General features: G+C 51.1%; 1 protein-coding gene and 1 non-coding gene across 4 annotated transcripts; both read left to right on the top strand.

The window, feature by feature from the left end:
• The first annotated feature begins 15,618 nt into the window (after positions 1-15,618).
• Positions 15,619-51,981, top strand: mocs1 (molybdenum cofactor synthesis 1). Of its 3 annotated transcripts, none has more exons than XM_078398771.1 (11): positions 15,619-15,783; positions 25,342-25,474; positions 25,719-25,886; positions 29,788-29,952; positions 32,453-32,514; positions 34,959-35,070; positions 38,802-38,914; positions 43,296-43,406; positions 45,799-45,919; positions 48,105-48,152; positions 49,599-51,981. In XM_078398771.1, exons 1-11 carry the CDS (start codon positions 15,646-15,648, stop codon positions 50,306-50,308), a joined length of 1,881 nt encoding a protein of 626 aa, XP_078254897.1. In that variant the 5' UTR covers positions 15,619-15,645; the 3' UTR covers positions 50,309-51,981. The 3 variants fall into 3 exon arrangements, with proteins under 3 accessions (XP_078254897.1, XP_078254899.1, XP_078254898.1); XM_078398773.1 differs by having other exon boundaries at positions 48,105-48,180; positions 49,599-49,736; XM_078398772.1 differs by lacking the exon at positions 48,105-48,152.
• On the top strand, positions 47,724-47,803 carry trnak-uuu (transfer RNA lysine (anticodon UUU)). The gene has a single exon. It is a non-coding gene; the product is annotated as a tRNA-Lys (tRNA).
• Positions 51,982-71,861: the final 19,880 nt, after the last annotated feature.

Below are 71,861 nucleotides of genomic sequence, written 5' to 3'. Positions count from 1 at the left end.
GAGCCAAGATCGTCCCGTCAACGGAAGTCTCGAGGCCCCCGACCGTTGGACGACAAAGAAGGGAAGAGATTGAACTTTTTTTCGCCTTCCATCACAGTGAGGAATGAGGAGGAGTCACTGTGGTGGATGTTAAGGGTATAGGAAAAAAAACTGCAGATGCTGGTTTAAATGGAAGGTAGACACAAAATGCTGGTGTAACTCAGCGGGTCAGGCAGCATCTCTGGAGAGAAGGAATGGGTGACGTTTCAGGTCGAGACCCTTCTTCAGACTGATGTCAGGGGAGGGGGCGAGACAACGATTGAATGTAGTCGGAGACAGGAAGACCGGTGGGAGAACTGGGAAGGGGGAGGGGAAAGAGAGGGACAGAGGGACTATCTGAAGTTGGAGAAGTCAATGTTCATACCGCTGGGGTGTAAGCCGCCCAAACGAAATATGAGGTGCTGTTCCTCCAATTTGCGCTGGGCCTCACTCTGACAATGGAGGAGGCCCAGGACAGAAAGGTCAGACTAGGAGTGGGAGGGTGAGTTGAAGTGCTGAGCCACCGGGAGATCAGGTTGGTTGAGACGGACTGAGCGGAGGTGTTGAGCGAAACGATCGCCGGTCTAGCTGATTTAGAGAAGTTGACACATGGAACAGCGGATACAATAAATGAGGTTGGAGGAGGTGCAGGTGAACCTCTCTCTCACCTGGAAAGACTGTTTGTGTCCTTGGATGGAGTCGAGGGGGGAGGTAAAGGGACAGAGATAAAATGGATTTTGTATGTTCTGTTGCTTTTTATTGGTACGACTGTATGGCAAATGAAATTCCTCGTACGTTGCAAAACATACTTGGCTAATAAAGTATGATTATGATTATGATAAAGATGAGAAGGGCAGAGGTAGAATTTCCTTCCAGTTTTGTGCTTCTCGGTGGTACAAGAGAGCCCTCTGCTGCTAAACCACAACAGTCCCCCGTGCCACATAAGCTAAGCTCAAAGCGCTGGAAGAACTCAGCGGGTCAGGCAGTCATCTAAGATTGGAGAATTCAATGTTCATACCGCTGGGGTGTAAGCTGCCCAAGCGGAATATGAGGTGCTGTTCCTCCAGTTTGCGCTGGGCCTCACTCCGACAATGGAGGAGGCCCAGGACAGAAAGGTCAGTGTGGGAGTGGGGAGGGCGAGTTAAAATGGTCGGCGACCAGGAGACCCAGCGGACCGAGCGCAAGCGTGCGGCGAAACGGTCGCCGAGTCTGCGCTCGGCCTCACCAATGTACAGGAGGCCACATCAGGAACACCGGATACAGCAGATGAGGTTAGAAATTTGGAGAGGATGTTTCCACTAGTGGGAGAGTCTAAGACCAGAGGGCACAGCCCGCAGAATAAAACAATGACTCCTTAAAATGGAGATGAGGAGGAATTTCTTTAGTCAGAGAATGGCGAATCTGTGGAACTCATTGCCACAGACGGCTGTGGAGGCCAAGTCAGTGGATGAGATTGACAGATTAGTAAAGGTGTCAAAGGTTATGGGGATTGGCGTAGACTCGATGGGCCAATTGGCCTAATACTGCTCTTACGAACCTACCCAGTTCAGTACAATAAAGAGTGAGCAATAGTTTAGTTTAGTTTAGTTTAGTTTAGTTTAGTCTAGTTGTTTAGTTTAAGGTTTAGAGATACAGCATTGAAACAGGCCCTTCGGCCCACCGAGTCCGCACCGACCAGCGATCCCCTGTCAACACTAGTTCTATGTTGTCCCACTTTCTCATCCACTCCCTCCACACCAGGGGGCAATTTTACAGAGGGCCGATTAACCTACAAACCCGCACGTCTTTGGGATGTGGGAGGAAACCGGAGCACCCGGAGGAAACCCACGCTGTCACGGGGAGAACAGGCAAACTCCACACAGACAGCACCCGTGGTGAGGATTGAACCCGGGTTTCTGGTGCTGTGAGGCAGCAACTCTACCGTTGCACCACCGTGTGTCGCCCTTATTTACAGATCAAATTATAATAATGATAAAATTATTTTTTGGGGGGGGGAAAAAAATCCCCCCAAATAGTTTTTGATCAATGCTGATCTCAAGGCCGTTGGTCATGTTAAAAAATAAACATATTTTGAAAAAAAATTGCATCGTGTAAGTTTAATTGATTGTTGATTACAACTCAAGTGGTGCATATTGTATTGTGATTTAAGTATTGAATGTTGTGGTAGAATTTCAACACACATGAAAATGTGGCTTACATCGAGGGTTATGGGGAGAAGGCAGGGAAATTTGACGAGGAGACACAGATGTTTGAATGGCGGAGTGGACTCGATGGGCCGAATGGCCTAATTCTACTCCTACAACCTGTGAGCTTGTGAACTTAAATGTAAATCTTATCGCAACATATATTCCACTAGATTCGGTGCCACTAAACGGTGGCGCAGCGGTAGAGTTGCTGCTTTACAGCGAATGCAGCGCTGGAGACTCAGGTTCGATCCTGACTACCGGTGCTGCACTGTACGGAGTTTGTACGTTCTCCCCGTGACCTGCGTGGGTTTTCTCCGAGATCTTCGGTTTCCTCCCACACTCCAAAGACGTACAGGTATGTAGGTTAATTGGCTGGGTAAATGTAAAAATTGTCCCTAGTGGGTGTAGGATAGTGTTGGTGTACGGGGATCGCTGGGCGGCACGGACTTGGTGGGCCGAAAAGGCCTGTTTCCGGCTGTATATATATGATATGATATGATAATTGCCACCTTACTGCACCAAAGCCCAGGTTCCATCCTGACTACGGGCGCCGTCTGTACGGAGTTTGTACGTTCTCCCCGTGACCTGCGTGGGTTTTCTCCAAGATCTTCGGTTTCCTCCCATACTCCAAAGACGTGCAGGTTTGTAGGTGAATAGGCCTCGCTCGGTAAATTTGTAAATTGTCCCTAATGTGTTAGGATAGTGTTAATGTGCGGGGATCGCTGGGCGGCGCGGACTCGGTGGGCCGAAGGGCCTGTTTCCGCGCTGTATCTCAAAACTAAAACTAAAACAAATCATATCACAATATAAATCACTACAATGCAGTTCTTTTTTCTAAGACAAAAAGGTGCCAGTATGTATATAACAATTCACATCACTCCCATTCCTTCTCTCCAGAGATGCTGCCTGTCCCGCTGAGTTACTCCAGCATCTCGTGTCTATCTTTGGTTTCAACCAGCATCTGCAGTTAGACAATAGACAATAGACAATAGGTGCAGGAGGAGGCCATTCGGCCCTTCGAGCCAGCACTGCCATTCAATGTGATCATGGCTGATCATTCTCAATCAGTACCCCGATCCTGCCTTCTCCCCATACCCCCTGACTCCGCTATCCTTAAGAGCTCTATCTAGCTCTCTCTTGAATGCATTCAGAGAATTGGCCTCCACTGCCTTCTGAGGCAGAGAATTCCACAGATTCACAACTCTCTGACTGAAAATGTTTTTCCTCATCTCAGTTCCAAATGGCCTACCCCTTATTCTTAAACTGTGGCCCCTTGTTCTGGACTCCCCCAACACTGGGAACATGTTTCCTGCCTCTAACGTGTCCAACCCCTTAATAATCTTGTACGTTTCGATAAGATCCCCACGTATAGTTCCTTCCTACACATCCCTCTCTTGACGACTGTACATCAATCTAGTGTTTAATTTTTTAAAGATCCCAGTACTCTGTACAGGCATATATCATCACTAAATAAAAGTACCATTTAAATGTAAATCACATCACATCACAACCCACACCACTGTTTCTTTCTTGCATTAAAGTATCTTTTGCTCAGTCTTTTCCTTTTTAATCTCTTGTGAATTGTTGTGTAATTTATATGTGACTTCAATTGTTCAATGCTTCTTTATTACAGGTCCATCACCCAAGGCAGAAACAGGCCCTTCGGCCCACAGAGCCCGCACCTATCAGCGATCCCCTGCACACTAACACTAACCCCACACACGTTTACATTTATACCGAGCCAATTAACTTACAAACCCGCGCGTCTTTGGAGTGTGGGAGGAAACCGGAGCACCCGGAGAAATCCCACGCGGGTCACGGGGAGAACGTACAAACTACGTACAGACAGCGCCCGTAGTCGGGATGGAACCCGGGTCCAGAACCAGGGGCCACAGTTTAGGAATAAGGGGTAGGCCGTTTAGAACGGAGATGAGGAAAAACTTTTTCAGTCAGAGAGTTGTGAATCTGTGGAATTCTCTGCCTCAGAAGGCAGTGGAGGCCAATTCTCTGAATGCATTCAAGAGAGAGCTAGATAGAGCTCTTAAGGATAGCGGAGTCAGGGGGTATGGGGAGAAGGCAGGAACGGGATACTGATTGAGAATGATCAGCCATGATCACATTGAATGGCGGTGCTGGCTCGAAGGGCCGAATGGCCTCCTCCTGCACCTATTGTCTATTGTCTCTGGCGCTGTGAGGCAGACACTCTACCATTGTGCCTCTGTGCTCTTTAGTGGCAAAAATGTATGTAAACAGCCCACTGAGTCCATGTGCAGGTTTAGCCAGGTTATGGCACCATTTCTAAAGTCCCAGTTGGCCGTAAAGGCCCGTTGGAGCCGTCACCTCCGTCCGGAACGTTCCGTGAACCGTCGTCCCTCTCCTCGCCCGCCCGCCTTCCTGGCCCGGGGGGGGGGGGGGGGGAGGGGGGGGGTCTCCCACAGCCGGCCTTGAGGTAAGACCCCGGTTCTTCTCTCCGGCCCTTTGTTCCAGCGACCGCGCCCCGTTCCCTCCACCCCACCCTCCTCTCCGGTCGGCGGTGCTCGGGGGCGTGCCGGGGCCCGGCTCAGTGGCTTCCCTCCCCAGGCCACCTACCGGTCCCACTGAAGAAGGCTCCAACCGCAGGTGCCTGCGGACTTTAACATCGTGGAGCCCGTGGTCTCTGGTCAGAGACCAACGTCGGGAAATCCGATCCGCGGGAGTTTCACTCACCCCACGCGGACGTTTTGAACGCCCCACGCGGTAGTTTTGACCACCCCACTCGGGAGTTTCGATCGCCCCACGCGGGAGTTTCGACCACCCCACGGGGGAGTTTCGATCGCCCCCACACGGGAGTTTCGATCGCCCCGACGATGAGGTTTTGACCGCCCCACTCGGGAGTTTCGATCGCCCCACGCGGGAGTTTCGACCACCCCACGGGGGAGTTTCAAACGCCCCCACGCGGGAGTTTTGATTGCCCCGACGAGGGAGTTTCGATCGCCCCATGCGGGAGTTTCGACAGCCCCACGCGGGAGTTTCGATCGCCCCACGCGGGAGTTTCGATCGCCCCACGTGGGAGTTTCGACCGCCCCGATGAGGGAGTTTCGATCACCCCACGCGTGAGTTTTGATCGCCCCTGCAGGAGTTTCGAACTCCCCAACGCGTGAGTATCAATCACCCCACACAGGAGTTTCGATCGCCCCTGCGGGAGTTTCGACCGCCCCCACGCGGGAGTTTTGATCTCCCCCACAGGAGTTTAGATCGCCCCACGCGTGAGTTTCGATTGCCCCACGTGGGAGTTTCGATCGCCCCACGCGTGAGTTTCGATCGCCCCGACGCAGGAGCTTCGATCACCAGCTGCGACCACCAAAACTTCAACCGCCCTGACTGCGGATGGATCGACTCTCCCGACCGTGGGAGAATAAAGAGGACGAGGATTAGACTTCATTGCCTTCCATCACAGTGAGGAACGTGGGGAATCTGCTGTGGTGGATGTTGATGTTAACTTAAGTAGTTATGTAACTTATGTAGTTTGGTAACTTATGTAGTTGTGTGTCTTGTTGCTTTTTTTCTCTTATGGCTGTATGGTAATTCGCATATCACTGCACCTTAATTGGTACACGTGACAATAAAAGACCTTTGAAACCTTTGACCCAAAACGTCACCCATTCCTTCTCTCCAGAGACGCTGCCTGACCCGCTGAGTTACTCCAGCATTTTGTGTCTATCTTCGATTTAAACCAGCATCTGCAGTTCCTTCCTACTCCCTTCCATTGACTCCATCTACACCTCACGCTGCCTCGGCAAGGCCAGCAGCATAATCAAGGACCAGTCTCACCCCGGCCCGCCCTCTTCTCCCCTCTCCCATCGGGTAAAAGGTACAGAAGTGTGAAAACGCACACCTCCAGATTCGAGATCCAGATACACTGGAATTTAGAAGGATGAGAGGAGATCTTATCGAAACCTATAAGATTATTAAGGGGTTGGACACGTTAGAGGCAGGAAACATGTTCCCAATGTTGGGGGAGTCCAGAACCAGGGGCCACAGTTTAAGAATAATGGGTAGGCCATTTAGAACGGAGATGAGGAAAAACTTTTTCAGTCAGAGAGTTGTGAATCTGTGGAATTCTCTGCTTCAGAAGGCAGTGGAGGCCAATTCTCTGAATGCATTCAAGAGAGAGCTAGATAGAGCTCTTAAGTATAGTGGAGTCAGGGGGTATGGGGAGAAGGCAGGAACGGGGTACTGATTGAGAATGATCAGCCATGATCACATTCAATGCTGCCTGACCTGCTGAGTTACTCCAGCATTTTGTGAATAAATACCTTTGATTTGTACCAGCATCTGCAGTTATTTTCTTATACATTGAATGGTGGTGCTGGCTCGAAGGGCCAAATGGCCTCCTCCTGCACCTATTGTCTATTGTCTATTGGGAACAGTTTCTTGCCAGCTGTTGTCAGTCAATTGAACCGTCCTCTCACCAACTAGAGAGCGGATCTCAGCTACCATCTACCTCATTTGAGACCCTCGGACTATCTTTTATCAGACTTACTGGATTTTATCTTGCACTCAACGTTATTCCCTTGTTTCTGTACACTGTGGACGGCTTGATTGTAATCATGTATCGCCTTTTAGCTAACTGGATGGCAGGCAATAAAGCAAAGCTTTTCACTGTACCTCAGTATGAGTGACAATAAACTCAGCTAAACTAAAGTAAACTGAACTAAGGTGAACTAAACATTGAACATTGAACATAGACCATAGAACATAGTGCAGCCCAGGCACAATTCCCTCAACCCACAATGTCTGTAGATGTTGGTGTGAGTTGTAAGGGTAATGTCGAACTTCCTAAGCTTTCTAAGGCAGTCTGCTTTCTGGGCCATTGCATCGATGTGGCTGATCCAGGCCAAACTGCTGGTTATGTCGGCCTCCATCAGGTGGCGCCACCAGCACCTTCTGACTCGCCAACAGTCTGTCTGTCCTTTCTACTGTTGTTGTTATTTTAAGTGTGTGTTAAAGTATGTTTTAGTGTTTCTTGGATTGTTTTATGTGGGGTGGGGGGGGGAGTTGGTGGAAACTTTTTTTCAATCTCTTACCTCGACGGAGATGTGATTTGTCCCCGTGTCGTATCTCCGTCCCCACTGCGGCCTAACATCGAGGAGTTGGTGGCCTTTCCTGGAGACCGGCCCGGCGCTTCATGCCGCGGACGCGGCGTGGACTTTAAGCTTGCGATCCTTTGCCAGGGATCGACTGTGGAGAGCTCCAACCGCGGGGCCTGTGGACGTTAACACCGTGAAGCCCGCGGTCTCTGGTGAGAAGAGGCCGACTCGGGAACTCCGTGCCGCGGAGAGTTTCAACCGTCCCGACGCGGGGAGTTTCGATCGCCCCGACGCGAGGGCCTCGGACAGTCGGCAGCGGCGACTGTGGACGGTTAAACAGCCCCGACCGGGGATGGACAAAGAGGAAGGTGTTTGGACTTTATTAGCTTCCATCACAGTGAGGAATGTGGAATCCGCTGTGGTGGATGTTCATGTTACATTTTACTTCATGAGGCTGTGTGTCTTGTTGCTTTTCACTTAGTGTGGCTGTGTGGTAACTCAAATGTCACCGCACCTTAATTGGTGCATGTGACAATAAACTGATCTTGCAACCTTGAATATTCCCAAGAACATGTTTTCCACCATCTCTACTTCGCCGCCATCATTCTGACGAAAGGTCCCGCCCCTAAACAGTCACATGTCAACTCCCTCCTCAGATGCTGCCTGACCCACTGAGTTTCTCCAGCACTTTGCTAAAACGCAAGGAACGTTTACATAAAAGAACACAGAGTGCTGGAGTAACTCAGCGGGTCAGGCAGTATCTCTGGAGAACATGGATGGGTGACGTTTCAGGCCGGGACCCTTCTTGGAGAACATTTCCTATCCAGGTTCTCCAGAGATGCTGCCTGACCCGCTGAGTTACTCCAGCACTCTGTGAAACGTCACCCATCCATGTTCTCCAGAGATGCTGCCTGACCCGCTGAGTTACTCCAGCACTCTGTGAAACGTCGCCCATCCATGTTCTCCAGAGATGCTGCCTGACCCGCTGAGTTACTCCAGCACTCTGTGAAACGTCACCCATCCATGTTCTCCAGAGATGCTGCCTGGCCCGCTGAGTTACTCCAGCACTCTGTGTCCTCTGGAAGTTTGTTTTATTCCTCAATAATGCAGCAGTTTGATGGTGACAGAGTCATAGATTCATACAGCGTGGAAACATGCCCTTTGGCCCAACTTGACAGCGCAATTCCTATAACATGGTGCCCAGAAATGATCACAATACTCTAATGCGGCTTCAACAATTTCTTATATACCTGCAACACGACCTCTCACCTTCTGTACTCATTTAGGGCGGTCACGGTGGCGCAGCGGTAGAGTTGCCGCCTTACAGCGAATGCAGCGCTGGAGACCCGGGTTCCATCCCGACTACGGGCGCCGTCTGTACGGAGTTTGTACGTTCTCCCCGTGACCTGCGTGGGTTTTCTCCGGGATCTTCGGTTTCCTCCCACACTCCAAAGACGTGCAGGTTTGTAGGTTAATTGGCTTGGTGTAAGTGTAAAAATTGTCCCTAGTGGGTGTAGGATAGTGTTAGTGTGCGGGGATCGCTGGTCGGCGCGGACCCGGTGGGCCGAAGGGCCTGTTTCCGCGCTGTATCTCTAAACTAAACTAAACTACAGTACTTTTGTCCGTTTGAGGCTCAATAAGAGTCAAGGGTGTTTTATTGTCGTGTGTCCCAGATAGAACAATGACATTCTTACTTGCTGCAGCACAACACAACATGTAAACATAGTACACCATTAATAATGTAATAAACAAGAGAGAAAAAAAGTTCAGTGTGTGTACATATACACACACGCACACATATAAAAAACAAACAGTAATTGTGCAATAATAATAATAATAATACTCTATGTAGTTCAGAGCTTATTTGAGGTTGTAGTGTTCAACAGTCTGATGGCTGTAGGGAAGAAGCTATTCCTGAACATGGACGTTACAGTTTTCACGCTCCTGTACCTTCTTCCCGATGGCAGGGGTGAGATGAGAGTGTGGCCAGGGTGGTGTGGGTCTCTGATGATGCTGGCTGCCTTTATGAGGCAGTGTCTCCAGTAAATCCCTTATGGTTCTGGTTCTGGTCGATTCAATTGAAGTATCCACGGTTACTGCTGAGAGCTTTGAAACTGAGAACGGAGGTCTCTGCATTACTGATGTGGTTATCTCACGGCTCTCCCTGCAGATTCCTCGCTTTCCAATCTATCCCCCGAGGTTTGTCCGCAGTTTTCACAGCGTGCCTCGTCGCCAGACCTCACCGACGAGCACCAAGGCCTTGCTTGGCTGGCGGTGAGGGGAGCCCTCCCAGTCAGATCCTTCCTGCACCGCCGGAACCTCACTACCAGCCCACGCTGCCCTCGGGACGGCTGCTACGGAGAGGAGACGGTGGCCCACCTCTTCACAGAGTGTGGTTTTGCCAAGAGAGTCTGGAGAGGTTTGCAGGGGTCCCTGTCATGATTTATTCCGAGCAGCTCCGTCACAGAGGACTCTGTGATCTACGGACTGTTCCCAGGGACGCATTCAGAGACGGACATCGAGCGTTGCTGGAAGGTCATCGACTCGGTTAAAGACGCTCTTTGGTCTGCCCGAGCTTTGTTGACCTCCCAGCGGAGCGAGCTGTCCGTGGGGGAATGTTGCCGACTGGCCCGCTGCAGACTGCAGGAGTACGTGCTGAGGGACGCACTGAAGCTCGGTGCAGCCAACGCCAAGGCCCTGTGGGGGAGGACCACAGTCTAGGGTCCTTCCGCTGCTGGACATGGGGGGCAGAGAGATGCCCCTCAACACAAGGAACGGGAGATCACCCCAAGGGCTACATGAGTGCAAGTGGCTTGGTCTAATCTGCGAATAACACAGAAGGTGCAGGATCAGTTCATTCCAAAGAGGAAGAAAGATTCTAAGGAGAATAAGAGGCACTCGTGGCTGACAAGGGAAGTCAAGGACAGCATAAAAATAAAAGAGAAGAATTATAACATAGCAAAGAAGGAAGCCAGAGGATTGAGACTCTTTTAAAGAGCAACAGAAGATGACTAAAAAGGCAATACGGGGAGAAAAGATGAGGTACGAAGGTAAACTAGCCAATAATATAAAGGAGGATAGTAAAAGCTTCTTTAGGTATGTGATGAGGAAAAAAATAGATAAGACAAATGTGGGTCCCTTGAAGTCAGAAGCAGGGGAATTTATTATGGGGAACAAGGAAATGGCAGATGAGTTGAACCGGTACTTTGGATCTGTCTTCACTAAGGAAGATACAAGCAATCTCCCAGATGTTCTAGGGGCCGGAGAACCTAGGGTGATGGAGGAACTGAAGGAGATCCACATTAGGCAGGAAATGGTGTTGGGTAGACTGATGGGACTGAAGGCTGATAAATCCCCAGGGCCTGATGGTCTGCATCCCAGGGTACTTAAGGAGGTGGCTCTAGAAATCGTGGACGCATTGATGATCATTTTCCAATGTTCTATAGTTCAGGATCAGTTCCTGTGGATTGGAGGGTAGCTAATGTTATCCCACTTTTTAAGAAAGAAGGGAAGAGAGAAAAAGGGAAATTATAGACCAGTTAGTCTGACATCAGTGGTGGGGAAGATGCTGGAGGCAATTATAAAAGACGAAATTGCGGAGCATTTGGATAGCAGTAACAGGATCGTTCCGAGCCAGCATGGATTTACGAAGGGGAAATCATGCTTGACTAATCTTCTGTAATCTTTTGAAGATGTAACTAGGAAAATGGACAGGGGAGAGCCAGTAGATGTGGTGTACCTCAACTTTCAGAAAGCCTTTGACAAGGTTCCACATAGGAGATTAGTGGGCAAGATTAGAGCACATGGTATTGGGGGTAGGGTACTGACATGGATAGAAAATTGGTTGACAGACAGGAAACAAAGAGTGGGGATAAATGGGTCCCTTTCAGAATGGCAGGCAGTGACCAGTGGGGTACTGCAAGGCTCGGTGCTGGGACCCCAGCTATTTACAATATACATTAATGACTTGGATGAAGGGATTAAAAGTAACATTAGCAAATTTGCGGTTGATACAAAGCTGGGTGGTAGTGTGAACTGTGAGGAAGATGCTATGAGGTTGCAGGGTGACTTGGACAGGTTGTGTGAGTGGGCGGATGCATGGCAGATGCAGTTTAATGTGGATAAGTGTGAGGTTATCCACTTTGGTGGTAAGAATAGGAAGGCAGATTATTATCTGAATGGTGTCTAGTTAGGAAATGGGGAAGTACAAAGAGATCTGGGTGTCCTTGTTCAACAGTCACTTGAAGTTAGCATGCAGGTACAGCAGGCAGTGAAGAAAGCCAATGGAATGTTGGCCTTCATAACAAGAGGAGTTGAGTATAGGAGCAAAGAGGTCCATCTACAGTTGTACAGGGCCCTAGTGAGACCGCACCTGGAGTACTGTGTGCAGTTTTGGTCTCCAAATTTGAGGAAGGATATTCTTGCTATTGAGGGCGTGCAGCGTAGGTTCACTAGGTTAATTCCTCGAATGGCGGGACCGTCATATGTTGAAAGACTGGAGCGACTAGGCTTGTATACACTGGAATTTAGAAGGATGAGAGGAGATCTTATCGAAACGTATAAGATTATTAAGGGGTTGGACACGTTAGAGGCAGGAAACATGTTCCCAATGTTGGGGGAGTCCAGAACAAGGGGCCACAGTTTAAGAATAAGGGGTAGGCCATTTAGAACGGAGATGAGGAAAAACTTTTTCAGTCAGAGAGTTGTGAATTTGTGGAATTTTCTGCCTCAGAGGGCAGTGGAGGCCAATTCTCTGAATGCATTCAAGAGAGAGCTGGATAGAGCTCTTAAGGATAGCGGAGTCAGGGGGTATGGGGAGAAGGCAGGAACGGGATACTGATTGAGAATGATCACCCATGATCACGGTGAATGGTGGTGCTGTCTTGAAGGGCCGAATGGCCTCCTCCTGCACCTATTGCCTATTGTCAATTGTCTAAGGATAATTTGCAAACACTACCAAATATAACACCAATGATGCATAAACGCTGAGAATGTCAGAAGATTTTTTTTTGCACAGTTCCTGTTTTGTATATTTTTTAACAATGGTGAATAAAGATTATTTTTGGAAACCAAATTGAACTCAACATGATCTTTCACATAACGTTGGCCGTATACGTATACTTTCTCACAGGTCTTACGTGACAGGTCTATTGTCTATTGTCTATTGTCTATTGACAACATCAGGGAGTTGCCAGCATTATCAGTTGTTATCAGTAGGGTGGGGAAAAGCTGGCAAACAGAGTGAAGAAAGCTCGTGGCATGTTAGCTTTCATAACAAGAGGAGTTGAGTATCGGAGCAAAGAGGTCCATCTGCAGTTGTACAGGGCCCTAGTGAGACCGCACCTGGAGTACTGTGTGCAGTTTTGGTCTCCAAATTTGAGGAAGGATATTCTTGCTATTGAGGGCGTGCAGCGTAGGTTCACCAGGTTAATTCCCGGAATGGCGGGACTGTCGTATGTTGAAAGACTGGAGCGACTAGGCTTGTATACACTGGAATTTAGAAGGATGAGAGGGGATCTTATCAAAACGTATAAGATTATTAAAGGATTGGACACGCTAGAGGCAGGAAACATGTTCCCGATGTTGGGAGAGTCCAGAACCAGGGGAGGCAGATAAATCTCCCGGGCCTGATCAGATTTATCCGAGGACACGAGAGGGGAAAACGAGAGGGGAAATTGCAGGTGCTGAGATCTCAGAGCCATCATTAAATGCAGGAAGAGGTGCCGGAAGACTGGAGGCTTTCAAGTGTTGTGCTTCTATTCAAGAAGGGCTGCACTGAAAAGGCCATCCAAGCGCCGTAAGGCAGCAACTCTACCCTGCGCCACCGTGCCGACCTGCACTTGATTCAAATACCCTAGGAAAGAGGTGTATGCATTAACCTGATCCATTCTCCTCAAGATTGCATGCATTGCCTGAAGATCACCATGAGAGGAATGAAACTCAGCGCAACTTGCTCGGGACTGACTTTGAGCCTCACCGCGGGGCCTGGACTTACCATCTGAGCCTGCGATCCCTTGCCTGGGATCGACGCTCCAACCGCGGCCTGTGGACTTTAACATCGAGGAGCTTGCAGTCTCGGGTTGAGACCGATGTCGGGAATAGACAATAGACAATAGACAATAGACAATAGATGCAGGAGGAGGCCATTCAGCCCTTCGAGCCAGCACCGCCATTCAATGCGATCATGGCTGATCACTCTCAATCAGTACCTCGTTCCTGCCTTCTCCCCATACCCCCTCACTCCACTATCCTTAAGAGCTCTATCCAGCTCTCTCTTGAAAGCATCCAACGAACTGGCCTCCACTGCCTTCTGAGGCAGAGAATTCCACACCTTCACCACTCTCTGACTGAAAAAGTACTTCCTCATCTCCGTTCTAAATGGCCTACCCCTTATTCTTAAACTGTGGCCCCTTGTTCTGGACCCCCAACATTGGGAACATGTTTCCTGCCTCTAACATGTTCAGCCCCTTAATAATCTTATATGTTTCAATAATATCCCCTCTCATCCTTCTAAATTCTAGTGTATACAAGCCTAGTCACAGACCATCAGGCCCTGGGGATTTATCAGCCTTCAGTCCCATCAGTCTACCCAACACCATTTCCTGCCTAATGTGAATTTCCTTCAGTTCCTCCGTCACCCTAGTATCTCTGGCCACTAGAACATCTGGGAGATTGTTTGTATCTTCCTTAGTGAAGACAGATCCAAAGTACCGGTTCAACTCGTCTGCCATTTCCTTGTTCCCCGTAATAAATTCCCCTGCTTCTATCTTCCAGGGACCCACATTTGCCTTGACTACTTTTTTCCTCTTCACAGACCTAAATATTTTTTTCCTCTTCACATACCTAAACGTCGCCCATTCCTTCTCCCCAGAGATGCCGCCTGTCCCCGCTGAGTTACTCCAGCATTTTGTCTCCACCTTTGGTGTGAACCAGCGTCTGCAGTTCCTTCGTGCACATGACCGTCTCCCCGATCTGTTGCCCGCTGATGATTTTTGCACAAAGTGCTAGAGGAACTTGGCAGTGGGTCAGGCAGCATCTATGGAGACACAAAGAACTGCAGCTGCTGGCATGCTAGCATGTCCCGCAGACCTGCCCGACCCCATGGAGCTCCTGCAGTACTTTGTGTTTTGCGGTAGAATTAATGGAGGGGGTGGGTGGACCTGATGGTGTGGATATGGTCCAATTCTGCTCCCCCCAAGGACTTGTCTATCAAGTTGCAACCATCCTTCTTGCTTCCACAGTGACTGGCATACGTCACAAGGGAGTGGGGTGGAGGAGGGGGGGGGAGGGGGGGTGGAGGACTGTGATGGCGGGACTGTCGTACGAGGAAAGATTGGAAAGACTGGGCTTGTATTCACTGGAGTTTAGAAGGATGAAAGGGGATCTTATAGAGACGTATAAAATCATAAAAGGACCGGACAAGCTAGATGCAGGAAAAATGTTCCCAATGTTGGGCGAGTCCAGAACCAGGAGCCACACAGTCTCAGAATAAAGGGGAGGCCGTTTAAAACTGAGGTGAGAAGAGAAACCTTTTCACCCAAAGAGTTGTGAATTTGTGGAATTCTCTGCCACAGAGGGCAGTGGAGGCCAATTCTCTGGATGGATTTAAAAGTGAGTTAGATAGAGCTCTAGGGGCTAGTGGAATCAAGGGATATGGGGAGAAGGCAGGCACGGGGTTACTGATTGTGGATGATCAGCCGTGTCACAATGAAGTGTAAGAAAATAACTGCACATGCTGGTAAAAATCGAAGGTATTTATTTCACAAAATGCTGGAGTAACTCAGCGGGTCAGGCAGCATTTCAGGAGAGAAGGAATGGGTGACGTTTCGAGTCGAGACCCTTCTAACTCAGCGGGTCAGGCAGCATCTGAGGACAGAAGGAATGGGTGACGTTTCGGGTCGAGACCCTTCAAACTCAGTAGGTCAGGCAGCATCTCAGGAGCAAGGAATAGCGGAGTCAGGGGGTATGGGGAGAAGGCAGGAACGGGGTACTGATTGAGAATGATCGGCCATGATCATATTGAATGGTGTTGCTGGCTCGAAGGGCCGAATGGCCTCCTCCTGCACCTATTGTCTATTGAGAGAAGGAATGGGTGACGTTTCGGGTCGAGACCCTTCTAACTCAGCAGGTCAGGCAGCATCTCAGGAGAGAAGTAATGGGTGAGATGCTGCCTGACCTGCTGAGTTACTCCAGCATTTTGTGAATCAATCCCTGTTGTGTGTGTATCTGTGCTGGAAGGACTACATCCCCCAGGGGGCAGTGCGCGGCGGCGGGCGGACTGAGCATGCGCGGGGTCCAGAGTGGGGGAGGGGAGGGGAGGGGAGGAGTTTGAGTGACAGGCGGCGCCCGGGCCACCGTTCCATTCCGCGGCGATGTTGCGAGGCTGCAGGAGCAGCTTCAGAGCGGCCGCTGCCTCTGCGTTCAGGAGAGCATGCATTCACTGCCACAGCTGCACCCTCCTCGCCGACACATGCAGCCCGCAGCCGGCACCCACCCAGCTGCCAGCAGAGGTGAGTTTGCAAAAACAAAAAAAAAGTTTCCTGCCTCCTCTGGTGTGGGGGCAAGGGTCTTTAATTTCCTTTGCAATTATCAATAATGCACTCTGCTCCTTGCTTGGAGTCGCTGAGTGGACCCCCCACCACCCCACCCCCAAGATCAAACGATGGAGTGGGAACGAGAGTAACTTTGGGGTGTTTACGAGTGAGGAAGGAGAGGGATTGATGTGGAGGATCAAGGAACTGCAGATGTTGGGGTCTTGAGTAAACACAAAGTGCTGGAGTAACCCTGTAGTGGGTCAGACACTATCTGTGGGGAGAATCAAGGAACTGCAGATGCTGGGGTCTTGAGCAAAGGACAAAAGTGCTGGAGGAACACTGTAGTGGGTCAGACACTATCTGTGGGGAGAATCAAGGAACTGCAGATGCTGGAGTCTTGAACAAAAGACAAAATGCTGGAGGAACTCGGTAGAGGGTCAGACCCTATCTGTGGGGTGAAACAAGGAACTGCAGATGCTGGCTCCTTGAGCAAAAGACAATGTGCTGGAGGAACACTGTAGTGGGTCAGACACTATCTGTGGGGAGAAACAAGGAACTGCAGATGCTGGGGTCTTCAGCAAAAGACAAAGTGCTGGAGGAACTCGGTAGTGGGTCAGGTAGCATCTATGGAGAAACGAGGAACTGCAGATGCTGGCAGGTATGAAGGGTGCGTTGTCTGTTCATTCCCTCCCGCAGATGCTGCCTGACCCTGTTGAGTTCCTGCAATACCTTGTGTTCTGCAGCAGAATTAACATGCTCATTTGTGAGATAGCACAAACTCAATGGGTGGAATGGCCTACGCTCAAAGCACTCAATGGAGACTCCAGATCCAGGAATCCAGAGCAAGACATAAAGTTCCCTGGAGTAACGTAGCGGGTCAGGCAGCATCCCTGGAGAACATGGATGGGTGACGTTTCACAGAGTGCTGGAGTAACTCAGCGGGTCAGGCAGCATCTCTGGAGAACATGGATGGGTGACGTTTCACAGAGTGCTGGAGTAACTCAGCGGGTCAGGCAGCATCTCTGGAGAACATGGATAGGTGACGTTTCACAGAGTGATGGAGTAACTCAGCGGGTCAGGCAGCATCTCGAGAACATGGATGGGTGACGTTTCACAGAGTGCTGGAGTAACTCAGCGGGTCAGGCAGCATCTCTGGAGAACATGGATGGGTGAAGATTCAGGACGGGGCCTTCATTCAGTCCCACTTTTCACCCTCTGAGTTACTTTGGCACTTTGTCCCTCCACAGATGCTGCCTGACCTGCTGAGTTCCTCCAGCTCTTTGAGTTTAGTTTAGTTTAGAGACACAGCGTGGAATCAGGCCTTTCGGCCCACCGAATCCACGCCGACCAACGGTCACCCTTACACTAGTTCTATCCTGCAATTTATAGAAGCCAATTGACCTACAAACCTGTACGTCTTTGGAGTACGGGAGGAAACCGGAGCGCCCGGAGAAAACCCACGCTGGTCACGGGGCGAAGGTACAAACTCCGTACAGACAGTGCCCGTAGTCAGGATTGAACCTGGGTCTCTGGCGGTGTGAGGCAGCAACTCTACCGCTACGCCACACTGCCGCCCTGTGTGTTTCTTTGTAAACCAGCATCCGACCCAAAACGTCCACCCACAGACGCTGCCTGGCCCGCTGAGTTCCTCCAGCACTTTGTGTTCTCCCTCAGTGTTTTATCAGGGATGGAACATGTGTTCCTAATTTCAAGACTTAGTCACTTGGCTAGCCCCAGATAAGCTTTAAAAAAAATATTTACATCTTTTTAGAAATTTATTCCTGGCAGTGGAACAAATTTAATTCCATTGCAGTGTAGCCACATGTGTCAAAGATAGGGCACTGGTGTTTGGAGACGCAAGATATGTGAGTGAAAACAGATGAACATTTAGAAGCGTAGAAAATAAGTGCAGGAGGCGGCCATTTTGCCCTTCGAGCCAGCACCGCCATTCATTGTGATCATGGCTGATCATCCACAATCAGTAACCCGTGCCTGCCTTCTCCCCATATCCCTTGATTCCACTAGCCCCCAGAGCTCTATCTAACTCTCTTTTAAATTCATCCTGTGAATTGGCCTCCACTGCCCTCTGTGCCAGAGAATTCCACAAATTCACAACTCTCTGGGTGGAAAAGTATTTTTTCTCACCTCAGTTTTAAATGGCCTCCCCTTTATTCTTAGACTGCGGCCCCTGGTTCTGGACTCCCCCAACATTGGGAACATTTTTTCCTGCATCTAGCTTGTCCAGTCCCTTCATTTGGTGAAGCATTTGAAAGCGCTGGGCCTGTACTCGCTGGAGTTTAGAAGGACCTCATTGAAACGTACAGAATAGTGAAAGGCTTGGATAGAGTGGATGTGGAGAGGATGTTTCCACTAGTGGGAGAGTCTAGGACCAGAGGGCACGGCCTCAGAATTAAAGGATATTCCTTCGGGAAGGAGATGAGGAGGAATATAAGAAAATAACTGCAGATGCTGGTACAAATCGAAGGTATTTATTCACAAAATGCTGGAGTAACTCAGCAGGTCAGGCAGCATCTCAGGAGAGAAGGAATGGGTGACGTTTCGGATCGAGACCCTTCAGTCTGAAGAAGGGTCTCGACCCGAAACGTCACCCATTCCTTCTCTCCTGAGATGCTGCCTGACCTGCTGAGTTACTCCAGCATTTTGTGAATAAATACCTTGGAGATGAGGAGGAATGTCTTTAGTCAGATGGAATGAGCTGCCAGAGGAGGTAGCTGAGCCTGGTACAGTAACAACATTTAGAAGCAGGTACATGGACAAGAATTGTTTGGAGGGTTAAGGACCAGACGTGGGCAAATGGGACTAGCTTGGATGGGACGGCATGGATGAGTTGGGCTGAAGGGCCTGTTTCCACGCTGTACGACTGACGTTTGAGTAAGTGGTGCCTGGGGAAGGATTGTAGGACTGCGAGGGACTCTTTTAACCTTGCTGTCCAACTTGCCTTTGTTGGAGCTAAACATCACTCAATGGGAATTGTAAAGCAATTGCAAGTACAGATGCCCCTCGACTTACGATATTTCGGCTTTACGATGGTGGAAAAGCGATACACATTCAGTAGCAACAGCACTTCGAATTTTGATCTTTTCCTGGGCTAATGTAAGTGTTCTGAGCACGTTTAAGTGGGGTGGAATTCTCTGCCTCAGAAGGCAGTGGAGGCCAATTCTCTGAATGCATTCAAGAGAGAACTGGATAGAGCTCTTAAGGATAGCGGAGTCTGGGGGTATGGGGAGAAGGCAGGAACGGGGTACTGATTGAGAATGATCAGCCATGATCACATTGAATGGCGGTGCTGGCTCGAAGGGCCGAATGGCCTCCTCCTGCACCTATTGTCTAGTGGCGCGGCGGTAGAGTTGCTGCCTTACAGCGAATGCAGCGCCGGAGACCCAGGTTCCATCCCGACTACGGGCGCCGTCTGTACGGAGTTTGTACGCTCTCCCCGTGACCTGCGTGGGTTTCCTCCGAGATCGTCAGTTTCCTCCCACACTCCAAAGACGTGCAGGTTTGTAGGTTAATTGGCTTGCTATAAATGTAAAAATTGTCCCTAGTTGGTGTAGGACAGTGTTAATGTGCGGGGATCGCTGGTCGGCGCGGACCCAGTGGGCCGAAATGGCTGTGATGTTTGGTAGGTTGGGTGCGTTAAATGCTTTTTCGACTTACGATATTTATCGGAACGTAGCACCATCGTAAGTTGAGGAGCGTCTGCATAAACATCACTCCATGGGAATTATAAGGCAATTGCAAGTAATGTTGATGGGTTGAAAGATACGGTGTGGAAACAGGCCCTTCGGCCCACCGGGTCCACGCCAACCAGCGATCGCCCGTTCACACTAGTTCCGTTCCATCCCACTCTCTCATCCACTCCCTACACACGAAGGGGGCAATTTTACAGAAGCCAATGAACCTACATCATTGAGACGTGGGAGGAAACCGGAGCACCCGGAGAAAACCCACGCGGTCACGGGGAGAGAACGTGCAAACTCCGCGCGCGCGCACACCCGAGGTCAGGATGGAGCCCGGGTCTCCGGCGGCGTGAGGCAGCGGCTCTACCCGCTGCGCCACCGTGTGCCGCCCTATTAGTCACGCGTGCTGAGAAACTGGTCAACCCTCCCATCGGAAGTGGGCAACGATGAAATGAGGGCAAGTTTCAAATATCGGGGGGAGGCGGGAGAGGGAGATGCTGGAGAGGTGAACGACATGAGTCAGAGAGAGTGCCGGTGTTTAATGAGTAACCAAAGGGTCAGTCCGACAATCTCTTTCGCTCCCTTCCCCCATTTCCCTTCCAGGAATTCGTGCTCGGATGTAGTTAGAGAGTCAAAGATTCAGGCAGAGCAGAGGGTTCTTGGAGTGTGGGTACAGAGTCCATTGAAAGTGGTATCGCAGGCAGATAGGCACATTGACCTTAATCAGTCACAGTACTGAGTTTGGGAGTTAGAAGGTCGCCTTGCTGTTACATAAGACGTTGGTGAGGCCGCATTTAGAATACTGTGCAGGAAGGAACTGCAGATGCTGGCTTGAACCGAAGATAGACAGAACGTGTGTGTGTGTGCGTTCAGTTCTAGGCTGAATTATGTTCTAGGCTCAGTTATGTTGAAAGACTGGAGCGACCAGGCTTGTATACACTGGAATTTAGAAGGATGAGAGTAGATCTTATCGAAACGTATAAGATTATTAAGGGGTTGGACACGTTAGAGGCAGGAAACATGTTCCCGATGTTGGGGGAAGTCCAGAACTAGGGGCCACACAGTTTAAGAATAAGGGGTACGCCATTTAGAACGGAGATGAGGAAATACTTTTTCACCCAGAGAGTTGTGAATCTGGAATTCTCTGCCTCTGAAGGCAGTGGAGGCCAATTCTCTGAATGCATTCAAGAGAGAGCTAGATAGAGCTCTTAAGGATAGCGGAGTCAGGGGGTACGGGGAGAAGGCAGGAACGGGGTGCTGATTGAGAATGATCAGCCATGATCACATTGAATGGCGGTGCTGGCTCGAAGGGCCGAATGGCCTCCTCCTGCACCTATTGCCTATTGTCTGAACTGTAATTCCATCAGAACCATTAGAGCTCCTCTGGTAAAAGATTAGTGAAACACAGCACCATGGAACGCAGAACAGCACAGAAACACAATGGCCACGCCGAACATTATACCAAGTTAAACTATTCTCCTCTGTCTGCACGCGATCCATATGCCTCCACTCCCTGCGTGTCCATATGCCTTTCCAAAAGCCTCTTAAACGCCACGATCGTATCTGCCTCCACCACCACCCCTGGCAGCGCGTTCCAGGCCCCCACCCACCCTCTGTGTAAGAAGGGTCTCGACCCGAAACGTCACCCATTCCTTCTCTCCTGAGATGCTGCCTGACCCGCTGAGTTACTCCAGCATTTTGTGAATAAATACCTTCGATTTGTACCAGCACCTGCAGTTATTTTCTTACACACCCTCTGTGTGAAAATAACTGGCCCCGTACATCTATCTACACACTAAAACTCTTGTTTGTTTGTTTGTTTGTTCCTGAACTACAACCAAAACGCTACACGATAGCGCGACAATTTTAGGCCCCCCCCTTACTCACCGTCGTCCCTTTGGTGCTAATGGAAGAGGCTTCATTGAAATCGGTGTTGTGTTTTTAAAGTTATTCACATTTTAAAAGTTTAAATCTATCTTCTAGGGAGGGAGGGGGAGGGAGGAAGGGGGGTGGAGGGAGGATAAGGGGGGGTTGAGGGGGATGGAGTGGGGGGGAGGGGAAGGGAAGGGAGGGGAGAGGAGGGAGGGGAATGGGGAGGGGGGGTGGAGAGAGAGGGAGGGGGGGATGGGAGAGGGGAGGAGAGGGCGCTGCACCAATGCAGGAGAGGTTTGGGCCCAACAGGTCCACTTGGTCTAGTCTCCCTTAATTCCACAGATTCACAACTCTGGGTGAAATTGTTCCTTCTCACCTCAGTTTTAAATGGCCTCCCCTTTATTCTAAGACTGGTTCTGGACTCCCCCAACATTGGGAACATCTTTCCAGCATCCAGCTTGTCCAGTCCTTTTATAATTTTATAACGTCTCTATATAAGATCCCCTCTCATCCTTCTAAACTCCAGTGGATATAAGATCCCCTCTCATCCTTCTAAACTCCAGTGCATTTGGCCCATATCCCTCCAAACCTGTCCTATCCATGTACCTGTCCAAATGGTTTTTAAACCTTGTAATAGTCCCTGCCTAAACTACCTCCTCTGGCAGCTCGTTCCGTACACCCACCACCCTTTGTAAGAAATCAAAGATGCCCCTCGGGTTACTGTCAAATCTTTCCCTCCTCACCTTGTACCCCAACCATGAGTAACTCCTTTTGGTTTAGTTTAGAGATACAGCATGGAAACAGGCCCTTCTGCCCACCACATCCGTGCCCACCAGCCATCACCCCATACACTACACACTAGAGACAGTTTGCGATTTTCTACAAACCGCCACGGCTTTGGAGTGTGGGTGGGGAACAGAGCACCCGGGCAAATCCCATGCAGGTCACGGGGAGAACGTACAAACTCCGTACAGACGGCACCCGTGGTCAGGATGGAACCCGGGTCTCTGGCGCTGTGAGGCAGCAACTCTACCGCTGCGCCACCGTGCCGACTCGATGGGCTGAATCTTCTAGAAACTTACAAAATTCTTAAGGGGTTGGACAGGCTAGATGCAGGAAGATTGTTCCCGATGTTGGGGAAGTCCAGAACAAGGGGTCACAGTTTAAGGATAAGGGGGAAGTCTTTTAGGACCGAGATGAGAAAGTTTTTTTTCACACAGAGAGTGGTGAATCTGTGGAATTCTCTGCCACAGAAGGTAGTTGAGGCCAGTTCATTGGCTATATTTAAGAGGGAGTTAGATGTGGCCCTTGTGGCTAAAGGGATCAGGGGGTATGGAGAGAAGGCAGGTACGGGATACTGAGTTGGATGATCAGCCATGATCATATTGAATGGCGGTGCGTACAGGCTCGAAGGGCCGAATGGCCTCCTCCTGCACCTATTTTCTATGTTTCTATGAATGGCCTAATGTTGCTCCTATGTTGTACTGCCTGGAGTGCCTCTGGGATTTTTGTGACCCGTCTGATTTTTGCGTCAGGGTTTGGAAGGATGCCAAAGTTTTCTGGGCGTGGGCGGCCAAGGGTTTGTCACGAAGTGTTGGGCAAGAAGTGTTTTGCCGACTTGTGCGTTTGCCATCAAAGGCAAGTTTGTGAAGCATGTCAGCATTAGTCCCGGGGGCACTTTGGGAATTGGCCTTGTGCAGGAAGGAACTGCAGACGCCGGTTTAAACCGAAGACAGACACAAAATGCTGGAGTAACTCAGCGGGACAGGCAACCAACCTCTGGAGAGAAGGAACTTCCTTTGTCCCGCCCCCCCTGACATCAGTCTGAAGAAGGGTCTCGACCCGAAACGTCACCCATTCCTTCTCTCCTGAGATGCTGCCTGACCCGCTGAGTTACTCCAGCATTTTGTGAATAAATACCTTCGATTTGTACCAGCATCTGCAGTTATTTTCTTATATTTCATAAGGTCGTAAGTCTCAGAAGTAGATCTAGGCCATTCGGCCCATCAAATCTACTCCGCCATTCAATCGTGGCCGATCTATCTCTCCCTCCTAACCCCATTCTCCTGCCTTCTCCCCATAACCCCTGACACCCGTACTGATCAACAATCTATCTCTGCCTTAAAAATATCCACTGACTTGGCCTCCACAGTCTTCTGTGGCAAAGAATTCCACAGATTCACCGCCCTCTGACTAAAGGGGAAGGATATTCTTGCTATTGAGGGCGTGCAGCGTAGGTTTACTAGGTTATTTCCCGGAATGGCGGGACTGTCGTATGTTGAAAGACTGGAGCGACTAGGCTTGAATACACTGGAATTTAGAAGGATGAGAGGAGATCTTATCGAAACGTATAAGATTATTAAGGGGTTGGACACATTAGAGGCAGAAAAACATGTTCCCGATGTTGGGGGAGTCCAGAACAAGGGGCCACACAGTTTAAGAATAAGGGGTAGGCCATTTAGAACTGAGATGAGGAAAAACTTTTTCAGTCAGAGAGTTGTGAATCTGTGGAATTCTCTGCGTCAGAAGGCAGTGGAGGCCAATTCTCTGAATGCATTCAAGAGAGAGCTGGATAGAGCTCTTAAGGATAGCGGAGTCAGGGGGTATGGAGAGAAGGCAGGAACGGGGTACTGATTGAGAATGATTGAGTGGTGGTGTTTCTCTGGGGATTGGGTGGTGGTGTTTGTGTGTGTTGGGGAGGATTGCCCGCCGCGGTTAGTCGACACGGCTGACGTTGGTGAGCCGTTTGGGAGCTGCCGGCAACAGTTGTCGGCCCTGACGTTTTCTGGAACGAGAGTGCTGTGTGAGTTCCTGGCAGGCATCTGCTTGTGCTTCCTGTCAGCAGGCACGAAGTACAAGGCAAGGCCAAAGCACAGGGTCAATGGACAGTGTGTGTCACAAGCTGCCTCTGCTATCAGATGGATCAAAGCACTCTCACTCTCTCACTCACACTCTCACTCACTCCCTCTCTCCCTCCCTCCCTCCCTCCCTCCCCCCCCTCCCTCCCTCCCCCCCTACCTCCCTCCCTCCCTCCCTCTCCCACTCCCCCCCTCACCCCCCTCTCTCTCACCCCCTCTCGCTCTCCCCCCTCTCTCTCTCCCCATCTCTCTCAACCCCCCTCTCGCTCTCACCCCCTCCCTCTCTCTCTATCTCTCCCATCCCTCTCTCTCTCACCCCCTCTCTCTCTCCCCATCTCTCTCAACCCCCCTCTCGCTCTCACCCCCAACCTCTCTCTCTATCTCTCCCATCCCTCTCTCTCTCTCCCATCTCTCTCTCTCACCCTCCCTCTCTCTCACCCCCCCCTCTCTCTCTCACCCCCCCTCCCTCTCTCACCCCCCCCTCTCTCTCTCACCCCCCCCCTCTCTCTCTCACCCTCCCTCCCTCTCTCCCTCCCTCTCTCCCCCCCCTCTCCTCCCCCCCTCTCCTCCCCCCCCCTCTCCACCCCCCTCTCCTCTCCCCCTCTCCTCTCCCCCTCTCCTCCCCCCTCTCCTCCCCCTCCTCCCCCCCTCTCCTCCCCCCCTCTCCTCCCCCCCTCTCCTCCCCCTTCTCCTCCCCCTTCTCCTCCCCCCCTCTCCTCCCCCCCTCTCCTCCCTTCCCCTCCACCCCACCCATCCCTCCATCTCCACCCCCCTCTCGTCCCCCCCTCTCCTCCCTTCCCCTCCACTCCCCCCTCCCCTCCATCTCCACCCCCCTCTCCTCCCCTCCCCGAAGGGCCTCTTCCCGTGCATGGACATGGTGGGCCGAAGGCCTGTTTGTGTGGATGGACATGGTGGGCCGAAGGGCCTGTTGTGGATGGACATGATGGGCCGAAGGGCCTGTTGTGGATGGACATGATGGGCCTGTTCCCGTGGTGGGGCATTGTGGTCCGAAGGGCCTGTTCGTATGGTCCTGGGACATGCCGTGTGATGGTTCAGCTGCCATTCTAACGCCCCCCCCCCCCCCCTTGTGTTCTGTTCCTCTCCAGGCCTCTCCGGATGAGGGATCCACGAGCCGGTTCGCCTCCCGGCCCCTGCCCTTCTCGGCGTTCCTGACCGACGGGTTCGGGAGGCAGCACAGCTACCTGAGGATCTCGCTGACGGAAAAGTGCAACCTGCGATGTAAGTGCCCCCCATCGTCCTCACCTCCCCACCCACATCGTCCTCACCTCCCCACCCACATCGTCCTCACCTTCCCCCCCCACATCGTCCTCACCTCTCCCCGACATCGTCCTTACCTCCCCCTCTCCACATCGTCCTCACCTCCCCCTCCCCACATCGTCCTCACCTCCCCCTCCCCACATCGTCCTCACCTCCCCCCCCCCCACATCGTCCTCACCTCCCCACTCCCCCCCCCCCGCTGCAGGTCAGTACTGCATGCCTGAAGACGGGGTTCAGCTCACCCCGAGATCGCAGCTGCTGACGGCCGATGAGATCGTCGCCCTGGCGCGCCTCTTCGTCCGGGAGGGCGTGGACAAGATCCGGCTGACCGGCGGCGAGCCCCTCATCCGGCCCGACGTGCTGCACATCGTGGGTGAGTCTCAGCGCGGCCTCTGCGCGGTAGAGTCGACCCCTCGCAGCGCCCGGGTTCCATCCTGACTACGGGCGCCGTCTGTACGGAGTTTGTACGTTCTCCCCGTGACCTGCGTGGGTTTTCTCCAAGATCCTCGGTTCCCTCCCACACTCCAAAGACGTGCAGGTTTGTAGGTTAATTGGCTGGGTGTGAATGTAAAAATTGTCCCTAGTGGGTGTGGGATAGTGTTAATGTGCGGGGATCGCTGGGCGGCGCGGACCCGGTGGGCCGAAGGGGCCTGTTTCCGCGCTGTATCTCCAAACGAAAGTAAACTAAACACCTGGAACATCAACGTGCAAACTCCGTTACATGTGCTCCTTGCCTGCCCTCAGTGGACTATTTCTGTACACTTTGTTAACCGGGGTTTGTGTTTAGGTACGGCGATACTGAACCGCCTGCAAAAAGAAAAACCGAGGGAACTCCACTGTGCGTTTGCACGCACGGCTATAAGGCACCATGGATTGGCTCTGGATGTGGGTGCAACTATCGTGTAGGAAGGAACTGCAGATGCTGGCTTCGTCCAGAAGGTAGACACAAAACGCTGGAGTAACTCAGAGGGACGGGCAGCATCTCCGGAGAGAAGGAACGGGAGAAGAGGGGTCTCGACCCGAAACGTCACCCGTTCCTTCTCTCCAGAGATGCTGCCTGTCCCGCTGAGTTACTCCAGCTTCTTGTGTCGATCCTGGGTGTAACTATTTACAGTCTATCTGTAACCGCACCCGAGGTTTTGGCTCAATTCCACTGTCAGCCGCGGTGATCGTGTTGTTTATCTCTACACCCTGCTGAACATTAGCAGCAGGAGGCCTTTAGTTCAGAGACACAGCATGGGGTCAGGCCCTTCAGCCCATCCAGTGCGGTCTGACCATCGATCGCCCGTTCACACTGACTGACATCCCACTTTGAAACACATCCCCTCTCTACGCACGAGGGGGCAATCTATTCAGAGGCCCAATCAACCTGCGGCCCAATGTGGGAGGGAACCGGAGCGCCCGGAGAAAACCCACGGGGTCGCGGGGAGAACGCACGAGCTCAGCGCAGACCGAATGGAGGCCGGGTCTCCGGGACTGCGAGGCAGCAGCTCTACCCGCTGTGCCACCGTGCTGACCGTTGTGAACGTCTATAAGCCATTGGAGGCCTCGGAAGCTGGAAATGGGGTATTGACAATAGACAATAGGTGCAGGAGGAGGCCATTCGGCCCTTCGAGCCAGCACCGCCATTCAATGTGATCATGGCTGATCATTCTCAATCAGTACCCCGTTCCTGCCTTCTCCCCATACCCCCTGACTCCGCTATCCTTAAGAGCTCTATCTAGCTCTCTCTTGAATGAGAAGTTAGGAACAGGGGACGTACAACGAGATCTGGGTGTCCTAGTGCATCAGTCAATGAAAGGGAGCATGCAGGTACAGCAGGCAGTGAAGAAAGCCAATGGAATGTTGGCCTTCATAACAAGAGGAGTTGAGTATAGGAGCAAAGAGGTCCTTCTGCAGTTGTACAGGGCCCTAGTGAGACCGCACCTGGAGTACTGTGTGCAGTTGTACAGGGCCCTAGTGAGACCGCACCTGGAGTACTGTGTGCAGTTGTACAGGGCCCTAGTGAGACCGCACCTGGAGTACTGTGTGCAGTTGTACAGGGCCCTAGTGAGACCGCACCTGGAGTACTGTGTGCAGTTTTGGTCTCCAAATTTGAGGAAGGATATTTTTGCTATTGAGGGCGTGCAGCGTAGGTTTACTAGATTAATTCCCGGAATGGCGGGACTGTCGTATGTTGAAAGACTGGAGCGACTAGGCTTGTATACACTGGAATTTAGAAGGATGAGAGGGGATCTTATCGGAACATATAAGATTATTAAGAGGTTGGACACGTTAGAGGCAGGAAACATGTTCCCAATGCTGGGGGAGTCCAGAACCAGGGGGCACAGTTTAAGAATAAGGGGGAGGCCATTTAGAACGGAGATGAGGAAAAACTTTTTCAGTCAGAGAGTTGTGAATCTGTGGAATTCTCTGCCGCAGAAGGCAGTGGAGGCCAATTCTCTGAATGCATTCAAGAGAGAGCTAGATAGAGCTCTTAAGGATAGCGGAGTCAGGGGGTATGGGGAGAAGGCAGGAACGGGGTACTGATTGAGAATGATCAGCCATGATCACATTGAATGGCGGTGCTGGCTCGAAGGGCCGAATGGCCTCCTCCTGCACCTATTGTCTATTGTCAATACCCCATTTCCCGCTTCCGAGGCCTCCAATGGCTTATAAACGTTCACAACGGTCAGCACGGTGGCACAGCGGGTAGAGCTGCTGCCTCGCAGTCCCGGAGACCCGGCCTCCATTCGTTCTGCGCTGAGCTCGTGCGTTCTCCCCGCGACCCCGTGGGTTTTCTCCGGGCGCTCCGGTTCCCTCCCACATTGGGCCGCCGGTTAATTGGGCCTCTGTATAAATTGTCCCCTCGTGCGTAGAGAGGGGATGTGTTTCAAAGTGGGATAACAGAGTCAGTGTGAACGGGCGATCGATGGTCAGACCGGACTGGATGGGCTGAAGTGCCTGACCCCATGCTGTGTCTCTGAACTAAAGGCCTCCTGCTGCAAAGAATTGGCCTCCACATTCAGATAATTGGCCTCCACATTCAGATAATACTCTGCCTTCCTGTTCTTACCACCAAAGTGGATAACCTCACACTTATCCACATTAAACTGCATCTGCCATGCATCCGTCCTGTCTATTGAAACGAGGTACTATCGCAACGTGTAAGAAACATTCAGACAGGTACATGGATAGGGCAGGTTTGGAGGGATATGGACCAAACGCGGGCAGGGTGGGACTGGTGTACCTGGGACATGTTGGCCGGTGTGGGCAAGTTGGGCTGAAGGGCCTGCTTCCACGCTGTGTCACTCTACGATAGGCACCTAATGCTGGAATAATATTGGTTTATATCTACTCTGAGATGTTCTGAGGCTGTGATAAGGCACTTGAAATATATCGTGTGGTCGGGGCGGGCTCGGTGGGCCGAAGGGCCTGTTTCTGTGGTGTATCTCTAAACTGAACTAAAATGTTAGATGTGAAAACGACAGATCAAAGCTGACGATTATCAAGTAATGTGGAATGACTGAAGGTAGACTCAAAGTGCTGGAGTAACTCAGCGGGTCAGGCAGCATCTCTGGAGAACATGGATGGGTGACGTTTCACAGAGTGCTGGAGTAACTCAGCGGGTCAGGCAGCATCTCTGGAGAACATGGATGGGTGACGTTTTGGGTCGGGACCCTTCCTCGGACTGAGAATCGGGGCCGAGGGAAAAGTTGGGGTCAAGTTGGTAACTCTGGATAAGAAATGTGTAGGAAGGAACTGCAGATGCTGGTTCACACCGAAGATGGGCGCAAAATGCTGGGGTAACTCAGCGGGTCAGGCAGCATCTCTGGAGAGAAGAAAGTCTGAAGAAGGGTCTCGACCCGAAACGTCACCCATTCCTTCTCTCCAGAGATGCTGCCTGACCCGCTGAGTTACTCCAGCATCTTGTGTCTGTGTCTGGAGAGGAGGAGGGTTCAGTTTGAAGGAGGGTCCCGACCCGAAACGTCACCCATCCATGTTCTCCAGAGATGCTGCCTGACCCGCTGAGTTACTCCAGCACTCTGTGAAACGTCACCCATCCATGTTCTCCAGAGATGCTGCCTGACCCGCTGAGTTACTCCATCATCTTGTGTCCGTGTCTGGAGAGAAGGAATGGGTGACGTTTCGGGTCTTCAGTTCGAAGGAGGGCCCCGACCCGAAACGTCACCCTTGCGCTCCGGAGAAGGAGACGTCTTGCTAACCGGGTGTGTTCTGTCCTTCCCTTTCCCTTTCCGTTTCCACCGGCTTGCCCTCCTGGCCCGCCCGGGCAGGCCGCCTGAGGCAGCTGGAGAATCTGAAGACCATCGCGGTGACCACCAATGGCATCAACTTGGCCAGGCTGCTGCCCGGCCTGAAGAAGGCGGGACTGGACCTGCTCAACGTCAGCCTGGACACGCTGGTCCCCGCCAAGTTCGAGTTCATCGCCCGGAGGAGAGGTAAGGCTCCCCGGCCCCCCTGCTTCCCTTCGGCCCAAAGGTACTAGAGGAGCAAGACGGACCACTCCTTCGAAGTCCCCTACACTGAAGTGTAGCACGCAAAGGAGCGTAACGTCCGCCATTTTAGTAAGCAACCAAAGATACTAGAGGAGCAAGACAGACCACTCTGTCGAAGTCGCCTACACTGAAGTGTAGTACGCGAAGGAGCGTAACGTCCGCCATTTTAGTAAGCAGAATCCGCCTCTCGCGGCGTAATTATTGTTTTGGGGGAACAGGATGTGAGATGATACCATTAAAATGCAGAATATATCTCATCAATCAATAGACAATAGGTGCAGGAGGAGGCCATTCGGCCCTTCGAGCCAGCACCACCATTCAATGTGATCATGGCTGATCATTCTCAATCAGTACCCCGTTCCTGCCTTCTCCCCATACCCCCTGACTCCGCTATCCTTAAGAGCTCTATCTAGCTCTCTCTTGAATGCATTCAGAGAATTGACCTCCACTGCCTTCTGAGGCAGAGAATTCCACAGATTCACAACTCTCTGACTGAAAAGGTTTTTCCTCATCTCCGTTCTAAATGGCCTACCCCTTATTCTTAAACTGTGGCCCCTGGTTCTGGACTCCCCCAACATTGGGAACATGTTTCCTGCCTCTAACGTGACCAACCCCTTAATAATCTTGTACGTTTCGATAAGATCTCCTCTCATCCTTCTAAATTCCAGTGTAAACAAGCCTAGTCGCTCCAGTCTTTCAACATACGACAGTCCCGCCATTCCGGGAATTAACCTAGTAAACCTACGCTGCACGCCCTCAATAGCAAGAGTATCCTTCCTCAAATTTGGAGACCAAAACTGCACACAGTACTCCAGGTGCGGTCTCACTAGGGCCCTGTACAACTGCACACAGTACTCCAGGTGCGGTCTCACTAGGGCCCTGTACAACTGCACACAGTACTCCAGGTGCGGTCTCACTAGGGCCCTGTACAACTGCACACAGTACTCCAGGTGCGGTCTCACTAGGGCCCTGTACAACTGCACACAGTACTCCAGGTGCGGTCTCACCAGGGCCCTGTGCAACTGCACACAGTACTCCAGGTGCGGTCTCACTAGGGCCCTGTACAACTGCAGAAGGACCTCTTTGCTCCTATACTCAACTCCTCTTGTTATGAAGGCCAACATTCCATTGGCTTTCTTCACTGCCTGCTGTACCTGCATGCTTCCTTTCAGTGACTGATGCACTAGGACACCCAGATCTCGTTGTACGTCCTCTTTTCCTAACTTGGCACCATTCACATAATGAAATCACAGATTTTTGTTATTTTTCTTTTAAAATGTTTCTGCCTACTAAAATGGCGCCGTGACGTACTATGGTCTTTAGGGTCGAGTGGACCACCTTGCTCTTCTAGTATCTTTGCTTCGGATGCCTCCCTGTTGGGGGGTGTTGTTTTTTTTAAACACACTGGGTGGGTGGGTGGGGGGCTGGAACGCGCTGCCAGGGGTGGTGGTGGAGGCAGTTACGATAGTGGATATGGAGGGATATAGATCACGTGCAGAACAGAGATTAGTTTGACTTTGACATAGACAATAGGTGCAGGAGGAGGCCATTCGGCCCTTCGATCCAGCACCGCCATTCAATATGATCACGGCTGATCATCCACAATCAGTACCACGTTCCTGCTTTCTCCCCCCGCATCCCTTGATTCCGTTAGCCCTAAGAGCTCTGTCCAACTCTCTCTTGAAAACGTCCAGTGAATTGGTCTCCACTGCCTCCTGTGGCAGAGAATTGCACAGATTCACAAAAGTTTTTCCTCGTCTCAGTGCTAAATGGCCGACCCCTTATTATTAAACTTGGTTTAGTTTTGGAGATACAGCGCAGAAACAGGCCCTTTCGGCCCACCGGGTCCGCGCCGCCCAGCGATCCCCGCACACTAACACCATCCTACACACACTAGGGACAATTTTTACATTTACCCAGTCAATTAACCTACAAACCTGCACGTCTTTGGAGTGCGGGAGGAAACCGAAGATCTCGGAAAAAACCCACGCAGGTCACGGGGAGACGTGCAAACTCCACACAGACGGCGCCCTTAGTTGGGATGGGACCCGGGTCTCCGGCGCTGCATTCGCTGTAAGGCGGCAACTCTACCGCTACGCCACCGTGACCGCCCAAACTAAACTGTCACATCCATTCCCCACACAGACACACAATCACAGATACACACACAGATACACACACACACACACACACACACACAGACACACCCCACACACACGCACGCACGCACACACACACAGCACCCAAGGTCCGGATCGAACCCAGGTCTCTGGCGCTGTGAGGCAGCGGCTCTACCCACTGTGCCACCCTCTAAACCGTCACCCCTGGTTCTGTTCAGTCCTCCCCGGGGGGGGGGGGGGGGGGGAATTGCCCGGCGATTTCTGCAGCGGGCAGTGCCGCTTGTCGTTGTCCCTGACCCCTGTGTCCCCTGATCTTTCCTCAGGCTTCCACAAGGTGATCGAGGGCATCAACAAAGCGATCGACTTGGGCTACGATCCCGTGAAGGCAAGTCGGAAACCGTCGTCAGTCAATGCTGGGGTGTGTGCCGACCGAGGTACAGTGAAGAGCTTTGCTGTGCGTGCCTTGCATGGACATCCCATCATGCTGTACATGAGTGCAGTCAAACCATTAGGGTAGAGCAAAGAGGAAGGTACAGAGTGCAGAGTTTAGTTTAGAGAAACAGTGTGGAAACAGGCCCTTCGGCCCACCGGGTCCGCGCCGCCCAGCGATCCCCGCACACTAACACTATCCTACACCCACCGGGGACAGTTTACATTCATAACCAAGCTAATTAACCTACAAACCTGCACGTCTTTGGAGTGTGGGAGGAAACCGAAGATCTCGGAGAAAACCCACGCAGGTCACGTCAAGTTTATTTGTCAATAGACAATAGGTGCAGGAGGAGGCCATTCGGCCCTTCGAGCCAGCACCGCCATTCATTGTGATCATGGCTGATCATTCTCAATCAGTACCCCGTTCCTACCTTCTCCCCCTCACTCCGCTATCCTTAAGAGCTCTATCTAGCTCTCTCTTGAATGCATTCAGAGAATTGGCCTCCACTGCCTTCATGATGTGCAGTGAAATGAAAGTGGCAATGCCTGCGGATTGTGCACAAAAAAGAATTACAGTTACAGCATATAAATTAAAATTAATACAGAGAAAAAAAAATGTAGTCCCTTGTGATATGAGAGTTAACAGTCCTGATGGCCTGTGGGAAGAAACTCCGTCTCATCCTCTCCGTTTTCACAGCGTGACAGCAGAGGCGTTTGCCTGACCGTAGCAGCTGGAACAGTCCGTTGCTGGGGTGGTAGAGGTCCCCCATAATGTTGCTGGCTCTGGATCTGCACCTCCTGATGTATAGGTCCTGCAGGGGGGCGAGTGTAGTTCCCATGGTGCGTTCAGCCGAACGCACTACTCTCCGCAGGGCCATCCTGTCCTGGGCAGAGCTGTTCCCAAACCAGACTGATGTTGCCGGACAGGATGCTCTCTACAGCCCCAGAGTAGAAGCAATGAAGGATCCTCAGAGACACTCTGAATTTCCTCAGCTGTCTAAGGTGGTAAAGGCGCTGCCTTGCCTTACCCACCGGTGCGGCAATGTGCGTTGCCCATGTCAGATCCTCTGTGATGTGGACTCCCAGGGGTGGGGTGGGGTGGGGTGGGGGGGGGGTGGGGTGGGGTGGGGTGGGGGGGGGAGGGTGGAGAACAGAAAAAGGAGGAACAAAGCAACTTTTGGAAGGAGGTATCAGAAGTTTTCAAGCATGCAAAGGTGATGTGTGAACCATTGGAACTGTTCATTCCCACCAGTGACCCCATCTACACTGGGTCAATGCATCATCTACATCATTCCCATCTACACTGGGTCAATAGACAATAGGTGCAGGAGGAGGCCATTCGACCCTTCGAGCCAGCACCACCATTCAATGTGATCATGGCTGATCATCCACAATCACCACCACAACCAGAGAGCAGTGCTGAACTACTATCTACCTCTTTGGAGACCCTCGGACTATCCTTGATCGGACTTTGCCGGCTTTACCTTGCACTAAACGTTATTCCTGTATCATGTATCTGCACGCTGTAAATGACCCGATTGTAATCATGTATTGTCTTTCCGCTGACTGGATCGCACGCAACAAAAGCTTTTCACTGCACCTCGGTACATATGACCATAATCTAAACGGAAGTCGAGTGGCAGAGATGTGTACAGGCACCAAGTCCCAAGACTTTGGTTTAGTTTAGTTTAGAGATACAGCGCGGAAACAGGCCCTTCGGCCCACCAGGTCCGCGCCGCCCAGCGATCCCCACACACTAACACTATCCTACACCCACTAGGGACAATTTTAACATTTACCAAGCCAATTAACCCACATACCTGCACGTCTTTGGAGTGTGGGAGGAAACCGAAGATCTCGGAGAAAACCCACGCAGGTCACGGGGAGAACGTACAAACTCCGTACAGACGGCGCCCGTAGTCGGGATGGAACACGGGTTCACTGTAAGGCGGCAACTCTACCGCTGCGCCACTGTGACTGCCGGTGGTAAGCTTGGATTGGATAATGGTGTTAAAGGCAGAACTCAGTTTCAGTGCAGTTTATTGTCACGTGTACCGAGGTACAGTGAAAAGCTTTTGTTGCGTGCACACCAGTCAGCGGAAAGACAAGACATGATTACAATCGAGTCGTTTACCGTGTACAGATACATGATAAGGGAATAACGTTCAGTGCAAGGTAAAGCCAGCAAAGGCCGATCAAGGATAGTCCGAGGGTCTCCAATGAGGTAGATAGTAGTTCAGCACTGCTCTCTGGTTGTGGTGGGATGGTTCAGTCGCCTGATAACAGCTGGGAAGAAACTGTAGTCTGTGCATCATTTTGGGCCGATGGGCTGTTGTATGATCACCTCCTCCAAGTCAGCCAGGGACTGACCTGTATCCGCTTCTGGTCCTTGCTCAGGTCAACTGCGTGGTGATGAGGGGGGTGAATGAGGACGAGCTGCTGGACTTTGTGGAGTTCACCGCCACCAGGCCGCTGGACGTGCGCTTCATCGAGTACATGCCCTTTGATGGTGGGTTTGCGACGAGCCGCGTATTGAAGGGGGCAATAAAACATAGAAACATAGACAATAGGTGCAGGGGGAGGCCATTCAGCCCTGCAGGGCCAGCACCGCCATTCAGATTTAGAGATACAGTGCGGAAACAGGCCCTTCGGCCCACCCAGTCCGCGCCGCCCAGCGATCCACGCACACTAACACTATCCTACACACACTAGGGACAATTTTTACATTTATACCCAGTCAATTAACCTACTTACCTGTATAACATTGTAACCTACATAATTGACCTGTAGGTTAATCAGTCTGAAGAAGGGTCTCGACCCGAAACGTCACCCATTCCTTCTCTCCCGAGATGCTGCCTGACCTGCTGAGTTACTCCAACATTTTGTGAAATAAATACCTTCGATTTGTACCAGCATCTGCAGTTATTTTCTTATACATACCTGTAGGTATGTATTCAATATGATCACGGCTGATCATCCACAATCAGGACCCCACATCCCTTGATTCCGTTAGCCCTAAGAGCTAAATCTTACTCTCTCTTGAAAACATCCAGTGAATTGGCCTCCACTGCCCTCTGTGGCAGAGAATCCCGCAGATTCACAACTCTCTGTGTGAAAATGTTTTTTCTCATCTCAATCCTAAATGGCCTACCCCTTATTTTTCAACTGTGACCCCAAGTTCTGGACTCCCCCAACATGGGGAACATTTTTTCGTGCATCTAGCCTGTCCAATTCCTTAAGAATTTAATATGTTTCTAGAAGATCCCCTCTCCTTCTAAATTCCAGTGAATACAAGCCCAGCCATCCCATTCTTTCATCATATGTCAGTCCTGCCATCCCGGGCAATTAACCTGGTGAACCTCCACTGCAATAGCAAGAATGTCCTTCCTCAAATTAGGAGACCAAAACTGCACACAGTACTCCAGGTGCGGTCTCACTAGGGCCCTGTACAACCGCACACAGTACTCCAAGTGCAGGCTCACTAGGGCCCTGTACAACTGCACACAGTACTCCAGGTGCGGTCTCACTAGGGCCCTGTACAACTGCACACAGTACTCCAGGTACGGTATCACTAGGGCCCTGTACAACTGCACACAGTACTCCAGGTGCGGTCTCACTAGGGCCCTGTACAACTGCACACAGTACTCCAGGTGCGGTCTCACTAGGGCCCTGTACAACTGCACACAGTACTCCAGGTGCGGTCTCACTAGGGCCCTGTACAACTGCACACAGTACTCCAGGTGCGGTCTCACTAGGGCCCTGTACAACTGCACACAGTACTCCAGGTACGGTATCACTAGGGCCCTGTACAACTGCACACAGTACTCCAGGTGCGGTCTCACTAGGGCCCTGTACAACTGCACACAGTACTCCAGGTGCGGTCTCACTAGGGCCCTGTACAACTGCACACAGTACTCCAGGTGCAGTCTCACTAGGGCCCTGTACAACTGCACACAGTACTCCAGGTGCAGTCTCACTAGGGCCCTGTACAACTGCACACAGTACTCCAGGTGCGGTCTCACTAGGGCCCTGCCTAACTGGGTGTTGGGACTAGGTCAACTCATCGACCTTTCACGTTCCCCCTTCAGCTCCCCCCACCCCTTCCACTGCCTCCAATGAGCTGAGATTTCATCTGGCCTCACTTGGATTGTTGTGAGCAGTGTTGTGCCCCCGTTGGTGTGTTACACGGTGGCGCGGCGGTAGAGTCGCTGCCTCACAGCGCCGGAGACCCGTGTTCGATCCCGACTACGGGTGCCGTCCGCACGGAGTTTGTACGTTCTCCCCGTGACCTGCGTGGGTTTTCTCCGGGTGCTCCGGTTTTCTCCCCCGCACTCCAAAGAAGTAGGCTAACTGGTAATTTAAAAAAATTGGCCAGAACTAGTGTGCGCCGATCGTGGGAGTCGGCGTGGACTCGGTGGGCCGAAGGGCCTGTTTCCATGCTGCATCTCTAAAGATGAAAACTATTGAAGACAGACACAAAATGCTGGAGTAACTCAGCAGGTCAGGCAGCATCTCAGGAGAGAAGGAATGGGTGACGTTTCGGGTCGAGACCCTTCTTCAGACTGATGTCAGGGGAGGGGGCGGGCGAAAGGAAGGATATAGTCGGAGACAGGGAGACTAGTGGGAGAACTGGGAAGGGGGAAGGGAAAAACAGGGTAAGCAGGGACTACCTGAAGTTAGAGAAGTCAATGTTCATACCGCTGGGGTATAAACTACCCAAGCCAAATATGAGGTGCTATTCCTCCAATTTGCGCTGGACCTCACTCTGACAATGGAGGAGGCCCAGGACAGAAAGGTCAGGGTGGGAGGGGGAGTTGAAGTGCTGAGCCACCGGGAGATCAGGTTGGTTAAGGCGGACTGAGCGCAGGTGTTGAGCGAAGCGATCGCCGAGCCTGCGCTTGGTCTCGCGATGTAAAGAAGTTGACATCTAGAGCAGAGGATGCAATAGATGAGGTTGGAGGAGGTGCAGGTGAACCTCTGCCTCACCTGGAAAGACTGTTTGGGTCCTTGGATGGAACTGAGAGGGGAAGTAAAGGGACAGGTGTTGCATCTCGTGCGGTTGCAGGGGAAAGTGCCCGGGGAGGGGGTGGTTTGGGTAGGAAGGGACGAGTGGACCAGGGAGTTACGGAGGGAACGGTCTCTGCGGAACGCAGAGAGGGGAGGGGATGGGAAGATGTGGCCAGTGGTGGGGTCCCGTTGTAGGTGACGGAAATGTTGGAGGGTGATTTGTTGGATCCGCTGGCTGGTGGGGTGGAAGGTGAGAACGAGGGGGATTCTGTCCTTGTTACGAGTGGGGGGAGGGGGAGCAAGAGCGGAGCTGCGGGATGTAGAAGAGACCCTAGTGAGAGCCTCATCTATAATGGAGGAGGGGAAGCCCCGTTTCCTGAAGAATGAGGACATCTCTGATGCCCTAGTGTGAAACACCTCATCCCGGGCGCAGATGCGGCGTAGACTGGAATTTAGAAGGATGAGGGGGGATCTTATCGAAACGTATAAGATTATTAAGGGGTTGGACACGTTTGAGGCAGGAAACATGTTCCCAATGTTGGGGGAGTCAAGAACCAGGGGCCACAGTTTAAGAATAAGGGGTCGGCCATTGAGAATGGAGATGAGGAAAAACTTTTTCAGTCAGAGAGTTGTGAACCTGTGGAATTCTCTGCCTCAGAAGGCAGTGGAGGCCAATTCTCTGAATGCAATCAAGAGAGAGCTAGATAGAGCTCTTAAGGATAGCGGAGTCAGGGGGTATGGGGAGAAGGCAGGAACGGGGTACTGATTGAGAATGATCAGCCATGATCACATTGAATCGAAGGGTCGAATGGCCTACTCCTATTGTCTATAGACGGAGGAATTGGGAGTAGGGGAGAGAGTCTTTACAGGAAGCAGGGTGGGAAGAAGTGTAGTCTAGATAGACAATAGGCAATAGGTGCAGGTGGAGGCCATTCGGCCCTTCGAGCCAGCACCGCCATTCAATGCGATCATGGCTGATCACTCTCAATCAGTACCCCGTTCCTGCCTTCTCCCCACACCCCCTCACTGCGAGTCAGTGGGTTTACTGTAGAAGGTTTTCCTATGAAACCTATTGATGTTGGTTGTTATATATTATCAATGTACGTTGTGTTTACAGCCTGTGGCTGTTAGTAAGAACCTCATTGTTCCATTGTTTGAAGGGGTGACAATTAAACAGTCGTCACCCTCTCACTGTCTCCCTCAGTGCGGCCTCAGTCTGTGTTCTCTCTTCAGGCAACAAGTGGAACTTCAAGAAAATGGTGAGCTACCAGGAGATGCTGAGCGTCATCAGGCAGAGGTGGCCTGAGCTGCAGAAGTTGCCTTCGGAAGATTCCGGAACTGCCAAGGCAAGTTCCCCCTTCCTCCCCCCCTCCCTCCCTCCCCCCCTCCCTCCCTCCCTCCCTCCCTCCCTCCCATGTGTTTCTAGGTTAATTGACTTTGGGACACATTTGTGTGTAGGAAGAGTGCTGATCGGTGGCGCAGCGGTAGAGTTGCCGCCTTACAGCGAATGCAGCGCCGGAGACCCGGGTTCCATCCCGACTACGGGCGCCGTCTGTACGGAGTTTGTACGTTCTCCCAGTGACCTGCGTGGGTTTTCTCCGAGATCTTCGGTTTCCTCCCACGCTCCAAAGACGTACAGGTTTGTAGGCTAATTGGCTGGGCAAATGTAAAAATTGTCCCCGGTGTATGTAGGATAGTGTTAGTGTGCGGGGATCGCTGGGCGGCGCGGACCCGGTGGGCCGAAAGGGCCTGTTTCCGCGCTGTATCTCTAAATCTAAATCTAAAAATCGCCGGTCGGCCCGGTGAGTCCTCTCCCCACGGTCTCCCTCTGACGAGTACGGCCGTTCGGCCCGTCTTGTCTATGCCGGATCATAGAGCAATGACGAGGTGGCGCAGTGGTAGAGTCGCTGCCTCACGGCGCTGGAGACCCGGGTTCCATCCCGACTACGGGCGCTGCCTGCACGGAGATTGCACGTTCTCCCCGTGACCTGCGTGGGTTTCCTCCGGGTGCTCCGGTTTCCCCCCGCACTCCAGAGACGTGCAGGTTTGTAGTTTGTTTGGCTTCTGTAAATTATCCCGAGTGTGTGCCGGTTAGTGCTATTGTGCGGGGTGATCGCTGGCTGGCAAGGACTCGGTGGGCCGAAGGGCCTGTTTCCACGCTGTATTTCTAAACTAAACTAGATTTCCATTGCTTGGTTTCGCTGCAACCTGTTCTCCCCATCGATGCCAAGCGGTTATAAGGTCATAGAGTGAGACAGTGTGGAAACAGGCCCTTCGGCCCAACTTGCCCACACCGGCCAACAATGTCCCATCTACACTAGTCCCACCTGCCTGCGTTTGGCCCACATCCCTCCAAACCTGCCCTATCCATGTACCTGTCCAACTGTTTCTTAAACGATGGGATAGTCCCAGCCTCAACTACCTCCTCTGGCAGCTCGTTCCATACACCCACCACCCTCTGTGTGAAAAAGTCACCCCTCGGATTCCTATTCAATCTTTTCCCCTTCACCTTGAACCTATGCCCTCTGGTCCTCGATTCGCCTACTCTGGGTAAAAGACTCTACCCTATCTTAAGGACATAAGGAATAGGAGCAGAATTAGGCCATTCGGCCCATCGAGTCTACTCCGCCATTCAACCATGGCTGATCTATCTCTCCCTCCTAACCCCATTCTCCTGTCTTCTCCCCATGACCCCAGACACCCACACTGATTAAGAATCGATGGGAATGTGGGAAGAATTAAAAATTGGGATCGGTGCAGGATTAGTCCCAATGTGCTGTTCTGGTCACCCCTTTGCAGGAAGCTTGTAGTGGCTTTTCGAATGGGCACTGAATAGGTTTACCAAAATGCTGGTAGACACAAGATGCTGGAGTAACTCAGCGGGTCAGGCAGCATCTCTGGAGAGAAGGAATGGGTGACGTTTCGGGTCGAGACCCTTCTTCAGACTGATGTCAGGGGAGGGGGCGGGACAGAGATAGAATGTAGTCGGAGACAGGAAGACCGGTGGGAGAACTGGGAAGGGGGAGGGGATGGAGAGAGAGGGACAGAGGAACTATCTGAAGTTAGAGAAGTCAATGTTCATATCGCTGGGGTGTAAGCTGCCCAAGCGAAATATGAGGTGCTGTTCCTCCAATTTGGGTTGGGCCTCACTCTGACAATGGAGGAGGCCCAGGACAGAAAGGTCAGTGTGGGAATGGGAGGGGGAGTTGAAGTGCTGAGCCACCGGGAGATTAGGTTGGTTGAGACGGACTGAGCGCAGGTGTTGAGCGAAACGATCGCCGAGCCTGCGCTTGGTCTCGCCGATGTAGAGAAGTTGACATCTGGAACAGCGGATACAATAGATGAGGTTGGAGGAGGTGCAGGTGAACCTCTGCCTCACCTGGAAGGACTGTTTGGGTCCTTGGATGGAGTCGAGGGGGGAGGTAAAGGGACAGGTGTTGCATCTCGTGCGGTTGCTGGGAAAAATGCTACCTGGGCTAGCAGGTATTAGCTCTAAGGAGAGGCACACAAAGTGCTGGAGTAACCCAACCCGCTGATTTTTGCGTGTTTCCACTGGTGGGAGAGTCTAGGACCAGAGACCACAGCCTCAGAATTAAAGGGGTGGAGATGAGGAGGAATACTTTGGTCAGAGGGTGGTGAATCTGTGGAATCCATTGCTACAGACGGCTGTGGAGACCAAAGATACGAGAGGAACAAGATGGACCACTCCGTTGAAATCGCCTGTACTGAAGTGTAGTACGTCAAGAAGCGCAACGTCCGCCATTTTAGTAAGCAAAACCCGCCGTTCGCTCTGCCTCTCGCAGTGTAATCAGTGTTTTGGGGGAACAGTACGTGTGATGATACCATTAAAATGCAGAATATATCTCATCCATCAATTCACAGATTTTTGTTATTTTTCTTATTAAATGTTTCTGCAAGTTTTGCCTACTAAAATGGCGCCGTGACGCACTGCGGTTTTTAGGGTCGAGTGGTCTATCTTGCTCCTCTGGTATCTTTGGCGGAGATGTTTTTAAAGCGGAGATTGGTAGGTTTTCTTGATCAGTGCGGGTCTCAGGGGTTACGGGGAGAAGGCAGGAGAATGGGGTTAGGAGGGAGAGATAGACCAGCCATGATTGGATGGTGGAGTAGGCTTAATGGGCCGAATGGCCTGGTGGGCTGCCCTGTTGGCCCTGCACTAAATGTCATTCCCTTTATCCTGTGTCTACACTGTGGACAGGCTTGGCTGTAATCATTTATCGTCTTTCCGCTGACTGGTTAGCACGCAACAAAAGCAACATCGGTACGCTAATCTGTGACAATAAACTGTTCCAAACTGAACGGCGGGTTTTGCTTACTAAAATGGCTCCTTTGCGTACTACACTTCAGTATAGGCGATTTCAACAGAGTGGTCCATCTTGCTCCTCTAGTATCTTTGGTCTCCACAGCCCTCTGTAGCAATGGATTCCACAGATTCACCACCCTCTGACTAAAGTATTCCTCCTCATCTCCACCCCTTTAATTCTGAGGCTGTGGTCTCTGGTCCTAGACTCTCCTAATCTGTGGAAAGACATTCTAGCCTTAGAGGGAGTACAGAGAAGGTTCACCAGATTGATCCCTGGGATGGCAGGACTTTCATATGAAGAAAGACTGGATAGACTAGGTTTGTACTCGCTGGAATTTAGAAGATTGAGGGGGGATCTTATAGAAACATATAAAATTCTTAAGGGGTTGGACAGGCTAGATGCAGGAAGATGCAGGAGGGCGTGCAGCGTAGGTTCACTAGGTTAATTCCCGGAATGGCGGGACTGTCGTATGTTGAAAGGCTGGAGCGATTGGGCTTGTATACACTGGAATTTAGAAGGATGAGGGGGGATCTTATTGAAACATATAAGATAATTAGGGGATTGGACACATTAGAGGCAGATAACATGTTCCCAATGTTGGGGGAGTCCAGAACAAGGGGCCACAGTTTAAGAATAAGGGGTAGGCCATTTAGAACGGAGATGAGGAAGAACTTTTTCAGTCAGAGGGTGGTGAAGGTGTGGAATTCTCTGCCTCAGAAGGCAGTGGAGGCCAGTTCGTTGGATGCTTTCAAGAGAGAGCTGGATAGAGCTCTTAAGGATAGCGGAGTGAGGGGGTATGGGGAGAAGGCAGGAACGGGGTACTGATTGAGAGTGATCAGCCATGATCGCATTGAATGGCGGTGCTGGCTCGAAGGGCTGAATGGCCTACTCCTGCACCTATTGTCTATTGTCTATAAGATTGTTCCCGATGTTGGGGAAGTCCAGAACAAGGGGTCACAGTTTAAGGATAAGGGGGAAGTCTTTTAGGACCGAGATGAGAACGTTTTTTTTCACACAGAGAGTGGTGAGTCTGTGGAATTCTCTGCCACAGAAGGTAGTTGAGGCCAATTCATTGGCTATATTTAAGAGGGAGTTAGATGTGGCCCTTGTGGCTAAAGGGATCAGGGGGTATGGAGAGAAGGCAGGTACAGGATACTGAGTTGGATGATCAGCCATGATCATATTGAATGGCGGTGCGTACAGGCTCGAAGGGCCGAATGGCCTACTCCTGCACCTATTTTCTATGTTTCTAACTAAACTACCCGAATCGTCTCCCGTTCCTTCTCTCCGGAGATGCTGTCTGTTCCGTGGAGTTTTGTGTCTATCCTCGGTGTACACCAGCACCTGCAGTTCCTTCCTGCACGCTAAACTGACTCTGCTCCCCTTTCTCCCGGCCTTGACACAGGCGTACAAAGTCCCAGAGTTCCGGGGCCAGATCGGGTTCATCACCTCCATGTCCGAACATTTCTGCGGCTCCTGCAACCGTTTACGACTCACCGCCGACGGGAATTTGAAGGTAAGGGGCCGGGCGAAGGTCTCGTGATTCTCTCGGGCGGGAAAGTTGGGGTGGGGGGGGGGAGGGTGAGACATTCCACCCGGAATCGTTTCCTTCTTCCCCCAAACCTTCCCAGCTCAGTTCCTCTAGGCCTGGGCTCCGGGTGTGTTCAGTTTCGAGATGCCAGCAGGAAAACAGGGCCACCGACGCCAAACAGCCCACAAACCCGCAGGCCTTTGGAGTGTGGGAGGAAACCAGAGCACCTAGGATGTAGTCGGGATGGAACCCGGGTCTCCATCCGGCGCTGCATTCGCTGTAAGGCGGCAACTCTACCGCCGCGCCACCGTGACCCCCCTAAATAAAAACAATCAAGTCAAACTCATGTACACGAGGTAGAGCAAAGGGGAAGATACAGAGTGCAGAATGTAGTTCTCAGCATTGTAGCGCACCAGTTCCACAGAGACAGTACAATGTCCGCAATGGGGTAGAGGTGAATCGGACCTTATGGATATCAAAGGCTACATTCAGGGGGAAGGCGGGGGAATGGGGTTTGGAGGGAGAGATGGGGGAAGGCAGGAGAATGGGGTTTGGAGGGAGAGATGGGGGAATGGGGTTTGGAGGGAGAGATGGGGGAAGGCAGGGGAATGGGGTTTGGAGGGAGAGATGGGGGAATGGGGTTTGGAGGGAGAGATGGGGGAATGGGGTTTGGAGGGAGAGATGGGGGGAAGGCAGTGGAATGGGGTTTGGAGGGAGAGATGGGGGAAGGCAGGGGAATGGGGTTTGGAGGGAGAGATGGGGGAATGGGGTTTGGAGGGAGAGATGGGGGAATGGGGTTTGGAGGGAGAGATGGGGGGAAGGCAGTGGAATGGGGTTTGGAGGGAGAGATGGGGGAAGGCAGGGGAATGGGGTTTGGAGGGAGAGATGGGGAAGGCAGGGGAATGGGGTTTGGAGGGAGAGATGGGGAAGGCAGGGGAATGGGGTTTGGAGGGAGAGATGGGGGAAGGCAGGGGAATGGGGTTTGGAGGGAGAGATGGGGAAGGCAGGGGAATGGGGTTTGGAGGGAGAGATGGGGGAATGGGGTTTGGAGGGAGAGATGGGGGAATGGGGTTTGGAGGGAGAGATGGGGGGAGGCAGGGGAATGGGGTTTGGAGGGAGAGATGGGGGGAGGCAGGAGAATGGGGTTTGGAGGGAGAGATGGGGGGAGGCAGGGGAATGGGGTTTGGAGGAGGGAGAGATAGGGGGAAGGCAGGGGAATGGGGTTTGGAGGAGGGAGAGATAGGGGGAAGGCAGGGGAATGGGGTTTGGAGGGAGAGATGGGGGAGAGATGGGGGAATGGGGTTTGGAGGGAGAGATGGGGAAGGCAGGGGAATGGGGTTTGGAGGGAGAGATGGGGGAGAGATGGGGGAATGGGGTTTGGAGGGAGAGATGGGGAAGGCAGGGGAATGGGGTTTGGAGGGAGAGATGGGGGAGAGATGGGGGAATGGGGTTTGGAGGGAGAGATGGGGAAGGCAGGGGAATGGGGTTTGGAGGGAGAGATGGGGGAATGGGGTTTGGAGGGAGAGATGGGGAAGGCAGGGGAATGGGGTTTGGAGGGAGAGATGGGGAAGGCAGGGGAATGGGGTTTGGAGTGAGAGATGGGGGAATGGGGTTTGGAGGGAGAGATGGGGAAGGCAGGGGAATGGGGTTTGGAGGGAGAGATGGGGGAGAGATGGGGGAATGGGGTTTGGAGGGAGAGATGGGGAAGGCAGGGGAATGGGGTTTGGAGGGAGAGATGGGGAAGGCAGGGGAATGGGGTTTGGAGGGAGAGATGGGGGAATGGGGTTTGGAGGGAGAGATGGGGGAATGGGGTTTGGAGGGAGAGATGGGGGGAGGCAGGGGAATGGGGTTTGGAGGGAGAGATGGGGGAAGGCAGGGGAATGGGGTTTGGAGGAGGGAGAGATGTGGAGAAGGCAGGGGAATGGGGTTTAGAGGGAGAGATGGGGGGAGGCAGGGGAATGGGGTTTAGAGGGAGAGATGGGGGAAGGGGGGGTGGGGTTTGGAGGGAGAGATGGGGGAAGGGGGGGATGGGGTTTGGAGGGAGAGATGGGGAAGGGGGGGATGGGGTTTGGAGGGAGAGATGGGGGAAGGGGGGGGGATGGGGTTTGGAGGAGGGAGAGATGGGGGAATGGGGTTTGGAGGAGGGAGAGATGGGGGGAGGCAGGGGAATGGGGTTTGGAGGGAGAGATGGGGGAATGGGGTTTGGAGGGAGAGATAGCTCATCCATGATTGAATGGCGGAGGTAGACTTGATGGGCCGAATGGCCTAGTTCTGCTCTGCTGCCCTTGTGATAGAACGCCTGGTGATGTGGTGCCACCAGCTTTCCACTGTACCTCAGTAATGGACCTCAACCTCTTGCTTGTGCCTTGTTGCGCAGGTCTGCCTCTTTGGGAACACCGAGGTGTCGCTGCGGGACGTGTTGCGCTCCGGGGCCACGGAGGAGGAGCTGCTGGAGATCGTGGGAGCGGCGGTGAGCAGGAAGAAGAAGCAGCACGCGGGTAAGCGAGGAGAGGAGGGGCAGGTATCCCGTCCTCCGGCTTCACTTTGCACTCCGCTCTCTCCTTCTCCAACACCCTTTTCATCTCTGGACGTTGTCCACCCCATCTCGGTCACGGTGGCGCAGCCAGCGGTAGAGTTGCCGCCTCACAGCGAATGCAGCGCCGGAGACCCACGTTCCATCCCGACTACGGGCGCCGTCTGTACGGAGTTTGTACGTTCTCCCCGTGACCTGCGTGGGTTTTCTCCGAGATCTTCGGTTTCCTCCCACACTCCAAAGACGTACAGGTTTGTAGTTTAATTGGCTGGGTAAATGTAAACATTGTCCCTAGTGTGTGTAGGACAGTGTTAGTGTGCGGGGATCGCTGGGCGGCGCGGACCCGGTGGGCCGAAGGGCCTGTTTCCGCGCTGTATCTCTAAACTAAACTAACCTATCTGCCCATCAACCTGCCCTCACCTGTATCCACCTATCACTTAATGCACTGAAAAAAATGAACTGCAGATGCTGGTTTATACCAAAAATAGGCACAAAGTGCTGGAGTAACTCAGCGGGTCAGGCAGCATCTCTGGGGAACATGGATGGGTGACGTTTCACAGAGTGCTGGAGTAACTCAGCGGGTCAGGCAGCATCTCTGGAGAACATGGATGGGTGACGTTTGCGCTCAGGACCCTTCTTCAGAAGTCCAAAGAGTTCTGTAGAGGGGTCCTGACGTCAAACGCCACTTATCCAGAGATGCTGCCTGGCCTGCTGAGTTACTCCTGCACTCTGTGTCAATCTCCACCTATCACTTTCCAGGCTTTGTTCTACCCCCCACCTCTCTCTTCCTGCCCTCCCCTCCCTGGCGCGGCGGTAGAGTCGATGCCTCACAGCGCCGGAGACCCGGGTTCCATCCCGACTACGGGCGATGTCTGCGCGGAGTTTGCACGTTCTCCCCGTGAGCTGCGTGGGTTTTCTCCGGGTGCTCCGGTAAATTGTACCCAGGATAGAACTAGTGTGAATGGGTGATCGCTGGCCAGTGTGGACTCGGTGGGCCGATGGGCCTGTTTCCTTGCTGTATCTCTAAACTAAACTAAACTAGCCACAGTTACAGGTACTGTACTTAGTTCAGGTGACCACTTTCCACAAAGGAAATGAATGTACTAGAGATTTGGGAACAGTTTCTCCCTCCCTGCTCTCAACTACTGAACACTACACTAGGGGGATAACAGATTCACCGCCCTCTGACTAAAGGGGAAGGATATTCTTGCTATTGAGGGCGTGCAGCGTAGGTTTACTAGGTTAATTCCCGGAATGGCGGGACTTTCATATGTTAAAAGACTGGAGCGACTAGGCTTGTATACACTGGAATTTAGAAGGATGAGAGGGGAACTAATCAAAACATATAAGATTATTAAGGGGTTGGACACGTTAGAGGCAGGAAACATGTTCCCAATGTTGGGGGAGTCCAGAACCAGGGGCCACAGTTTAAGAATAAGAGGTCGGCCATTTAGAACTGAGATGAGGAAAAACTTTTTCAGCCAGAGAGCTGTGCCCTCTAGTCCTGGACTCTCCCACCAGTGGAAACATCCTCTCCACATCCACTCTATCTACGCCTTTCACTATTCGGTACGTTTCAATGAGGTCCCCCCATCACCCTTCTAAACTCCAGCGAGTACAGGCCCAGTGCCGACAAACGCTCATCGTACGTTAACCCACTCATTCCTGGGATCATTCTCGTAAACCTCCTCTGGACCCTCTCCAGAGCCAGCACATCCTTCCTCAGACACGGGGCCCAAAACTTTAACCCGCTGGTCTGAAGAAGGTGTGATTGAATTTAGCTCGGTCGGTAGAGCATCAGACTTTTAATCTGAGGGTCCAGGGTTCAAGTCCCTGTTCGGGTGATCCATTTAGGGTGTCACAGCGGCTGCCTCACAGCGCCGGAGACCCGGGTTCCATCCCGACTACGGGCGCCGTCTGTACGGAGTTTGTACGTTCTCCCCGTGACCTGCGTGGGTTTTCCACCGAGATCTCCGGTTTCCTCCCACACTCCAAAGACGTGCAGGTTTGTAGGTTAATTGGCTGGGCAAATGTAAAAATTGTCCCTAGTGGGTGTAGGATAGTGTTAGTGAGCGGGGATCGCTGGGCGGCACGGACCCGGTGGGCCGAAAGGGCCTGTATCTCTAAACTAAACTGATGTTTCATTGTAGGGATGTTCAACATATCACAGATGAAAAACCGTCCGATGATTCTGATCGGTGGGTGATGAAGCCGAACGTACCACTGGTATTTTTTATTTTTTTAATATTTATATTTATTGAAGGATACACTAGGAATGATGTAATGCATTACATTCCCCTCCATTTTGTTGTTATCATATCATATCATATACATACAGCCGGAAACAGGCCTTTTCGGCCCTCCAAGTCCGTGCCGCCCAGTGATCCCCGTACATTAACACTATCCTACACCCACTAGGGACAATTTTTACATTTACCCAGCCAATTAACCTACATACCTGTACGTCTTTGGAGTGTGGGAGGAAACCGAAGATCTCGGAGTAAACCCACGCAGGTCACGGGGAGAACGTACAAACTCCTTACAGTGCAGCACCCGTAGTCAGGATCGAACCTGAGTCTCCGGCGCTGCATTCGCTGTAAAGCAGCAACTCTACCGCTGCGCTACCGTGCCAACAAAATAACCCTCACCCACCCTCCCTGGACAACCCCTTTGCAACTGATGTGTTCACAATACATCATATCACAAATACAAATGCACAATTTGACAGCAAAACCTCTACATTCTTCCAAGGCACAGGCCCATACACATCTACAACATGTCAGATGGTTCAGGATACAGTACCACTGGTATTTTAACTTTGTTTCACGCTTGTAAAAACCATGAGAGGAATGATAAAAATCACGAGAGGAATAGATCGGGTGGGGTTTAACACGCGCCCAGAGTAGGGGAATCGAGAACCAGAGGAAACAGGTTTAGTTCGGGTGAGAAAGATTTAATGTTGAAAGACTGGAGCGACTAGGCTTGTATACACTGGAATTTAGAAGGATGAGAGGAGATCTTATCGAAACGTATAAGATTATTAAGGGGTTGGACACGTTAGAGGCAGGAAACATACTACAGGAAACATGTTCCCAATGTTGGGGGAGTCCAGAACAAGGGGCCACAGTTTAAGAATAAGGGGTAGGCCATTTAGAACGGAGATGAGGAAAAACCTTTTCAGTCAGAGAGTTGTGAATCTGTGGAATTCTCTGCCTCAGAAGGCAGTGGAGGCCAATTCTCTGAATGCATTCAAGAGAGAGCTAGATAGAGCTCTTAAGGATAGCGGAGTCAGGGGGTCTGGGGAGAAGGCAGGAACGGGGTACTGATTGAGAATGATCAGCCATGATCACATTGAATGGCGGCGCTGGCTCGAAGGGCCGAATGGCCTCCTCCTGCACCTATTGTCTATTGTCCGTAGGTTAAACAGCCTCTGTAAATTGCCCCGGGCGTGCAGGGAGTGGATGGGAAAGTGGGATATCACAGAGCTAGTGTGATCGAGGGTCGGCGCGGACTTGGTGGGCCGAAGGGCCTGTTTCCACGCTGCATCTCTGAACTGAAACTAAACAATGGCTGTGTGCTTTCTCTGGTAGAGGTCTGCATCGTGCCTCCCATTGTTTGACTGTCCTTTTCCTTTCCACCGCCAGAGAGAGAGGTCGTTGAATCCGCCGTGAGGCCGACTGGGCCTGTTCGCGAGGGAAGAATTTTCCGGAAGGCCGTGATCCCCGGACGGATTGTACCGCTACCTCTGGGTGGTGTGGAGGGATGGGCGACGGGCCGGGGAGCCCGGGCCTACGTCGTCGCCCCCGGCAACGGGGGGCAGGGCGAGGATCCGGGCAAACAAGGCCCGGCGGGGCCCGAGGGACTGACGCACTTGGACGGGCGAGGGATGGCGGTCATGGTGGACGTGGGCGGGAAGCCGGACTCCCTGCGCACGGCGGTTGCCCGGGCGACGGTGCGGCTGGGCGAGAGGGCCTTCGGCCTACTGCGCGAGGGGGCGCTGAGGAAAGGCGACGCTCTGTGCGCTGCCCGGCTGGCCGGCATCTCGGCCGCCAAGATGACCCCTCACCTGGTGCCCCTGTGCCACCCCGTGCCCCTCCACCGGGTGGACGTGACCCTGGACCTCGAGCCGGCCCGGCTGGCGGTGGTGGTCACGGCCACCTGCGGCGCCCATGGCAAGACCGGGGTGGAGATGGAGGCCCTGGTGGCAGCCAGCATGGCCGCCCTCACCCTCTACGACATGTGCAAGGCCGTCAGCCACGACATCGTGCTGGAGGACATCAGGCTGGTGAGCAAGACCGGCGGGCAGCGAGGGGACTACCATTGCCCAGGCAAGGACCCGTCCGACACACCTTAACCCTCCCCATCTGCCCTCGTCTCCACCCGCGCCCACTGCTTCATCATCACTCAGGACGCAAACAGGCCCTTCGGCCCTACTCACCCATGCCCCATCTAAGCTAGTCCCATTAGGAGTCACAGTCATAACATCGTCTAGCATGGAAACTGGCCCTTCGGCCCAACTCGCCCATTCCGACCAAGATGCCCCATCTATGCTAGTCCCATTAGGAGTCACAATCATAACATCGTCTAGCATGGAAACAGGCCCTTCGGCCCAACTCGCCCATGCCAACCAAGATGTCATATCCAACTAGTTCCATTAAAAGTCATAGTCATAGAGTCACACCGCGTGGAAAACAGGCCCTCTGGCCCAACTCGCCCATTCCGACCAACATGCCCCATCTAAGTTAGTCCCATTAATAGTCAGTCATAAAATCATCTAGCATGGAAACTGGCCCTTCAGCCCAACTCGCCCATTCTGACCAAGATGTCCCATCTAAGCTAGTCCCATTTATAGTCACAGTCATAACATTGTCTAGCATGGAAACAGGCCCTTCAGCCCAACTCAGCCGTACCAACCAATATACCCCACCTAAGCTAGTCCCATTAATAGTCACAGTCATAACATCGTCTAGCATGGAAACAGGCCCTTCGGCCCAACTCGCCCATTCCGACTAAGATGCCCCATCCAACTAGTCCCATTAAAAGTCATAGTCATCGAGTCACACAGCGTGGAAAACAGGCCCTTCGGCCCAACATGCCCATGCCGACCATGAAGTCCCACCTCTATCAGATTTCATTCAAAGGTCTCTACTATTAATCAGGAGACGTGTCAAAATCTCTGTAGTTATATTTAACCTCAATTTATTAAACCTTTTATTTAGTCATACAGCATGGAAACAGGCCCTTCGGCCCAAGTTGCCCACACCGACCAACATGCCTCATCCACACTAGGCCCACCTGCTTGCGTTTGGCCCATATCCCTCTAACCCTGTCCTGTCCATGTGTCATGTGCAAGTGTCTTTCAAAAGCTATCATCCAGGCACGTGAATTTTCCGCGGATTTCCACGTTTTTTAAAATCCATTTCCCGCGCTTTTTGCATGATTTCCGCGTTTTTCACTTTGCCAAAATCGCGTTTACCAAAGGAGAAATCGGATCGAAAGAAAGAAAATAAACGACGAACAGCAGCGTTTCTCGTCTGGGGCTCCACGGAACACTAGGGTCCCGCTAGAGGTCGCTAGGGGTTCCGCGAGAAATAGCCGCTAATCATCGAAATCCGGACAAAATTACGAGAACCCACTTGAAATCCCTGCCCTGGAAGTCTCCCCGAAAATGTGGCACCTCGGCTGGGCAGAGCAGCCAATCTCGGCCTCATCGGGACTTCCACGGCCGGTCGGTGGGTTGAATTTGCAACCTGCGACCGGGCCCTCTGGAACTCCAGCCCAGCTGGAGCCAGCGCATCTATCCCCCATCGCCGAGCGACTTCCTTGGCCGGCTGGATAAACCAACAACGCTCTGGAACCAAGCGTGCCAGAAAATCAGTGGTGGAACTGTAATGAGTGAATATTAAACTTAAGCGCAAGATTATATAACTAAGTTAATTAAAATAATAAAAATGGTATTAGTGTACAGTGACATAGTCACATTATTTTGTAATGTCTGTTTTAACTTTGAAATGCACTAAAAGAGGCGTGAGACTGTTAATTTTGTGTGTAAATTTTCCAATTTTTTGACCCTCATGATAGTGCTCGGCTCTTTTCCTCTATTCTCTACCTCACTCACATGCCTGACTATACTCCCAGCCTCAACTACCTCCTCTGGCAGCTCCTTCCATACATCCACCACCCTCTGTGAGTGGAAAAGGTTGCCCCTCGGGTTCTTATTAAATCTTGCCCCCCACAACTTAAAAACCTGTGTCCCCTGGTTCTCGATTCTTCTAAAAGATTCTGTGCGTTCACCCTACCTATCCTACCTCATGATTTTACACATCTCTGGTATTGTTCTAGTTCTATAAAATCGACATTTACCGTCCAGTTCCTGATTCACAGAAACATAGAAAATAGGTGCAGGAGTAGGCCATTCGGCCCTTCGAGCCTGTACGCACCGCCATTCAATATGATCATGGCTGATCATCCAACTCAGTATCCTGTACCTGCCTTCTCTCCATACCCCCTGATCCCTTTAGCCACAAGGGCCACATCTAACTCCCTCTTAAATATAGCCAATGAACTGGCCTCAACTACCCTCTGTGGCAGAGAATTCCACAGATTCACCACTCTCTGTGTGAAAAAAAATGTTCTCATCTCGGTCCTAAAAGACATCCCCCTTATCCTTAAACTGTGACCCCTTGTTCTGGACTTCCCCAACATCGGGAACAATCTTCCTGCATCTAGCCTGTCCAACCCCTTAAAAATGTTGTAAGTTTCTATAAGATCCCCCCTCAGTCTTCTAAATTCCAGCGAGTACAAGCCGAGTCTATCCAGTCTTTCTTCATATGAAAGTCCTGCCATCCCAGGGATCAATCTGGTGAACCTTCTCTGTACTCCCTCTATGGCAAGAATGTCTTTCCTCAGATTAGGAGACCAAAACTGTACGCAATACTCCAGGTGTGGTCTCACCAATGCCCTGTACAACTGCAGCAGAACCTCCCTGCTCCTAGACTCAAATCCCCTCGCTATGAATACCAACATACCATTGGCTTTCTTCACTGCCTGCTGCACCTGCATGCCTACTTTCAATGACTGGTGTACCACGACACCCAGGTCTCGCTGTATCTCCCCTTCTCCTAATCGGCCGCCAGAGGCTGGTGGGGGCCGGGAACGTGCTTCTGGGGGTGGTGGTGGAGGCAGATACCATAGTTGTGCGAAAAAGGCTTTTGGACAGCCACATGGAGATGCAGGGAATAGTGTAGTCTTTTGTGGAGGATGTCCTTCATGCAGATGTACAGCATGGCAACAGGCCCTTCGGCCCATTTGGTTTATACTGACCATCTAGTACCCATTTTTCAGTCAGAGTTGTGAATAACTTTTTCAGTCAGCGAGTTGTGGATTCTGTGGAATTCTCTGCCTCAGAAGGCAGTGGAGGACAATTCTCTGAATGCATTCAAAAGAGAGCTAGATAGAGCTCTTAAGGATAGCGGAGTCAGGGGGTACGGGGAGAAGGCAGGAACGGGGTACTGATTGAGAATGATCAGCCATGATCACATTGAATGATCAACCATGATCACATTGCTGGCTCGAATGGCCTCCTCCTGCACCTATTATCCATTTGCACCAATCCTATCTTCACCAATTGTACCCTTTCTCAACATCGCCACGATCCAGACTCTACAAAAGTGAAGGCACAGTGTGCTGGAGTAACTCAGCGGGTCAGGCAGCATCTCTGGAGAACATGGATGGGTGACGTTTCACAGAGTGCTGGAGTAACTCAGCGGGTCAGGCAGCATCTCTGGAGAACACGGATGGGTGACGTTTCAGGTCGGGACCCTACTTCAGACCTGGTCTCTGCTCCCCTCTGCTGGCTGAGCCAGGATGTGCAATGTGTACCAGAGGCAGTGAACATACAACAGTCCAGGGTAGACACAAAATGCTGGAGTAACTCAGCAGGTCAGGCAGCATCTCTGGAGAGAAGGAATGGGTGACGTTTCGGATCAAGACCCTTCAGACTGATGTCGGGAGTGGGTGGTACGGAGATAGAATGTGGTTGGACAGGAAGACTGGTGGGAAAACTGGGAAGGGGGAGGGGATGGAGAGAGAGGGAAACAGGCCCACCGGGTCCGCACCGACCAGTGATCCCCGCACACTAACACTATCCTACACCCACTAGGGACAATTTTTACGTTTACCAAGCCAATTAACCTACAAACCTGCACGTCTTTGGAGTGTGGGAGGAAACCGAAGATCTCGGAGAAAACCCACGCAGGTCACGGGGAGAACGTACAAACTCCGTACAGACGGCGCCCGTAGTCGGGATGGAACCCGGGTCTCCGGCGCTGCATTCGCTGTAAGGCGGCAACTCTACCGCTGCGCCACCGTGACTGCCCACCGTGATCTTTGGGCACCTGGTGTGGAAGGGTAGGGGAGAGTGGGTCAACCCTAGGACCTCTTGGTCAGTTTTGCACTGGGCCTGGCCTAGCTGGACATTAATGGGCAGCCGAGAATTCCACCTAGGCTGACTGATGAAAGAATGGGTCGACTGGGCTTGTATTCACTGGAATTTAGAAGGATGAGAGGGGATCTTGTAGAAACATTTAAAATTCTTAAGGGATTGGACAGGCTAGATGCAGGAACAATGTTCCCCATGTTGTGGGAGTTCAGAACCAGGGGACACAGAATAAGGGGTAGGCCATTTAGGATTGAGATGAAGAAAAACTTTTTCAGTCAGAGAGTTGTGAATCTGTGGAATTCTCTGCCTCAAGGCAGTGGAGGCCAATTCTCTGAATGCATTCAAGAGAGAGCTAGATAGAGCTCTTAGGGATAGTGGAGTCAGGGGGGTATGGGGAGAAGGCAGGAACGGGGTACTGATTGAGAATGATCAGCCATGATCACAGTGATAGGCTCAAAGGGCCGAATGGCCTCCTCCTGCACATATTGTCTATGTTTCCATGACTGACTGCCTGCCCCTTTTTTAGACTTACGTCAGTGCGTGGATATCCGTGCGTGGAGAGGGAGCGAATGGTACCACGGCTACGTTCCAAGGCCACTGGCTGGGCGTGGCAGTGGCTTCAGTGCTTCTAAGATAGGAATAATACGTTTTTGCTTTGATACTTGTCTCAGGCACGGTGGCGCAGCGAGTAGAGCCGCTGCCTCACAGCGCCAGAGACCCAGGTTCAATCCTGACCTCGGGTGCTGCCTCTATGTGGCTGTGTGTGTGGTGTGTGTGTCTGTGTGTGTGTGGTGTGTGGGTGTGTGGTGTGCGTGTATGGGTGTGTGTGGTGCGCGTGTGTGTGTGCGTGTGGTGCGGTTGTGTGGGGTGTGTGTGTGTGGTGTATGTGTGTGTGTGTGGTGTCTGTGTGTGTGTGTGTGTGTGGTGTCTGTGTGTGTGTGTGTGGTGTATGTGTGTGTGTGCGTGTGTGGTGCGCGTGTGTGTGTGCGTGTGGGGTGTGTGTGTAGTGTGTGTGTGTGTGTGCGCGCGCGCAGTTTGCACATTCTCCCCGTGACCTGCGTGGGTTTCCTCCTGGTGCTCCGGTTTCCTCCCGCACTCCAAAAATGTGCAGGGGATTTGTAGATTAATTGGACCCCCTAGTGTGTAGGGATTGGATGAGAAAATGGGATAACAGAACTAGAGTGAACGGGCGATCGCTTGTCGGTATGGTGTGTAGGGAAATAAATGCAGATACTGGTTCAAATCGAATGTATGTTCTGATCTCACCTCTTCCGGTACACACTGCACATCCTCATAGCACCAGCAGAGGGAGGCAGACACCAGCAGACAGACAGACAGACAGACAGCAGCCAAACGATCTTTGCCCCAGAGTAAGTTTAGAGTTTAGAGAGTCATAGAGTGAAACAGTGTGGAAACAGGTCCTTCGGCCCAACTCGCCCACACCGGCCAACAATGTCCCAGCTACACTAGTCCCACCTGCCCGCGTTTGGTCCATATCCCTCCAAACCTGTCCTATCCATGTACCTGTCCAAATGTCTCTTAAACAATGAGATAGTCCCAGCCTCAACTACCTCCTCTGGCAGCTTGTTCCACGCACCCACCACCCTCTGTGTGAAAAAGTTACCCCTCGGATTCCTATTAAATCTCTTCCCCTTCACCTTAAACCTGTGTCCTCTGGTCCTCGATTCACCTACTCTGGGCAAGAGCGCACAGCATTGAAACAAGCCCTTCGGCCCGTCGAGTGCATGCCTAGCAGCGATCAGGCTAACGCACCATTTCTGTGTCATCCCACTCTCTCATCCACAAAGATTTACAGAGGGCCGATTAACCTACAAACCCGCGCGTCTTTGGGGTGTGGGAGTTAACAGGGGCACCCGGAGAAAACCCACGCGGGTCACGGGGAGAACGTACGAACTCCGTACAGACAGCGCCCGCGGTCGGGATGGAACCCGGGTCTCCGGCGCTGTGAGGCAGCAACTCTACCGCTGCGCCACCGTGACCATTCAGTTATTATTGGTTATTTCGTGTCATCACACAACTGTTTGCCAAATTTTATTGCCACGTGGTTGGCCTCTGCAAGATCCTTTACAGTGCATGTGTCATGCAGCACGTCACAGCTCAGGAGATGTTCCATAGTCTGGAGGCCCCATCCACACTCGCAGTCTGCCGCGTCTTCAGTATATCCCCACTTCAGCACGTCCGATTTGCCCCTCCCCACGCCTGCCCACAGTCTGTTGAGACTGCTCCAGGTTATCCACGGTCGGTCGGGACCTGGTGGGAGCTTCTCAGAGGGATCGATTGCCTGCCATGTGAATGTCTTCCGGAGATTCCTCTAGTCTCTCTTCCCAGAGTTTGAGCCTTCTGGATGATGCACTGCAGTCCAAGGGATGGACAGAAAAGAGGAAACCTCTAGAAACATAGAAAATAGGTGCAGGAGGAGTTCATTCGGCCCTTCGAGCCAGCACTGCCATTCATTGTGATCATGGCTGATCATCCACAATTAGTAACCCGTGCCTGCCTTCTCCCCATATCCCTTGATTCCACTAGCCCCTAGAGCTCTATCTAACTCGCTCGTAAATCCATGCAGTGATTTGGCCTCCACTGCCCTCTGTGGCAGAGAATTCCACAAATTCACAACTCTGGGTGAATAAGTTCCTTCTCACCTCAGTTTTAAATGGCCTCCCCTTTATTCTAAGACTGTGTGGCCCCTAGTTCTGGACTCCCCCCAACATTGGGGACATTCTGCGTGATTTCAAACGCTGAGGTAGCAAAGGGGGTCACGTAGCAAAGGGTGGTCTTTCAGTGATATTTGTCATGTCCACTGAGACACAATGAAAACCATTGCTTGAGTCCCAACCCGAAACATCGCCTCTCGCTATTCTCCAGAGATGCTGCCTGACCGACTGAATTTATCCAGCACTTTGAGTCTTTTTACTGGTAAACCAGCATCTGCAGTTCCTTGTGCCTCCAACGTTTGTTGCGCTATTTCCAGACAAATAACATCGCACATCAACAGAATGTAAGAATGTAAGCACCCCGGCCACTCCCTCTTCTCCCCTCTCCCATCGGGCAAGAGGTACAGAAGTGTGTAAACGCACACCTCCAGATTCAGGGACACTTTCTTCCCGGCTGTTATCAGGCAACTGAACCATCCCACCACAACCAGAGAGCAGTGCTGAACTACTATCTACCTCATTGGTGACCCTCGGACTATCCTTGATCGGACTTTGCTGGCTTTACCTTGCACTGAACGTCATTCCCTTATCATGTATCTGCACACTGTGAACGCCTCGATTGTAATCATGCATTGTCTTTCCGCTGGCTGGTTAGCGCGCAACAAAAGCTTTTCACTGCACCTCGGTACACGTGACAATAAACTACACTGAACTGAAACTCGAACTGAGAAAGGAAACAAACTGCAATGTTACAGACACAACGAAAGTGCAGATTTTTCTTTAAAGTGCAAGGGCCGCAACAAGGTAGATTGGAGGACCGGGACACACATCTCCAGCATCTGAGAGGCTCGATCAAGAGTCTGCTAATAGCGCAGAAGAAACGGGTCCTGAATCTGGTGGAACGTGCTTTCAAGCTTCTGTATCAACGGCCCAACAGGAGGGAGAATGACCAGGTTGTGAGTGGCCCTTGACGATGTTTTCAGCAGATGGGTGGAGTACTAATCTGCACCACATGTGAACACAGATGCACACGCATGGTACACGCAACCAGATTCACAAACAGACGCCCATGTGCACAGATGGGCAAGCACACACACACACTCACACACACTCACTCACTCTCTCACACACACGCACACACACTCATACACACATACACATACACACACACTCACATACACTCACACACACTCACTCGCTCTCTCTCACATGCACACTCACACTTACTCACTCACTCTCTCACACACACACACTTACACACACACATACACACACACACTCTCACACACTCGCACACACTCACTCGCTCTCTCACACACTCACATACACACTCACTCGCTCTCTCTTACACACACACACACTCACATACACTCACACACACACTCACTTGCTCTCACACTCACACACACACAACACTCACTCACTCACATACACACACACTCACACACACACACACTCACTCTCTCACACTTACTCACACACACACACACACTCACACACATGCTCACTCACATACACACACTCACATACACTCACTCACACACATGCACACACTCACATACACACACATGTACACACTTACATGCACACACACACTCGCACACATGCACACACACTCACTCATATGCGCACACTCACTCAGCCACATGCACACACACACGCACTAACACATGCTCACTTGCTCACACGCACATAAATGCACACACACATACACGCGTGCACACACACACACTTGCACACACGCACTCACACACGCACACACACACACACATACAAAAATATACACACATGCTCACACGCACACATACACATTTACGCACACATACTCACATATACACACACACGCGCTCACACACACTCACATACACCCATAAACAAATACGTACATTCACACACACAATCACTCACACACACAGGGATACACACACACGCACGCTCACACACATACACACACACACACACACACACACATACATGCACACACAAATAACTCACATGCACACACACACTCACTCTCACTCACACAAGCACTCACATACACACACGCACTCACTCTCTCACTGACACATGCACACTCACACTTACACATTCACACACACTCACACTTACACACATTCACTCACACTTTCACACACACTCACACTCACTCTCTCACTCAGTCACACTTACTCACCCACACTTACACACGCACACACTCACTCACACACTCACCCACACGCACACACTCACTCACATACGCACACTCACATACACACTCACATACACCCACTCACTCACTCACACACATGCACACACTCACATACACACACATGCACACACTCACATGCACACACACACATGCACACACACACTCACACACATGCACACACACTCATATGCGCACACTTACTCAGCCACATGCACACACACACTCACACATGCTCATTTGCTCACACGCACACAAATGCACACTCACACACATACACGCGCACACACACTTGCACACTCACATGCACACACATACACTCACACACATGCACACACTCACACACATGCACACAAACGCACTCATATGCGCGCACACTCACCAGCCACATGCACACACTCATTCCTTCATACACACGCACTCACACATGCTCACTTGCTCACACGCACACAAATGCACACTCACACACATACACGCGCGCACACACTCACACTTGCAAACACGCACACACACACACGCACACACACATACAAACAAATATACACACATGCTCACACGCACACATACACATTTCTGCACACATATTCACATATACACACACACACGCTCACTCACACACACATACACCTACAAACAAATACATACATTCACACACATAATCACTCACTCACACACATGCACGCACCCACACCCACACACACACACACACACACACACACACACACTGCTCGGGTAGTGCTAAAGTCTCTGGATTCACAGCCAATGTGCTGAAACATTGATCTAGGGCCATTTGTCGAAATCCCACCGGGCAGCTGTGGAATTCAAATATGATTAAATAAACCTGTACACTTTTTTGGAAGGCACGAAGCTGCAGAATTGGCATGCAGTGATCCTCTAGATGGGAAGCCATCTTCCCGTCCCCTGTGCAGGCTGGCCTGTGTGTCACACTCACTGCTGTCGGCCTGGACCCGATGGGCCGAAGGGCCAGTTTCCATGCTGCATCTCAAGACTGAGCTAAATCAATCTCCTGTGGCAATCGTGTAGGTTTAACCCCATTCCTAGACCTTTCTGTAAACCTCTCGTTGTCTGGTGGATGAATACCCGATCTTCCAATCTACCTCACTGTGGCCCTTGCGCTTTTTTTTTAAAAAATCTGCACTTTCTCTGTAATGCTATTTTCTGTGCTGTGTCGTGCTTTATCTTTGCACTGCGTGTGTTGTACCAATCCGTGGATTGACTGTACTCATGTGTGGTGTGGTATGGTGAACTTGTACGCCACTCAAAACAAGGTTTCTCCGTGCGTCTGGGTACGGGTGAGAATAATAAACAAATACGCAGGAGAACACTGGAGCTTCCACTGAAGATATCCATCACCAAAACACACGGTTGTTGAATAGCCACAATGTCCAAGGCAATTTCAAAAGTCGCTTGCTTCTTAAGTGCCCTCTATCAATTCCCATTTATGTCCCTGTTGACCAATCTACCCTTGTGCAACAATTATGGGGAGAAGGCAGGCGAATGAGGTGAGGACGGAGAGATAAATCAGCCATGATCGAATGGCGGAGTAGACTTGATGGGCCGAATGGCCTAATTCTGCTCCTATCATGGTTACTGTCGGGAAAGTACTGAAGGTACTGTCGTGTTTGAAGGTAGACAAATCTCCAGCGCCTGATCTGATATAGACAATAGACAATAGGTGCAGGAGGAGGCCATTCGGCCCTTCAAGCCAGCACCGCCATTCATTGTGATCATGGCTGATCATTCTCAATCAGTTCCCCGTTCCTGCCTTCTCCCCGTACCCCCTGACTCCGCTATCATTAAGAGCTCTATCAAGCTCTCTCTTGAATGCATTCAGAGAATTGGCCTCCACTGCCTTCTGAGGCAGAGAATTCCACAGATTCACAACTCTCTGACTGAAAAAGTTTTTCCTCATCTCAGTTCTAAATGGCCTACCCCTTATTCTTAAACTGTGGCCCCTGGTTCTGGACTCCCCCAACATTGGGAACATGTTTCCTGCCTCTAGCGTGTCCAACCCCTTAATAATCTTATACGTTTCGATAAGATCCCCTCTCATCCTTCTAAATTCCAGTGTATACAAGCCTAGTTGCTCCAGTCTTTCAACATATGACAGTCCCACCATTCTGGGAAGTAACCTAGTAAACCTACGCTGCACACCCTCAATAGCAAGAATACCCTTCCTCAAATTTGGAGACCAAAACTGCACACAGTACTCCAGGTGCGGTCTCACTAGGGCCCTGTACAACTGCACACAGTACTCCAGGTGCGGTCTCACTAGGGCCCTGTACAACTGCAGAAGGACCTCTTTGCTCCTATATTCAACTCCCCTTGTTATGAAGGCCAACATTCCATTGGCTTTCTTCACTGCCTGCTGTACCAGCACGCTTCCTTTCAGTGACTGATGCACTAGGACACCCAAATCTCGTTGTACGTCCCCTTTTCCTAACTTGACACCATTCAGATAATAATCTGCCTTCCTATTCTTACCACCAAAGTGGATAACCTCACACTTATCCACATTAAACTGCATCTGCCATGCATCCGCCCACTCACACAACCTGTCCAAGTCACCCTGCAACCTCATAGCATCTTCCTCACAGTTCACACTGCCACCCAGCTGTGTGACATCTGCAAATTTGCTAATGGTACTTTTAAACCCTTCATCCAAGTCTCCCACCTTGGCAACCCCCTTCCCACTTCCCACCTCCCAAGAACATTGAGGTAGGGAGGGCTGTGGTGAACTTACTGGAAGCTGACGTTCTGAGTATTAATCCAGTTTGATCACAAAAATTTTGTCCTGGACCTCATGAAAAAAAAAACTGGTTTGGATCGTCTGTATATTGGCATTCATAGCGAGGGGATTTGAGTATAGGAGCAGGGAGGTTCTGCTGCAGTTGTACAGGGCATTGGTGAGACCACACCTGGAGTATTGCGTACAGTTTTGGTCTCCTAATCTGAGGAAAGACATTCTTGCCATAGAGGGAGTACAGAGAAGGTTCACCAGATTGATTCCTGGGATGGCAGGACTTTCATATGAAGAAAGACTGGATAGACTCGGCTTGTACTCGCTGGAATTTAGAAGATTGAGGGGGGATCTTATAGAAACGTACAAAATTCTTAAGGGGTTGGACAGGCTAGATGCAGGAAGATTGTTCCCGATGTTGGGGAAGTCCAGAACAACGGGTCACAGTTTAAGGATAAGGGGGAAGTCTTTTAGGACCGAGATGAGAAAGCTTTTTTTCACACAGAGAGTGGTGAATCTGTGGAATTCTCTGCCACAGAAGGTAGTTGAGGCCAGTTCATTGGCTATATTTAAGAGGGAGTTAGATGTGGCCCTTGTGGCTAAAGGGATCAGGGGGTATGGAGAGAAGGCAGGTACGGGATACTGAGTTGGATGATCAGCCATGATCATATTGAATGGCGGTGCGTACAGGCTCGAAGGGCCGAATGGCCTACTCCTGCACCTATTTTCTATGTTTCTATGTTTCTATGTTTCTAAAGCTTACCGGTTAATTCAGGAAACTTTCCACGATTTCAGTTCTCCGAGAAACGGAATTAATTCTCTGCATATTAACACATTCACAAGTTGTCGGAACAGAATTAGGCCATTCGGCCCATCGAGTCTACTCCGCCATTCGATCGTGGCTGATCTATCTCTCCCTCTCAACCCTGTTCTCCTGCCTTCTCCCCGTAACCTTTTGACGCCCTGACTGATCCAGAACCTATCAATCTCTGCTTTAAAAATATCCACTGGCTTGGCCTCGGCAGCTGGCTGTGATTCTTGCACAGATTCACCACGCTCCAACCAAAGAAATTCCTCCTCATCTCCTTGCTAAAGGTTCGTCCTTTTATTCCGAGGCTGTGCCCTCTGGTCCTAGTCTCTCCCGCCAGCGGAAACACCCTCTCCACCAGTGGCACGTGGGCACACTTTGTGGCAAAGAATGGACAAAGTTAACGTGCTTTTCTTTCATTTAATGAGAAGAGGAGTCAAGTGAGGACAATGTTCCAACAGTTTCATTGGCTTGGCTTCAATTGACAGAGAAAGAAATGCTCCTTGAGAGAGAGTCAAGAATGATTTATTGTCATATGTACTAGGAACATAGAAACATAGAAACATAGAAAAATAGGTGTAGGAGGAGGCCATTCGGCCCTTCCAGCCAGCACCGCCATTCATTGTGATCATGGCTGATCATCCACAATCCACATCATCCACAACCCGTGCCTGCCTTCTCCCCATATCCCTTGATTCCACTAGCCCCTAGAGCTCTATCTAACTCTCTCTTAAATCCATCCAGTGAATTGGCCTCCACTGCCCTCTGTGGCAGAGAATTCCACAAATTCACAACTCTCTGGGTGAAAAAGTTACTTCTCACCTCAGTTTTAAATGGCCTCCCCTTTATTCTTAGAACTGTGTGGCCCCTGGTTCTGGACTCGCCCAACATTGGGAACATTTTTCCTGCATCCAGCTTGTCCGGTCCATTTATAATTTTATACGTCTCTATCAGATCCCCTCTCATCCTTCTAAACTCCAATGAATACAAGCCCGGTCTTTTCAATCTTTCCTCATATGACAGTCCCGCCATCCCAGGGATCAATCTCATGAACCTACGCTGCACTGCCTCAATTACAAGGATGTCCTTCCTCAAATTAGGAGACCAAAACTGTACACAATACTCTAGATGAGGTCTTACCAGGGCCCTATACAACTGCAGAAGAAATGATCTACTCCTATACTGAAATCCTCTCGTTATGAAGGCCAACATGCCAATAGCTTTCTGACAACTGAACAATGAAATTCTCAGGAAGGAACTGCAGATTGAGTCATAGAGTGATATAGTGAGGAAACAGGCCCTTCGGCCCAACTTGCCCACACCGACCAACATGTCCCAGCTACACTTAGTCCCACCTGCCTGCGTTTGGTCCATATCCCTCCAAACCTGTCCTGTCCATGTACCTGTCCAACTGATTCTTAAATGTTTGGATAGTCCCAGCCTCAACTACCTCCTCTGGCAGCTTGGTCCATATACCCACCACCCTCTGTGTGAAAAAGTTACCCCTCGGATTCCTATTAAATCTTTTCCCCTTCACCTTGAACCTATGTCCTCTGGTCCTCGATTCGCCTACTCTGGGTAAAAGACTTTACCCGATCTTAAGGACATAAGGAATAGGAGTAGAATTAGGCCATTAGTCCCAGCTACACTTAGTCCCACCTGCCTGCGTTTGGTCCATATCCCTCCAAACATGTCCTGTCCATGTACCCTGTCCAACTGATTCTTGAACAGGTGCTGGTTTACACCGAAGGTAGGCACAAAATATAACAGCTCAGTCTGAAGAAGGGACTCGCCCCGAAACGTCACCCATTCCTCCTACCCAGAGACGCTGCCTGTCCCGCTGGGCTACTCCAGCATTTTGTCCCTATCTTCAATGGAATTCTTACCAAACAGCAGCTTAACGCAATAATGCAGATGATATACAATAATCAAAAATACAATGACTTCATACTAAGTCACCTTAATAGTGCAAAAAAATAGTGCAACCAAAGACACAGCCCATCGAAGATCATGTAGAAACAAGGAACTGCAGGTGCTGATTTACAAAAGAAGACACAAAGTGCTGGAGTAACTCTGAACCCAACCCAAAGCGCCACCCATCCATGTTCTCCAGAGATGCTGCCTGACCCGCTGAGTTACTCCAGCACTCTGTGAAACGTCACCCATCCATGTTCTCCAGAGATGCTGCCTGACCCGCTGAGTTACTCCAGCACTTTGTCTTTTGTTGTTAATCGGCATCTGCAGTTCCTTGTATCTGCACCTGAGTACATTTTTACACGGTTCTAGGGTTTAGTTTAGTTTAGAGATACAGCGCAGAAACAGGCCCTTCGGCCCACCGAGTCCATGCCGACCAGCGATCCCCGCACACTAACACCATCCTACACACACGAGCGACAATCTTACACATACAACAAGCCAATGAACCTACATACCTTACTTCAGCTCTTTGTATCTTCCATAAAAGATCATGTTTCCTGAGTTTAGTGTTGTGTCGTGTTCAAGAGCCTGATAGACAATAGACAATAGGTGCAGGAGGAAGCCAATCGGCCCTTCGAGCCAGCACCGCCATTCAATGTGATCATGGCTGATCATTCTCAATCAGTACCCCGTACTTGCCTTCTCCCCATACCCCCTGACTCCACTATCTTTAAGAGCTCTATCCAGCTCTCTCTTGAAAGCATCCAGAGAATTGGCCTCCACTGCCTTCTGAGGCAGAGAATTCCACAGATTTACAACTCTCTGAGTGAAAACGTTTTTCCTCATCTCAGTTCTAAATGGCCTACCCATTATTCGTAAACTGTGGCCCCTGGTTCTGGACTCCCCCAACATTGGGAATTCGTTTCCTGCCTCTAACTCGTCCAATCCCTTAATAATCTTATATGTTTCAATAAGATCCCCTCTCGTCCTTCTAAATTCCAGTGTATACAAGCCTAGCCGCTCCAGTCTTTCAACATACGACAGTCCCACCATTCCGGGAATTAACCTAGTAAACCTAAGCTGCACTGCCTCAATAGCAAGAATGTCCTTCCTCAAATTTGGAGACCAAAACTGCACACAGTACTCCAGGTGTGGTCTCACTAGGGCCCTGTACAACTGCACACAGTACTCCATGTGCGGTCTCACTAGGGCCCTGTACAACTGCACACAGTACTCCAGGTGCGGTCTCACTAGGGCCCTGTACAACTGCACACAGTACTCCAGGTGCGGTCTCACTAGGGCTGTGTACAACTGCACACAGTACTCCAGGTGCGGTCTCACTAGGGCCCTGTACAACTGCACACAGTACTCCAGGTGCGGTCTCACTAGGGCCCTGTACAACTGCACACAGTACTCCAGGTGCGGTCTCACTAGGGCTGTGTACAACTGCACACAGTACTCCAGGTGCGGTCTCACTAGGGCCCTGTACAACTGCACACAGTACTCCAGGTGCGGTCTCACTAGGGACCAGTACAATTGCAGAAGGACCTCTTTGCTTCTATACTCAACTCCTCTTGTCATAAAGGCCAACATGCCATTAGCTTTCTTCATTGCCTGCTGTACCTGCATGCTAACTTTAAGTGACTGATGAAGAAGGACACCCAGATCTCGTTGTACTTCCCCATTTCCGAACACAAAGACAGACGGACTGCAGGTAAGCCGCAGCTGCTAAGGCCGTGCCGCCCCGGTTGCCTGCAGTATTAAACCATGAGCGTAATCGCAAGTCCGAATCCCACCGTGGCAACGAGGAAATCCAAATTCCAGTAATGAAATAAATCTGGAATATAAAGTGAATCTCAGCAAAGGAAACCACAAGATTCTAGAAGGGTCGTAAAAAAAAACCCCCATCTGTTTCACTGATATCTTTCAGGGTAGAAAGTCAGGCTTTTTTTCTCCCTGCTCCACGTGTAACACACAGTGTGATTGATTCAAGTCAAGTCCAGATTGATCCCTGGGATGGCAGGACTTTCATATGAAGAAAGACTGGATAGACTCGGCTTGTACTCGCTGGAATTTAGAAGACTGAGGGGGGATCTTATAGAAACATATAAAATTCTTAAGGGGTTGGAGAGGCTAGATGCGGGAAGATTGTTCCCGATGTTGGGGAAGTCCAGAACAAGGGGTCACAGCTTAAGGATAAGGGGGAAGTCTTTTAGGACTGAGATGAGAACGTTTTTTTTCACACAGAGAGTGGTGAGTCTGTGGAATTCTCTGCCACAGAGGGTAGTTGAGGCCAGTTCATTGGCTATATTTAAGAGGGAGTTAGATGTGGCCCTTGTGGCTAAAGGGATCAGGGGGTATGGAGAGAAGGCAGGTACGGGATACTGAGTTGGATGATCAGCCATGATCATATTGAATGGCAGTGCGTACAGGCTCGAAGGGCCGAATGGCCTACTCCTGCACCTATTTTCTATGTCTATGTTAGATAGTTCCTCTGTCCCTCTCTTCCCCTCCCCCTTCCCAGTTCTCCCTCTGTCTTCCTGTCTCCACCCGTATCCTTCCTTTTGCAGGTTAAGTGGCTTGGGCAAAAATTGTAAATTATCCCTAGTGTATATATAATATAAGAAAATAACTGCTGGTACAAATCGAAGGTATTTATTCACAGAATGCTAGAGTAACTCAGCAGGTCAGGCAGCATCTCAGGAGAGAAGGAATGGGCGACGTTTCGGGTCGAGACCCTTCTTCAGACTGACATTGTTTGTTGTTTGCTCATGTAACAGGGATCGCTGGTCAGTTCGCACTCTGTCAGCCTAATGTCCTGTTTCCTCACTGTATCTCAAGTCAAGTCAACTCAAGTCAAATTTATTTGTCACATACACATACACGATGTGCAGTGAAATGAAAGTGGCAATGCCTGCGGGTTGTGCACAAAAAGAATTACAGTTACAGCATATAAATAAAGTTAATAAGTTACTATTATTGTCGACAAAAATTTAGTCTCTGGGGTTATAAAAGTTGATAGTCCTGATGGCCTGTGGGAAGAAGCTCCGTCTCATCCTCTCCGTTTTCACAGCGTGACAGCGGAGGCGTTTGCCTGATCGTAGCATCTGGAACAGCCCGTTGCTGGGGTGGCAGGGGTCCCTCATGATCTTGCTTGCTCTGGATCTGCACCTCCTGATGTATAGGTTCTGCAGGGGGACGAGTGTAGTTCCCATGGTGCGTTCTGCCGAACGCACTACTCTCTGCAGGGCTATCCTGTCCTGGGCAGAGCTGTTCCCAAACCAGACTGTAATGTTGCCGGACAGGATGCTCTCTACAGCCCCAGAGTAGAAGCAATGAAGGATCCTCTGAGACACTCTGAATTTCCTCAGTTGTCTAAGGTGGTAAAGGCGCTGCTTAGCCTTACCCACCAGTGCGGCAATGTGCGTTGCCCACGTCAGATCCTCTGCGATGCGGACTCCCAAGTATTTGAAACTGCTCACCCTATCCACAGTAGACCCATTTATTTCCAGTGGCGTGTACGTCCTTGGATGTTTAGCCCTTCTGAAGTCCACAATCAGCTCCTTTGTTTTAGTGACATTCAAGAGGAGGCTATTGTCCTGACACCAGAGTGCCAGATCAGCCACCTCCTCCCGGTAGGCCTTCTCATCGTTGTTGGAGATCCGGCCCACCACCACAGTGTCATCAGCAAACTTGATGATGGAGTTTGAGCTGAACCTGGCCCCACAGTCATGTGTGTACAGGGAGTACAGTAGGGGGCTAAGGACGCAGCCCTGGGGGGATCCTATGTTCAGGGTGAGGGAGCTAGATGTGTGTTCCCCCATCCTGACCACTTGGGGCCTGGCAGTGAGAAAGTCCAGGACCCAGGCACACAGAGGGGTGCTAAGTTCCAGTTCCAGCAGCTTCTCAACCAGTCTGGTGGGGACTATTGTGTTGAATGCTGAACTAAAGTCAATGAACAGCATCCTCACATAGCCCCCCTGGCTGTCCAGATGAGAGAGAGCTGAACTAAACTAAATTGTCACATGTACCGAGGTACAGTGAAAAGCTTTTGTTGCGTGCTAACCTGTCAGCAGAAAGACTATTCACCGTTCAGCCAAAACATTATGACCCGATGAGCCAAAACATTATGCCCACCTGCCTAATATGCTGTTGGTCCTCCGTGTGCAGCCCCATACGCAGCAGGGTGCGATGCACTGTGTATTGTGACACATTCCTCCCGTGACCACCATTAACATTTTCTGTGACTTGTGCCACAGTCGACCTTCTGTCGGTTCGGACCAGACGGGATAGCCTTCGTTGCCCTCGCGCATCGATGAGCCTTGGGCGCCCAACACCCTGTCTGTCGCCGGTTTGTGGTTTGTCCCTCCTCGGACCACTGTCGGTCGGTACTCACCACTGCTGACCGGGAGCACCCCACAAGCCTTGCCGTTTCACAGATGCTCTGACCCAGTCGTCTGGCCATAACAATTTGGCCCTTGTCAAAGTCGCTCAGGTCTTTACTCCTGCCCATTTCTCCTGCATCCAACACGTCAACTTCAAGAACTGACTGTTCACTTGCTGCCTAATATATCCCACCCCTTGACAGGTGCCATTGTATCAATGTTATTCACTTCACCTGTCAGTGGTCATAATGTTTTGGCTGGTTGATAGGATGGTTCAGTTGCCTGATCACAGCTGGGAAGAAACTGACCCTGAGGTGTGCGTTGGATTCATCAATAACAATAAATACACAGTATATTATCAGTTATTAAAAATAAACCTGACCATTGTGGGGCAAATACTCCCTCTTTGGAGGGACATGTAGGCCCAAGGAACCGCAGATGTTGGTTTACAAAAAAAAGACACAAAGTGCTGGAGTAACGCAGCGGGTCAGGAAACATCGCTGGAGAACATGGGTAGGTGACGTTTCGGGTCTGAAGAAGACCTAGTTGGAGGCCCTTCATCCCAACTCGTCCATGCCGGCCACGTAGCCTAACATAACCCAGTTGCTAATTCTACCTGTGTAGGAAGGAACTGCAGATGCTGGTTTGAACTGAAGATAGACTCAAAACGCTGGTGTAACTCAGCGGGTCAGGCAGCATCTCTGGAGAAAAGGAATGGACGATGTTTTGGGTCTGAAGAAGGGTCTCGACCCGAAACGTCACCCATCCATGTTCTCCAGAGATGCTGCCTGACCCGCTGAGTTACTCCAGCACTCTATGAAACGTCACCCATCCATGTTCTCCAGAGATGCTGCCTGAACCGCTGAGTTACTCCAGCACTCTGTGAAACGTCACCCATCCATGTTCTCCAGAGATGCTGCCTGACCCGCTGAGTTACTCCAGCACTCTGTGAAACGTCACCCATCCATGTTCTTCAGAGATGCTGCCTGACCCGCTGAGTTACTCCAGCACTCTGTGAAACGTCACCCATCCATGTTCTCCAAAGATGCTGCCTGACCCGCTGAGTTACTCCAGTATTTTGTGTCTAACTGCTAGTTCCACTTGCTCACCTCTGACCTGTATAAGCCCTGCAAATTTTTCCTATCTCTGCACCTGTGCAGTGAATACAGTCACAACTTGCCCGATGGGAGCAGGGATAAAAAAGAATGGAGACCCGGGTTCCATCCCGACTACGGGCGCTGTCTGTACGGAGTTTGCACGTTCTCCCCGTGACCTGTGTGGGTTTTCTCCGGGCGCTCCGTTTCCCCCCCACACTCCAAAGACGTGCGGGTTTGTAAGTCAATTAGCTTCGGTAAAGATTGTAAATTGTCCCTGGTGTGAGCAGGGTAGTGCAAGAGTCCGTGCAAGGGATCGGCACGGACTCGGTGGACTCGGTGTTTCCGCGCCGTATCTCTGAACTAAACTAAATTGACAGCAGTGGAAGGAGAAATAACTCGAGATCATGTGTTGTAGTCATAGAGTTATACAGTGTGGAAACAGGCCCTTCGGCCCAACTCGCCCACACCGGCCAACATGTCCCATCTACACTAGTCCCACCTGCCTGCGCTTGGACCATATCTCTCCAAACCTGTCCTATCCATATACCTGTCCAACTGTGTCTGAATCATTGGGATAGTCCCAGCCTCAACAACCTCCTCTGACAGCTCGGGCAAGCCAGAGTAAAAATCCAGTTTATCTTGTGTTGGATTAATACTTGGCACACAAAAGCAAGCTTGGCAAACAAACGTATCCCAGCCCAACGTACACCCCAGCCCAACAGTTCGAGAAGCGATGACTACTGTTTTAAATCATGAGGTGTGGGGTTCGAACCTGCACCTGAAGTTGGATTGCCAGGATTACCTTCTCCCTTTCTGATCGATGAAATCGTGGATTGTAGGAGTAATGCATGCAGCGTGGTTACAATTCAATCCAGGGGGTCACACAGTGAGAATTGACGATAGACGCAAAAATGCTGGAGGAACTCAGCGGGACAGGCAGCATCTCCGGAGAGAAGGAATGGGTGATGTTTCGGGTCGAAACGTTTCGGTTCGAAACGTCACCCATTCCTTCTCTCCAGAGATGCTGCCTGTCCCGCTGAGTTACTCCAGCTTTTAGTGTCCATCTACGGTTTAAACCAGCATCTGCAGTTCCTTCCTGCGCACAGTAAGAACTGTTGATTGATTGGGATTGGACCATTAATCAGTTGGAAAAGCACGCAGGCTTCTCAGGAAACTCAGCCTCATGAAGCCAAACCTTCCAACTGGAAACTTCTTGGAATTTTTGTTTTGCATTCTGTTTGAATTTCCTTCCTGAAAGGACATCAGTGAAGCAGATGTGTGTTTTTAGGACAATTTGACAGCTCCACAATGGATATGTTTAAAATCAGTTTAGTTCAAAGATACTAGAGGAGCAAGATAGACCACTCGGCCCTAAAATCCGTAGTGCGTCACGGCGGCCATTATAGTAGGCAGAAACTTGCGGAAACATTTAAAAAGAAAGCTAACAAAAATCTGTGAATAGTTGATAGTTGAGATATATTCTGCATTTTAATGGCATCATCACACATACTGTTCCCCCAAAACACTGATTACACTGCGAGAGGCGGGTTTTGCTTACTAAAATGGCAGACGCTACGCTCCTTTGCGTACTACACTTCAGTATAGGATTATTTCGACAGAGTGGTCCATCTTGCCCCTC

The sequence above is a fragment of the Rhinoraja longicauda genome, chromosome 5 (genome assembly GCF_053455715.1).
Source record: "Rhinoraja longicauda isolate Sanriku21f chromosome 5, sRhiLon1.1, whole genome shotgun sequence".
In the NCBI taxonomy this organism is placed as follows: domain Eukaryota; kingdom Metazoa; phylum Chordata; class Chondrichthyes; order Rajiformes; family Arhynchobatidae; genus Rhinoraja; species Rhinoraja longicauda.
The sequence above is the reverse complement of the archived record's forward strand: the minus strand, read 5'-3'. Positions and strand labels throughout refer to the sequence as shown.

Coding starts and splice junctions, on each gene's coding strand:
- mocs1 (XM_078398771.1), top strand. CDS start 15,646: ATGTTGCGAGGCTGCAGGAGCAGCTTCAGAGCGGCCGCTGCCTCTGCG. Junction 35,071..38,801: donor CGAGTACATGCCCTTTGATG/GTGGGTTTGCGA, acceptor TTCTCTCTTCAG/GCAACAAGTGGAACTTCAAG. Junction 45,920..48,104: donor GAAGAAGAAGCAGCACGCGG/GTAAGCGAGGAG, acceptor GTTTCATTGTAG/GGATGTTCAACATATCACAG.